Source organism: Adiantum capillus-veneris, chromosome 25, assembly GCF_014529385.1.
Source record: "Adiantum capillus-veneris isolate H3 chromosome 25, ASM1452938v2, whole genome shotgun sequence".
Classification (NCBI taxonomy): Eukaryota; Viridiplantae; Streptophyta; class Polypodiopsida; order Polypodiales; family Pteridaceae; genus Adiantum; species Adiantum capillus-veneris.
Window position 1 is genome coordinate 39,086,349 of NC_140955.1, and position 71,804 is coordinate 39,158,152.

Below are 71,804 nucleotides of genomic sequence, written 5' to 3' on the forward strand. Positions count from 1 at the left end.
TTGATTACTCACAAGAAGTCCACATTGTATTATCCTCAAGAAAATGGTCAAGCAAAGTCCACAAATAAAACCTTGATTAGAACTTTGAGAAGAATGGTTTCAAAAAATAGGAAGGATTGGGATACCAAATTGGATTGTGCTATGTGGGCATTCAAGACATCATTCAATGTCAATATGGGGATGACACTATTTAAGATGGTGTATGGACTGGAGGCCATTATGCCAATGGAGTTTGTATTTCCAAGTATAAGGATTGCAATAAAGTATAAATTGTCAGGGGATGACTCTTCAATTTTCAAGCATGAACAACTTTTGAAGTTGGAAGAAGATAGAATTCAGGCTACCTACATCACTAAAGCAATTCAAAGAAGGATGCAAGCATGGGCAAATAGAAATTTGAAGCACCTTTTCAAATTGTTGAGGAAATTGGACCTTCAACTTACTTGCTAGATGACCTTCAGGGGAGGATTTCCCTAAGGCTATTGACGGATTTTGCTAAAGCCTTTTGCTATTTGTGGTTCTCATTTTAAGGAAGGTGAGACAAGAACCTTAAATTCAAGAGAATCCCCGGGAGAAGTTTATGCTATTAGTGGGGTGGGGCCACATTCACATATTTCAAATTTGGAAATGAAATCATGGTTAAATGTACCCATGCTCATAAACCTCTCGTTTCTCTCTCGTGATTGCGTTTGTCCTATTTCAAGCTCTACCCACCCTATTTCTCTCAAGCCATGTCTAAGAAGCCACTAGTGATTGCGGTGGGAGACTTTGCAGTGATCCCCTCAAAGGTGGAAGAATCAGAAACTATGGTGACAAGGTGGTCTGCACGTAAGGCAAAAGTTGCTACTCAAGTTGCTCCAACATCACCAGATGTGGTCATAGAAGAGGAACTTTCAACACTCACTGAGGAGTCACCTTTAGCAATGGAGATGGTACCAGTAGGCTACATTTTTTTCAACATGCAATAGGAGATAAACTTCAACATACCGGTGCATAAGGAGTGGTTGTAGAAAATTGGTTTGTTGGACTATGCAATGCTACCATGGAAGCATTGGAAACATAACCTCATAGTGGTAAGCACACTTACCCACATTCAGGACACAAAGGAAAAACTCTTTGGTAGCTTTTGGCTGAGTCTTGAAATGATAGGCACAATTTTTAACTGCGTGTGGAGGAAGATAATCAGGTGGGTAAAGCCTCTGATGACTTGATGGAGTCACAATTTGGATAGGCTCAAAGTAATAGAAACTATTACCTAATTTCAAAAATGCAAAATCCTTTTAGGCATCAACAAATTAAATAGTATTTGGAAATAATTTGTGTACCAGTGAAGTTGGAGTATATCTCCAAAGAAAATTATGCAATACTCCATGCTGCAGAGTGTGGGAGGAAAATTGGATGGGCTAACTTGCTGTTTCAAAGATTGAACATAGAGCTCTACCAAAAGAAGAAAAGAAAGGATGGAATCACAAAGATTGCAAATTTCCTAAAAACCTTGCAGATTCATGGTATGAGCATGACCCCACTTGTGGGTGGTACTCAAAGCAAGATGTTTATGCAAACACTAGTAGGGAGAGGCTCCTCAATATCTGAGAGTCAAGCTAGGGGGAATAAGATGCAGAAGCAAAAAGGATAAGTAAGGAGCACATAACAAAGGCTTTGCAGGAAAGTAAACAGGATCAAAGAGCATCCTCAATGAGTTGGCAAGATCACGAGGACATTTGGAAAACTTTGGGGATGGATTTTGATGCTGACATGGATACTCTGTTGGCAACCCTAAGAGAAACCCCAAAGCAAACATCATGCAATGTTTTCTCCACTAAATCTTCTTTGAAGTTGAAGAGGCATCAGCTAGATGATCAGGAAACTGAACAAAGGTGAGACAATACACCTGCATTTGACAAAGGGGAGAAACTAATCAGTAAGTTTGACAACCAAATCAGTATTGCAAATGCTTATAAAGCTTTGGATTTGATGAAAAACTTTGTTGGTCAGGGGCAGCTCAATTACAATGTCCTGCAAAGAGAGAAGTTTCAGTTACATGTTCATATTTTAGAATTATAGAAGGTGCCAAGGAGATCAAAAGAGGATGCAAGCTGATCAATGACTTGGAGGAATCTGTTGAAGACTTGAATCAAGATCTACAAAAGGTCAAAGATTCTACATAGTTTTACAAGTCCCAATTGTATAGGAGAGAGAGTACTGCATGCAGATTACAAGAGTAGAAAGACAAATGGTTTGCAGCTTTGAGTGAGCAATTGGAATTGTTGAAATTTGAGTATTCCAAGATTCAATCAGAGAACAATATTCTACTGAGTAAAGTGCATGCTTGCAAGGAGTTGGAAGGCAAGTTGAGACGTATGCCTAAAGATGACTTAGATCTTGATGGTTACACTCTCCGACATCTGTTTGGGTACCTTCTTGGTCTTAGCCATGGCGTTGTCTTCTGTGTAGTCTTTCAAGGACAAAGAAGTTGCTGTGGTGGTTGAAAAGGAGAACCCTGAGAGATTTGGGTTGTCAAGTTTATGCTGAAAAGGTGTGGTAGCATATGGTGAAGAGTGTGAGGGTGTGGAGCTTGATGTGTGTGTTGTAGATGAGGAAGATGGATTGTTTGTAGGAGAAGCAAGGCACGTGAAAACTTGAGATAGAGATGTAGAGTCGCGTACCTTTCACATAATGATCTTTATTTGTGCCATGAATGCTCCACAATGTTGCTCTCTTGGATTTTGTACCACCATTGGTCACGTGTCACACATGCATTTGTTGAGTCGCCTACTTTGTACCTGCAAAATTTTGTGTTGAATTAATGATTGCTTATAATCGTTAGGGTTGTTAGACTTTATTGGTGCCGGTTGTGGTTGATTTAGAGTTATAGTGAAATTCTTATCAGGCCTAGTGAATGTCTCTTGCACGTCTGGTGAATTGGTCTATGTAAAATAGGTACAATGGTTCATCTTCTGAATTGGTCTATGTAAAATAGGTACAATGGTTCATCTTCTGAATCTGGCTGTGTATCTAGTACTGGTTCTTCTGGGATTCCGTCTGATCTAGCATAATACAACCCACCATAAACTCTTGGTAGTAGTAGTCTTGACAAGTCCTTTAGTCCGACTGTGCCATTGGAGAATACCCAATCCACTTCATACGGTCCAGACCAAGCTATCTTCAAGTTTGGTTTCTTTGGTCCCAATTTTGACTACAATAATAGTACCAAGTCCCCTTTCTTGAACTCCCTAACCTTGATCTTATTGTCTTGCCAATACTTTCTTCTTTGCTAGACAACTTCTTGTTCTAGCATTGCCCTCTGTCTGATCTCATCTAGCTTTAATAACCCATCTAACCTACTCTTCAGATTCTTGTTAAAGTTTAGTCCATTTTCCATAGCCAATCTCAGACTAAGGATGGAAAACTTTATGGGAACTACCACCTTTGTTCCATAGACCATTCAGAAAGGTGTCATGCCAAAGTTCACCTTGTAGGTAGTTTGATAAGCCCATAGCATCGTCTGAAGCTTAGTGTCCCACTAGTGTGGTTCCTTCTGAGCTATTTTTGTGAGAATGGTCTTGATGGTTTTACTGTTGCTTTCAACCCGGCCATTACACCTAGGATAATAGGGTGTAGACTGTTTGTGTTCAATTGAAAAAATCTCAATCAGTACATGAGTAGTTTCATTGGCTAAATGCGTTCCTTGATCTCAGAAAATTTTGATTGGACATCCATATCTACATATGATATTTTCATATAAGAATAAAGCTGTTGATCTGGCTGTATCGTATGGTAAGGCCCTCAACCCACTTGCTAACATAACATGTGGCCATGATGATAAAGTTATTCTTCCTTGGAGTAGTCTTCTTAAATGGCCCCATAAAATCAAGACCCCATTCATGAATATTCCCAGTGGATGTATTGGAGTGAATGGTGTTAGAAATTGTTGGTCTTCCCATTCTCTTGCAAATATCACCAGTTTTACAGAAGGCTTTGACATAGGCCTGCCACCATAATCCGGCGTGGAGGATCTTCTTATATGTGATATTAGTTGAGAAGTATCCCCCTACATCTCCATTGTGAGCTTCAGGAATAACTTGCATTCATCCTTTCATTTGGACACATCTGGAAAGCACTCCATTAATTCCTAGTCTATAAAGTGCTCCAACAATGATGGCAAATTTCAGACTTTTTATGATCAATGCCTTCTTCTTATTCTGGGACCAGTCATCTGTAAAACTTCCCAGCTTTAGGTCTAGTTCCTTTTCAAAAACAACTCAGCATATACTGGCTCATCTCTTAGCGATGTTTCTGAACAGTCCTCAGTGCTTCTGGAAAGGAAATCTATCCCACAATGTGTTTTCCCTGGCTTGTGGAATATCTTAAATTCAAACTCCATGAGAAACATCATCCACCTGATTAACCTTCCTTGTATGATAACTTTATCGATAAAAAACAACAGAGCTTGATGATCTACATAGAAGTGAAATAGGTTGCCCATTAGATAGCACCTAAACTTGGTAGCACTAAATACCATCCCCTGAGTTTCTGTCTCGGTGGTAGAATATCCTTGTTCAACTGTACTAAACCTGCCACTGGCAAAGTAGTAGACTAGGTAGTCCGTCTTCCCATCATGCTGGGCCAGTATAGCTCCCATCGCCATGCTAGAAGCATCTACATGTACATGGAAAATCACATCCCAGTTTGGTTGGCAAAGGATTGTCTTCATGTTGATTGCATCCTTTAAGCACTGGAAACTTTGCTCACACTCTTCGGTCCAGATAAATGTGTTTCCTTTCGTGGTCGGCTCATATAGAGGCAATGCCTTAGCTATAAACATGTGAACAAACCTCCTATAAAAGTTGATTTATCCAAGAAAGGAACTTAATTTAGATATTGTTGTGGGTGCTCTAGCCTATTGAAAACAATTGATTTGTCATTAGCCATTTCAATCCCATTTTTGGACACTATGTGTTCCATAAGCCGTTCCTTCCAAACCATAAACACTGACTTGAAGGGATTCAAACAGATCCTCTTCTCTTTGCACCTCTCAAAGACCATGTCCCAAAATAATAAATGCATTTCTTCAGTGGAAAAGACGGTAAAGTCATCCATAAATATGGCCAAAAACTTACGCAAAGACTCATTGAAAATTCCAATCATACATCTTTGAAAGGTTGTTGATGCATTACACAGTCCAAATAGCATCACCACATACCCCATTCAGTGATAAATGTAGTTTTGGACCCATCCTCTAGTGCAATCCTCAGTTGATTGTAGCCACTATATCCATCCATAAAGCTGTACATTTTGTGGCTTGCAATTTCGTCTAACATTATATCTAACAGGTAATGGAAAATGATCCTTAATTGTCAAGGCATTCAGCTTCCTGTAGTCCACACATTCTCTTAGTTTTCCATTCTTTTTGGGGACTACCACAATTGAGAATAACCAGTTGCTACTTGCTACTTCTGTGATGAACCCTGCCTTGAGAAGATTGTCAATCTCCTCCTTGACTTTCTTGGCATAGTTAGGGTTCATTCTATACCTCTACAATCTGACTGGTCTGACATGTTGCTTTAGTGGAATCCTATGTTGGTGCACTTCTGGATCTACTCCTTTCAGAGAAGTATGTTCCCATGCAAATATATCCTTGTATTTCTCGAACTATGCCTTTGCCTTTTCTTTGATCTCTAGCTTCAGATGCTTGTTCATTTTTTATCATTCTGGGATTGTCTTATGGATCAAGATTCCACTCCTCTACCACTTGGTCATGTGGAAGCAGCCAATTTGGCCCTCCTCCCTTTCATTTGGCCATTGATTCCTTCTCCATTTGAATGCCAACGACATAATCTTTGAATGGATTGCTTAACTCCAGAAGGCCATTTTGAATCACTGGCTCTTCAGTTCCTGGGTTTCCTTCCTCAGAATTTACTGGACTACTTTCCCCTTCTATTCTAAAATTGAACTTGTCTAGTGCTGGTTGTTTTGGTATTCACCCATCTAATTGAGCTGGCCTTTTTCCAAAATTCAGCTCAATGAACTGCTTTGAATATTGTTACTTTTATCTCTTAGCCTGTTCCTTATCCATGAACACAACACGCAGATCTATTTTTGTCAAGGGAGAATTGTTCATGGAGGCAAGCATCTTTTCAATTTTCTTTGTCCCATATTTCTTGCATAATTCCTCAGGCTTCAAAGCCTTCATCCTGAATGGTTAATGTTTGATTTGCATAATTATGGATGGCACCAGCAGTTCTCAGCCAAGGTCTACCTAGAAGCATCCCATATTCTCCTTGCACGTCCAATACTAAGGAGTTGGTTTTAAATTTCTCCTTACCCACTTTGATTTACATATTCTCAAATAACCCAGCAGCTTGGACTACTCTGTGGTTAGCGGTTCTGACTCTAAATAGGGCTGATTTCATTTTAGTTATCCCTAGCTTCTGCCTCAGATTCTCTCTGAGAATCCTCACTCCAGCTCCCCCATCTAGGATCACTCCAGACAATGGTTCCCGTTGTTTACTGAGCTTGTAATCAATCTGAATCACTAGAACCTCATCATCCCGAATGGCTACCAAGTCCACCGCTCCGGCTTTAGCGTCAATTTTTCTCTTCTACCTAACGAACTTTGCAGCTGATGGTAATGTCTATCAGATATCATCAAGTTCAATTGTCAACTTGTGTATCCTCTTGTAGACCTTGACATATTACTCTCATCTTGGTCATTACCAGAGCTATTGTCTGAACTGGAAAATTTTTCTCCTGACTATCTTGACAGTTTGATTCTGTTTGTTCTTATTGGCTGGCCACTGGCTGAATTGAAGACAAACCTCCTGGTTGTCCCTCCAAGAGTTCAGTTAATCCAGCTTCAGTCAAGATCCTCTGCAAAAGTATTCCTTAACTCCTCCCATGATGGTCTCTAGTTTTCTTGCAATCTGTTCCTTCTGCTTGATCCTCCTTATCTATTTCAATACATCTTCAGGGGGGTTTTGACCTTGAACCTTGCAAAGAATCTAGTCTTCAAATTGTCATAATCTTGAAAAGTATTAATATCATATTGCATGAACCATGTCATGGCGTTTCTTTGCGGTGTGGCTGCAAAATCCTCCTCTATAATTGCATAGTTATACAACACATCATACCCACTTGCAGACCACTTAGTCACAAAGTACCCCACATGGCTGTCAGCATCCTAGGATTCTTTCCCGCTGAATTTTTTTGCCCCTACTTTAGGGTTGGGTGGTGGTTGAGCCATTATTGGTGGTTGAGGGGGTGTTTGCCCCTTCAATGGGTTGAATGTAAATTTTGGTAATGGGAGTAATTGAAATGGGTGTGGTTGAAAATTCAATTGTCTCCTTGCCCTAAAAAATTGATGGACTGCTTGAATTGCAACCATTTGGTGAATAACCCTTTCAGGAGCCTCTAGGGTTCTTCCCTGCTCTTTTGGCTTGGGTGAAGAACTCTCTCCTTCATCCTGTTCTCAGTTTCCCCTTATCTGGTTAGATTCACGTGGATTTGTCCCTTCAACAATCGGTGGCAAACCTATAATCACTACTACTTTAGGGAGATCATCCCTTGCATACCCGCTTGAACTCTGAATTTGAGCTTCAAGCGAAGTATCCCATCTTCTCTTCTGAAATATGGTGCCATAAGTGGAAATGGGGGGCTAGTCCCCTAAACTAGTCGTGAATTTCATCATCATCTTTTTCTTCTTCTTTGGGATCTCAAATATTTAATAACCTGCTTTTGTAGTAGAAAGACAAGTACTCAGGAGCATTGCAAACCCAAAAGGTACCCGACTGACCTTATATTGATGAATCCTCAAGGCTATATTGAGTCTCAAATCATCTAGCAATGAGTCAAAAATATGTCTCAAAAAAGACTCTATTATACTCTTCTATTTCTTTCTCTTCTGTAACCCAATTAGAGAAATCTCTTAGGAACTCATCAGGTTCAACCGCCATCAGCCGCAATTAGTCCCATTGCCCAATTGGCCCTTCTAAATATGCTCCATAATCAGCAAGATCGACAAGTGTTTATGGGGCTTCTAGCACTTGCCAAATGGTAAGCAAACATCTTTCACAACCATCTCATATATAAAACATACTAATGGACCCTTTTCAGTACAGAAACAGGAATTGGGAAGAGAACAAGTCACTGCAGGCACTGAAAAAAATACATACAGAGAAAACAGAGAGTAGTCATGGAACATGGTCTCAATCCTCGTCTTCTCCTTCATTCCACGTCTAAAATGTTACATCGATTTGGGATTAAACCCATTCTTTAATTTGAAGAGGTTTTTTTATCCTTTTTTACATTACATTGTTGACTATGACTGAAAATAAGAAACTAGTTAATTTTGGCTTTAGCAATAATACGGGATTGATTTTGCAAGGTAATACAAGTACTTATTGTACAATCTTAGCTACATGCACCTAAAGCTGTGACACAATGTAAAGAATGTAGAACAAAATAGGATCTTGTAGCAAGGAGAGTTAGAGAGAGATATGATGCAGAGTAGATTAGTAGCAAATCAGATTTTAGATTAGAACTATTACAAAGTGATAGCTCTCTTACAAAGTGATTAGAACTATTTTAGAGTAGAATTATTACAAAGTGATGGCATCATCCACCCATGTGCTCTCAAGGTAGACCTTAGATATCAATTGAAACAACTAGAGCTAGTAGGTAGGAATACAAGGGTCTGATTATCCTTTAATATAGGATGCCATCGTTCATGGATATGGCCTCCTTATATAGTTTTATGATGGGTGGTACATAAGTGTGTGCAAAATGTGCAGTATTTGCTATGCCAACCCACTGTCAGCGGCCAACCGACCATAATACTAATAGCATGTATATATGGCCTAGTATCATAGGGAATATTATGGGAATCTTCCTTCAATTTTTTCCTTGAGGCGTTGTCCATGAACCCCTGCCTAGGGACTGATGGTCCTCCTAGACCCCCCAATCAAGATTGCTCACTATGCCTCGGATTCCAAGGTTGGGCTCCTAAATTAGATTCGTATCATAATCACAACTAAAGACCTTATCATCGTGAAAGCTGGAATCCACCAAATATATGTGCACTATTGGCTTCTCCTCATATGGAGGCCTTGCAAATTGTGCAACATACATGATGGTGGGAAAAGCTGACAGATGGGCATTGCAAGTATACTAACAACCTTAACTGAGATTAAACCAATAGCTCAATCTAGTGGTGCATTCCTACCATTAGTAGTGCTCTAGAGGGAGCGGATTCTAGTGAGAGTGGATTAGTGACCTCTGAATCCAAGCCAATGGGCCAATACTCATAAAAGATATTACGATATTGGGAACTCTCCTATTGCATTGGTCAGCATTACAATTGGGATAGCTGGCGTGTAATGGTTAATTATTGTGCTATCTTTACTTTTCATGAATTGATGTTGTGTAGATTGGAACTCTCAAAATTCAGGAGAAGGCGTCGATAATAAAACCAATATTGCTTCTTGGCCATTTATTTTTGCATAAGCGTGTTACCATATACATGTGGTAGTGATGTGTGTGAACACACTTAAGATCGTCGGGGCATTTTTTCCCCTCTTTAGGAGGTTTTTCCCCGGTGCATTGCATATATGCCCATCATTCTAGGGCTGTATATCTTTTCATTGTATACTAAGTAATACACTCTTGGTTGTGTGCCTTGAGCTTCCTTCATCCTCTCCAAGCTGTGTGTGTTTTCCTAACTTCAACAATTGGTATCAGAGCAGGTTCCATCCTCCCAAGCTTAGTTGTCAGCTGCTCCAGCACATGCCTGCTCAGTTTCTCCAATTTTTGTGAGCTTTAGCGAGCTTTTGCAGGTCGACAAATTTTTTGGGAAAGCTCAAGGAGCTCAATCTGCTCAGATTTATGATTTGAGCTCGTTTTTATCTCCGTTTCCACTACAAGTAGTACTGCACAGGCTATTTTGTCCGTTGATGTAAAAATTATGTCAGTGCCATTTCCTACATAATAGGTCCCTTACAGTCTTCTACGGTTTGTGCTATATATCACGTGTTGTTCCCACTTCGTTTATCCTCTTTTCCGGCAGTTTTCACATCAGGTGCACGCATTCGTTATGGTCGACAACAACACAGATGTGTTCAAGATGTTTGCTGTTGAGGACAGATTGGATGGGGATAATTACCATGTGTGGGCTTACATGATGCAACATGTTCTTGTGTCAAAGGGTGTTTGGAATATTGTGCAGGGCATTGATGTACGTCCTGGTTCTAAGGATGTAGGCAATGTTGAGGATGTTGCAGGTCTTGCTACAAGGATTGATGTTGTTAAAGTTGTTTTGCCTACGACAGAACAAGCTCATTGGGATGTTAAGGATGTGCAGGCTCATGTGTTGATTGTGTTGTATGTGAAGCGCACCATTACTCCTCACATTTGTCCAGTGAAATTTGCAAAATGGACTTGGGATATTCTAGCTGGTCTTTATGCAAGCTGCAATGAGGCAAAAATTGCATTGCTGCGCATAAAGAATTGGAGTCAAAGATTATGCATGAGGAAAGTGATATGGACACTTTCCTTGTTGGTGTCAAGATTGTAATGAGCAACTTATTTCTACACGTGAAATCATTTCAGACATCTCCCTTGTGCAGACTGTTCTTGATGCCTTGCCAGACTCTTACCAGACTTTTGCTAGTACTTGGAGACTCATGACCCAAGGAAATCCTGAAGTTGTCAAGTTTGATGCATTGTGCACATTGTTGTTGCAAGAGTCACTTTCTAAAAAAAACAGGACTAGATAGCGTGCAGTTGAGCATGCTTTTATTGCAGCTCAAAGAAAGGGTGGTAACAACAATGCAGCCACTTCTTATGGTTCTTCTGCGAGTGGAAAATCACTTGTTCCTAATGCTTTTGCTGGCAGCAATTTTTCTGGAAATTCTGGTGATAAGGGAAAAAAGAAGATGTGTTGCCATTATTGTAAAGCTAATGATCACTTGATTAAGCAGTGTCCTAAGTTGAAGGCCAAAGAGGCTAAGAAGAAAGAGGGTGGTTCCACTACAAATGCTGGTTCCACAACAAATGCAACTATTGTTGAGTCTTCTGTGAAAGGAGACTGTGATGCTGATGTTGATGTAGAATGGGCTTTTAGTGGATAGTGTACCTGTAATCCTGCTGTCGATAATGCATGCATGTTAGTTGCTGTAGATTCACATGTGTGGTATTTTTATAGTGGTGCTACAAAGCACATTACCTCACATCGTGACTTGTTCATGTCTCTTCAATCTGTCCCTCATGGGAATTCAGTTACTTGTGCCAACAATGCCTCTTATCCAGTTCAGGGAGTTGGAAAGATTGTGCTTACTGCTGCAAATGGCAGTTCTTTTATACTTGTTGATGCACTTTATGTACCTGGGATCAAGAAGAATCTTGTCTGTATCTACACTTGCTAGACTTGTTCTTGTAGTCAAATTTGTGGATGTCAAATGTATTGTACATGATCTCAGTTTTGGTGATGAAATTGTTGCATCTGGCATTTTATGACGTGGGTTGTATAAGCTCACTTTGTATGACAAGTGTGGGCAAAATTTTGCAAATATAGTTGTGGATTCAAAGGCTATTTCAGATGCAAAACTTTGGCATGCACGTTTTGGTCATCTAAATTTTGCCAGTTTGCTGTGTTTGCAGAATTCTGATATGGTCACTGTGAGACCCATCTTCTCAACGCATGAGTGTGTTATGACGCATATTTGGGCTCCACCATCCACATAACCTTGTCCCAAATTTTTTCTTTTGTGCCACACATCTACTATTGGACAAATGTCTAGTAGCTCATCCATCGCCAACACCTTTATTGAACCTCTCTCTGGCTCTTTCTCCATTGGGTTAACCATCCTCTTCCATTGTCGCTTTAGCTTAGGCACCATCTCTATAAGCTTCCCAAAAGTAACATCTGCCTTCTTGCTTGTCAGATCCTCCTTCAAGTCATATCTTAATTGCCCATCCCCTAGTGGAAAATCTCACACATGAAACTTGCGATAAGCCCTTCTTTTCCTCTTGGCCTTGACATCCTCGCCTTCATGGCTCTTTCCTTTCTTCTTACTAGGACCTGGGACACTTCTTCCTTCCTTGTCCTCTGTGGTCCTCTTCCCAATAGGAATCACTAATGTATCCTCTAGCTTTGATGCCTTCTCCAACGTGACTACACTTAACACTTTTGTCTTTCCCTTTTACTCTTGGGTTAATCCATTGGTTCCTTCTTCTCCCTTGATTTCGATGCCATAATCATTTGACCCAGTTAGCACCTGTCTTGGCAATGGATACATGTCTCCCCCCATCCTTGGTGGCTTATCACATTGCGGACTAATGTGGCCCAACTCTTCACAATTATAACATGTGGGCGTCTGCCTCCAGAACCTACCATTACTTTGTCCAACACCATTCTTAGGTCTTTCTTCACCTCCTGGCTGATTTGCAAACCTCCCTCGACCTCGATTATTTCCCACTTGACCTAGCATATTTAGGCTGAGATTCTTCATTAAATCTACCACTTGCCTCATGTCTTGCCTTAGCCCATCATCTTGCACTGCTGTAGTGACCACTGCTGGCATAACCTGAGGAGTAACAGAAACCACTAGTTCATGATGGACCCGACCTTGCGAAGAATCCATAGGCTGAAATTCAAACCTCATGGGCAAAGACCACCCCTAATTGGCTCATTTTCCTCAACTTCCACTCTTTGCTCCTTGCTACCTTTTTCTTCTTTGCCGCCTCTTGAAGCACCTATCAAACATGTCTGTGAAGGCTATGTTTTGGGGAAGATGCAACGTTCTAAGTTTCCAAAGGATGGTTCAGTTAGGGCCACATGCACGTTGCAGCTTGTGCATAGTGATGTTTGTGGGTCCATGCAAACTCCGTCCTTGGGCAATTACCTTTACTTCGTGACTTTTATTGATGATTACTCTAGGCATGCATGGGTGTGTCCGCTTAAGGCAAAGTCCAAAGTGTTTATGTGCTTCAAACAATTTTTGGCTATGGCTAAAAATGTCTCAAAATGTACTTTGGGCACCTCCGTTTCGATTGAGGGGGGGAGTATATGTTTCATGAATTTAATGCATTTCTGGCTAGTCGTGGGATAAAACACCAATGTACAATGCCTTATACGCCTCAACAAAATGGTGTTGCTGAGAGGAAAAACAGGTCACTTATGTAAATGGAATGATGTATGGTCAAGAGTTAAGCTTTGCCACATTCTTTTTGGCTTGAGGCCATCATGTGTGCACTTATGTACTTAACAGGTGTCCTATTAAAGCTGTGAAATCTATTACTCCATATGAAGCATGGCATGATAGAAAGCCTTCTATTAAGCACATGTGTGTTTTTGGTTGTTTGGAATATGCTTTGGTGCCACAAAAACAACATAGAGAATTGGATGATAAGGCTGTCAAATGTATTTTTGTTGGTTATAGTGCTGAAAGCAAAGTTTACAGGTTGTATCATCCACAAACAAAGCGTATTCTGGTTTCACGGGATGTTGTGTTTGTGGAAGATTTTGTTCAGCCCTTGCTGTCATGTACTAAAGACATTAATGTCATTTCATAGGACATTAAAGACACTTTGTTGTCTCTTTTCAGTGGTGGAAGTTCAAGTGTAAATTCCAATGAGGAAAATGTACAGCCTATGGGGGTTTCTTAAAATGTTATAGATCAGCCTATTACAAATGCAGATGTACATGATGTACTTGATGAGGAAAGGGATGAAAATGAGCAGGCTAGAGGTATGCCAAAATGGCTGGTGCATACATTGCATGACAATAAATTGGATGCACCTTTGTCTAGTCGCACTCGTTCAGGCTCTCACCATGCATCTTATGTATCAGATTGTTATGCTTTGGCTATGTCTAGCTTACATGATGTTGAGGAACCTCTGTCTTTTGATGAAGCACAAAATTCAAAAAATTGGATGGCTGCCATGCAATTAGAATATGATGCACTTATAGAAAATGACACATGGACTTTATGTGATTTGCCTCCTCGCAAAAAGGCCATTGGTACGAAGTGGGTTTACAAGTTGAAACGCAAGCCGGATGGCGAGATTAATCACTATAAGGCTCGACTTGTTGCAAAGGGTTATGCACAACAAAAAAGCATAGATTAAGAAGAGATTTTTGCTCCCACTTGTTGTATGACTACTGTGCATTTTCTATGTGCATTGGAAACTCATTTTGGTTGGGATGTACATCAATTAGACATTGTTACTGCTTTCTTGAATAGTGACATATTTGAGGAAGCTTATGTAACGCAGCCTCGCGGTTTTGTCAAGAAAGGACAAGAGGATAAGGTCTGCAAATGTAACAAAGCTTTGTATAGGTTGAAGCAATCTCCTCGTGCTCCGTATGAAAAGGCTGACACTCATTTGGTCAAACGAGGCTTTCGTAATAGTCCATCAGAAAGCACATTGTATGTAAAGCGTGAGGGTGGTGTACTTCTCATTGTGGTTCTTTATGTAGATGATTTGATGATCACTGGACCAAATAAGAGACATATTGCTGAATTTAAGGCTGATTTGAATGCTACTTTCAAGATGAAAGATTTGGGGCTATTGCATCATTACTTGGGTATACAATTTAACCAGTGTGATGGTGGTATTGCCTTGTGTCAGAAAAGTTACATAGAGACATTGCTATGTAAGTTTGGACTTGAGGATTGAAAACCTATTGCCACTCCCACGGAAACAAGTTTGAAATTGAGTCTTCATGATGATGGCGATCCTGCAGATCTCACTCTTTACCAAACTGCTGTTGGATGCCTCATTTATGTATGCAACACGAGGCCGGATATTCAGTTTGCAGTCTCACAAGTCAGCAAATTTATGCATAGCCCAGGATCTAAAAATTGGCGGGTTGTCAAGAGGATTTTTTGCTACTTGAGTGCCACTTTACGTCTTGGATCGTTTTATCCCAAGGAGGGATCATTATCACCAGACTTACATGCTTTTTTGAACTCAAATTGGGCTAGTTGTTTTGACACTCGAGTGTCCACAAGTGGTTTTTGTTTCATGCTTGGTAGTTCATGTATATCATGGTTGAGCAAGAAGCAACTTAATGTGGCCACTTTTAGTTCTGAGGCTGAGTACAGGGTAGTCTTCACAGCTACGGTTGAGTGTGTATGGGTCAGACGCCTTATGGATGATTTGGGTGTTGGATAGGACACTACCAACACTATCTACACTGACAGTCAGATCGCATTGGCAATTGCGAGGAACCCAAATTTTCATGCTCGCACAAACCACATTGAGGTGAATTACCACTATGTCAGGGAAAGGCTCTTAGCAGGAGAGATCAACTTGTCTTATGTGCCAACATAGGACAGCCTTGCAGATCTTTTCACAGAGGCATTGTCTCGTGAGAAGTTCGAAGCTTTCCGCAAAGCTTTGGGCTTACTCCCCTTTGTGGATTGATCATGTCCTTAGGACACTTGGTTAAGGGAGAGATGATGAGATGTTTGATGGGGATGTGTGTGCGAGAGAAAAGTTTAAAGATTCCTAGCACCCGTTCACCTAATCTCCCAACAATGATATCAAAGCTCATGGTTTGTGGTAATCGGTAACGTGATCTTACTTCTTGAAGACGAATATCAAATTAGCAACATCATACTTTGAAAAATTTGAGTGCATGGACAATTAAACAGCATATAATTGACACATCTTCCATCAAATTGGACTTATCCACAATCATAAATGGTATGGCAAGCACTCAATTTCAAAAGCAAATTGCTAAATTTCATTTTGTGAAGATGGACGTGAGAGAAAATGAGAAGAAGGAGCTTTTGGAGAAATTGGACTAGGCAGAGATCTCAATTCAAAAATCAGGGTGCCTTGAAAGAGTGTTGGAAGTGTTAGAGAATCTAATGCTTACTTTTAGATTTAGCAGAAGTTAATATGGAAGGAGAGAGTTTTCCTAAAGAAAAAAATAGCAAGGAGATTATAGCTTGTTCCGGGAAGATTTCTTTACCAACTACACTTTAAAAGCACTAGAATCATGCGCATAACTCAAAGAGAATACACAATTTAGATTGACAACTCAATGAGGACCGGATTTACTTGGAGCCGATTCCCCCTTCAAAAAGGACTTGTTTTAATAATCTCATCGAATGAGAGCTTTGTTACAATACATACTCTTGTGGAGCCTTTCTCGAATTGGTTCTTCAAGATTCCATGTTATAACCCTCCTTCCCAAACCCTAAACACCCCATCGTGGAGAAAGGAACTGCGGGAAAAGATGAAGATGAGGGTGAAAAAAGTATTTTTCAAGCAAGAGAATTGATATTCCATGTATGATTGCTCATGGGCAAGCTCTTAGCATAGCTTAGTAATAGAATAGTAGAGATGGAGAAGAAGAAACTTTCATTGGCTTGGATTTACATCCATAGCCAAGAGCTTGAGCATAGAGTCCATCTCTAGAGCTCCCATGAGAAAGAGAGAGAGAGAGAGAGAGAGAGAGAGAGAGAGAGTTTTCTTTGCAAACTTGGGCACTTGAGAGAGTGTATGAAAGGAGAAAGAGAGCCAAAAATCCAACGAGAGTCACCTTACTCAATGAGGAGGGGGTGATCCAACCTTAGTCTCTAGCTTTTCCCTTTCATTTAATAAAAACCATAAACTTACCCTTTTGTCAATTAGCTCGGGTGCAAGACCTTTGCACAAACCTTGGAGGCTTATGAAACTAACCTGGGGCTATATCCTACCTGCTAATTTAGGACTTTCTAAATTAGGGATGAACTTTGGTAAAAATAAAACTCAGTTTGGGCTTTAAAAATTTCACCTCTTGTGCAAAACCTTAGCACGATGCTTTTACCCCTTCTCTTCTCTCTCTTGGGTGGCAAGTTGTTGTCCTCCGTGTCAATAGATGGTGATGATGACGAAGAGGAAGAGAAGGAAGAAGGTGAAGATGGTGACCACTTTTTTCGCTTCCTCTTGCTAGGATTTCTTTCTCTCTTCTTTGGATTGGCATGAGAGGGAGTACTTGATGACTTCCTCGTCTTTATGGAAAGACTAAGTGTTCGTCATTCCTGCCATCTTCTTGGGACAACATCACTTTCAAAGGTTGAAGGGGTGTCACTTTCATACCTCTCCCTTGAAAGTTCAGCGCGCACTTCTTTTTCTTGAATAGTTTTCCAAGGAGGTCCTTACGGCATCTCTTCATTACCCAAAGAAAATCCTCTTATGGAGGTCTAACTAGGAGGCCGCACATGAATTTTCTCTTCTTGGGCACTTAAGGGAACTTGGGTTTGAAGAGCTTGAATTTGGCTTTGAACCTTTGCTTTCAAAATAGGATTTCCCATTTCTTCTTACAACTTGTCAACAAGATAGTTGACAACTCTGCAACCATCATCAAATGTTATACTGTGAGCCAAATCTAAGTTGTCAATATCAATTACATTCTCTTGATTATGTTGGCCCATGATTGAATTTTCTTGTATGTGTCTGCTAACTCTTTCCTTGGCACTCGCAAAATGTTGGTTAGTACTCCTCTTATCCTTTGAAAATTAGGACTTGAGTAACTACACCCATGGTTTAGAATATTGTTAATTGCAAAGAGTAGTGGAGTGGGTTTAGCAGTGCGAGGTTGGCACCGGGGTTCCTATCGAACAACTAATAGCTCAATGATGGTTAACAAGTCCCGAAAGATTCCATTATTAAGACCATAGATCGCGATGGTGTCACCCGTACCCCATAAACAGGAATACCAACAAAGTTAATAAATCCCATTCCCACTTACCCTATTGCAATGAACAAATCCAACCTTCATAGATTACTCAAGGACCTCTCTTCTTAGGCAAGAAAAGAGAAACATCACCTCTGATACTAATGTCAGAGAATCTAATGCTTACTTTTAGATTGAGTGGAATTTAACTATGAAAGGAGAGAGTTTTTCTTAAGAGAAAGATAGCAAGGAGATTGAAAGTGGTGCCGGGCTGATTTCTTTACACAATCACGCATCAAAAATACTAGAATCATGCACATAATCCAAAGAGATTACATAATTAAGATTGACAACTCGATGAGAACCGGATTTTCTTGGAGTCGTCCCCCCCCCCCCCCCCCCCCCAAAAGGACTTGTTTTAATAATCCTCTCAAACAAAAGCTTTGTAACAATACATGTTTATGCTCTTGCAGAGCCTTTCTTGAATTAAGAAGATGTTGTTCTTCAAGATTCCATCGTATAGCCCTCCTTCCCAAACCCTAAACACCCCAGCGGGGAGAAAGGAACTGCGGGAAAAGAGGAAGATGAGGGTGAAAATAAGTATTTTTCAAGCAAGATAATCGATAATCCGTGTACGCTTGCTCATGGGAAAGCTCTTAGTGTAGCCTAGTAATAGAATAGTAGAGAATAATAGAATAGTAGAGATGGAGGAGAACAAAATTTCATTGGCTTGGATTTGCATACATAGCCAAGAGCTTGAGCATAGAGTCCGTCTCTAGAGCTCCCATGAGAGTGAGAGAGAGAGAGAGAGAGAGAGAGAGAGAGAGAGAGAGAGAGAGAGAGTGCTTGCTTTGCCAACTTGGGCACTTGAGAGAGCGTGTGAGAGGAGAAAGAGAGCCAAAAATCCAACAAGCCCCTCCTTATATGCTTGTGCAAGTGTGCAACTAGTCTTCAATTAGAATGCATACAACTTGACCAATGAGGTGGGAACACCTCATAATGCAACTCAAGCTTTTCCTACACTTACCTTGTATGAAGAACTTGCCCCCCTCCTTTCTTTGGACTCTTCTTGGCAAGTAGAGCCACCAGAGACACTCACTCACACTTGTTAAGTTCACACAAAGCAAGTGTGTGCTACTTTGGACATGTAACCTAGACAAGGCTAGTAAACAAAGACTAGAATCAACTTACTAAATGAGGAAGGGCTGATTCAACCTTAGTCTTAGCTTTTTCCTTTCATTTAATAGAAAACATAAACTTACCCTTTTATTAATTAGCTCGAGTGCAAGACCTTTGCACAAACCATGGAGGCTTACAAAGCTGACCCAAGGCTATAGCCTACCTGCTAATCTAGGACCTTCTAAATTAGGATAAACTTTGGTAAAAATAAAACTCATGCTTTGGGCTTTAAAACTGTTACCTCTTGTACAAAACCTTAGCACAATGCTTAGGAGGTTCCGCCAACAAGCTACTTCAAAACTTGCTAAATTTATACAACTTGTGGCAAGTTAGAATGTCGTCCTAAGGCTTCCTAGAATTCCTAATTGAACTCTAAAGAGTTATTTTAATGACTTGCTCTTAGCTTAATCACTTTCTATTTTTAGACTCCTATAATTGCTCTCGATCATCTCCTTTGTCATGCACCTTTGATCGAGGTTGCCTGGGATACATTTATCCTTCCTTGACTTGTATCATGATTGAGCTAACTAGTTAGCAATTTCCCTTGCTCTTTTGTGGACTTTTTCCCTTTTGGTCCCAAGCCTTGACCCGTTGGTCCATTAGCACTTAATCAATTTCACTTGTTCTTCCCCCCCCCCCCCCCCCCCCCCCCAAGACAACAGGCTCCATGTCTCACTATGTCATGGATAGAGCACACAAAATTGAACGTGATATCTACCATGTGCTCTATGTCCCAAGCCCACACATTCTACTTCTACTAAGGTTACAAGCATACTGAACTACTAACTATGTGAACATGAGATGGCTACCATTGATGCTATTTCTAGCTTTAAACAACCATGATTCGTTTCACTTGCTTGATCGATGATTTTGACTAGCATTCTCGCTAGTCTTCCTTTGTGATTGTACACATCGACACAACTATTCATCTCTAAAGTGGAAAAGATGACTTAGTTGATTAATTGCTACAACATTGGTAAGATTCACCTTAAAAATTCCCTTTTCATTATTGTACTCTCCTTATCCCCCCACGCTAAAGTACACGAGGTCTTAATGAAGCCGAGCAGTGAGATCAACAGTGGTGGGTGGAGCACGGGGATCTCAAGGTGGCTGAGCAAATGAAAGGAGGTGAATTGAACCCGTGGCATGCCCGTTGGAAGGCAAACACCCTAACCACATGGGCGCGTAGCTTTTGATGTTATCCAAGGCAAAACATACCATTATATGATAAACACAAATAGGCAAAAGTAAAGTCGGCCAACAAAAGTAAACTCGGACAACATTTGACGGTGCACATTGATTTTGAATCCTGCACACTAGTTGCCGGTCGTCAATTCAAGCCGCATGTAATGCAGTGCTGCGGCTCCTTACCCCCATTGCTGTTGCAAAAATAATTTCTCATGTGCGCTCCAAGGTTTGGTCCTATACCTACACACAGCCTAGCCCTGCATAAGACGTAACTTACCTATGGACGAAATGTCCACTCGTTGTCAACAGATCAGTTACACACATTCGAATCTCATTGGATACACAGACTAGTGATCGTGCCAGGTGAAAGCTGCCCGTGTATCCCATCCACACACACACACACACACACACACACACACAGAGAGAGAGAGAGAGAGAGAGAGAGAGAGAGAGAGAGAGAGAGGCGCCGGTTGCTCTGTTTTGGAACAAGAATTCTACTGGCTTTTCACGGACGAGGAGGGTCTAGCAACAACGAGGTCAAATGCAGGCATTTATGTGTGCTGATTTGTGAGCTGTTGGGGTCTTGCCTACCTTGCTTCGGGGTTAGGGGATCAAAGGCAATGACGCGTGGACCCCAAGCATATGGAGAAGCCTCTTACTGGGACGAGCGCTACAAGCAGGATGGTGGCTCTTTTGATTGGTACCAACAGTTTTCAGGCTTGGCACCTTTGCTTCAAAAGTACATTCCCAAAACCTCGCGTGTCCTCATGGTTGGTTGTGGAAATGCCAGTGAGTTTCTTGTCTCCTGAGCCCTTCTGTCCCTTTTGACTTTGTTGGTGAGAGTTTTGGTCTTTAGTTGGCATATTCTGAAACACAGGATCACATGCGAAACAAGTCGAGATCTGTTAGTGGATGAAATTGGGATGGGAGACTGGATAATTTAGACACTAGTGGTGATATGATGTTGTAGTTGGCACATAGAATTAAGGATTTCGTGGTAGGCACTTTTGCTGCAGCTTTGGATGTTTAAGAGCGTTCGCAGTAAAGAGAAATGACTTAAGCCTTCAAAGGAGCTCTACATTATGCTGGCAGGCATAGATGGGTTCATTGTAGTATGTAACTTGAGAAAATTCTTTGTTAATCCATAATGTTGCCATTTCTCTGCATATGGGGTAGAATCTGTAACATTTCAATTGCAATAGTGCCCTCTTTGACACTATGATTTGTTGTATCCTGTGTGTAGTGTAGGATCTACTCCTAATGCCTCGAGAGCTGACGCATTGACCCTACCTTTCCCTCCCACAAACTGAACTTTTTCTTGTAGCCTAGAGGATGATTTATGTAGATTCTTCTACATTAAAGTAGGAAACACATGCTTCTTGATTTGAAGTCTATTTCATGATTTGATATCAGTAGATTAAGGCTGTTGTTAATAGTTGCTCTGCAAAGTGAGGGTCCAAGGGTCCTTTTAAACCTACAAGGGATGCCCAAAAGCATCGGATTCAAAAGCCCTCCTAAAAAGCGCCTGCTATCAAAAGCTCACGCAAAACTGCAAGCCAATAAGCCATTGCAAAACGCGGAAATTTGTACAGCAGTGCCACGTGGCAGCTTGCACGATTTACGAAAGTCCATCTCAGACTTCAAACTTTGGATATTATGGGTTTAGAAATTAGGCCCCACGGTTGGTGCTCCATAAGTTCTTAAAGCCCCGAGGTAAAACCTAACCCCTTTTAAGTTTTAGGCCTCTTGGCCACTCTTTTTGGGTTCTTTCTTATTTTGTTCTTCTGGGTTCAGTTTCTCTAGTCCTCTTGGCCATTTCTCTTCTAGCTGGGCACACCATGTCATCATTTTGTGACACAAGTGCTTCTAGAACCCTAATAAGAACTTGGACGTGAGACTCTCCTCGTGTTAGTGAGTTGTTGCAGCAGGATGAGCCTCTCTTCGTGCTGTCAGTATGTGGCGGCTTAGTCGAGCTGTGTACTGGAAAAAGGGGGTTCGAGTGATCGGTTGGAGCAAAGGGACCTCGCCAAAACCACTCCTTTGATCCCACTACAGCCGTGTCAAAGGGCGGCTCTCCCAAGCCCAGAGCCGCCAGTGTCTTGACCCCAGGTCGATCGAGTCAGGGTCTATGACACAAGTCCTCCCATTGGTGCCCACCACTCGAATCCTCTGAAAACAACATTTAGCCACCTCTGGTGCCTCAACAGTCACGCTGTGGAGACGTTCCTCTCTCTGAATCTCAAAGAACATGCAAGACCCTGTGTCTAAGTAGGCCCTAATTGCAATGAGAACCTCTAGTCGTGTGAAAGCCCCCCTCCAACGGGGAGCTGTGGGCACTAGATAGCCAAGGAGTACTTTGAGTGTCTGCAAAGAAGTAAACCACAATGTGTCTACAGCTAGCTGTATCAGGTGGCGTCACATTGAACTTGGCTAGCGGCCAAAGTGTCTGAATCAAGTCTGTCACACCCAGGTCCCTCTGTGTGGTGCGAGAACTCTAAAGCCTGGACCTGAAGCCAATCTAGGACTGCGTGCAGAGTCCACTTTGTGTGATCTCCGCCACACAGCGGGAAGGAGAAGCGAACTGCTGTATCCAAAAGCCTTGGTACCTTTGGCGGCTAGATGTTTGCAGGACCTCCATGTCGGGAAGTGTCCATTAGATTAGGTTTTCCAGGTTGGGAACTCGTGCATAAATGGATTGTACAAGCGTTTTGATAGGTGTTGTTGCACTACGGTGAGCATCTGCCATGACGTGCATTTACTATTTGGTTAGAGGACTCCAGCGTCCGATGAGCCATTCCCCGCGTCGATCGGATTCTTGGATTGGCAGATCTGGGACAGTTTTCACCCAGAAACTTAGCCTTGGTCAAAGTTACCCCCCCCCACTTTGGTTCTCCTCATCGAGTTTCGCCAACGGCTTCTCAGACTCGCTAGGCGCGATTCACTCCAGCAGGAGAACGATCTCTTTTCGCCTTCCTTTGCAGTAGCAGACATAGATGGAAGCTCATGCTCTGCCGCAGAGGGACTTGGATAAAGTCTCCTCAACTGACCCCGCCGAGCCTACCATCCGACTTGCTCTGTTGTCAGCGGAGCAAGCGAGCCTTGGAGCGGAGTTGGAGTGCCTTCAAGCCACCTTTATTATCTATAAGATCATTGGCAGTAGTCCTAGCAGAGACGAGGTGCGCGGCCTCCTAAAAGCCCGTCTCCTAGCAGAGGTGGGAAAGTTTATTGACATACAGCTTCTCGGGCGAGGGTACCACCAGATCAAGTTTGAAACTCCCGAGATGGCTGCCAAGGTTATTTTGATGAACTTGCTAGCCATCCGAGCAATCAGGGTTCATTTCTGACAGACGCCATGGCTTTGACCCAGGTTCACATGTTCTTGTCGAGAAAGCAGATCTACCCATTTTGGTTTGCTTCCCCGGCCTCAAGAGAGAGTACCACCGTCTTCTTTCTAGGATTGGTTCTGAGATTGGGAGCGTCTTGGAGACTCCACGCACGACAGCTTCAGTTGCTGCCAAGGCTGCAGGTACACCCACAGTACGCGTCCTGGTTCAGGATGCCCACACTCTCTGTCACAAACTGTTGACGTGTTAAGCCACTGAACAACGGAGCTAACCTACAGATCTCGGCCAAGGAGCCTAAATCCTAGAAGAAGCAGTAGAAGAAGTTTTATCAACTTATAAAGTCTTACCGAGAGGCCTATTTTTAAAGAGAAGTTCCAACCAACTTATGGGCCCTCGTCCGATGGGGCCTTGGCAACCTAAAGACTGTAAATAAAGTTGCACACACATAGCATAGCAGCTAATGACGTGGCAGACAATACGGAATCCTGCAATTTACGTTGTCGTGCTGACGCGGCAGACAATACAAAATCTCACAATTTTCGTTGCTGTGCTTACGTGGCATCTGTAGGATTTCCGTAATTCACGCCGGCTGATTTTCAGTGCTAGCTGTTGGACCAGTTACTTTTGAGTTTGACTTCTTTTCATGTAAACTGCTTTTAGAGGCCAAGGGCCTTTAAACATCACCCATGGGCTCTCACTCTGGCAGTCTATCCGCGGGGGATGCAGAGTAGAGCCATGGGAGTTGTACAGAGTTCAAGCATTATAAAGAAATACCGAAAGGGGCGCCAAGGTTTGGGACCAGTGCTTTCTTGGGGTGGAACTCTGTCCCTCCCCGTCTCGTGTCGTGCATCTCCTTCAATTCAGTTATTATTTGAAGTGCATAAAGTTGTTTAGTTTGTCCTTTTCTGATGGCACGTGGTGCCCATCTTTGTGACAGAAGTATCAGAGCTTCAGGCGTGTGCTTTTCTGAAAGATACCAGTCCTATCCAAGAGCAGATAGAGCAAGGTGGCGCTTCCAAAGTTTACTAGAAAGTTTATTCACTCCCACCCTTACTTCATCACGCATCGGGCGCACTCCCGTGCTCATCGCTCTATCTTACAGTGCATAAGTCATAAAGATTTTGCATGAACATTGATGAGACCTTTAGAATGTCAGAAAAAGAGTTTTGCCAACCTAGAAGGAAATTGGCTAGACCGTCACTTGTCGAGAAGGATCAAAACTTTTTTTTCGAGCTGCCGTTTTTCTCAGAGGGAGTGCCATGCAGTTGTGGATGTCTATAGCCACCAAGCTGCACACTCCAAGGACTTGGCAAGCTTTCAAGAATTTTTTGCCTAAAGTTATATGGTTTCTGACAGCTTCTAGCAGAGTGGGGTATCCTGAAATGCTTGCCACGGAAACCCTAGCAAATTACAACTTGGAGGTCCGGTGTGACTGTTATGTCTTGGGACTACCATCACCGCCACAAGAACACTTTCTGTCGAGGCTTGTTTTGACTATTCGAGAACTTATGGACCATGCTGCAGTCGGTTACAACCTTATGGAATAAATCTAACCCTAATCTTGCTGTAGGCTTTAGGATGGAAAGCCAGTCGTCTTTTCGAGCTCAACAGATGTGGAGATTGCTTTTTAAGTTTGAGTTCTGTTTGAGAACTTGTTTGGTGATCCTGTTTGGAATTTGTTTGAAATGGATGGTATTTGTTTTAAACCTGTCTTGGTGCCGATTTTAATTGTTTGACTCTGGTTTTAATACTGATTTCAAAGCTTGGTGATTTACTCCCGGGTGGAGTAGTGAGAAATGCTATTTTGGTATTGTGTGAACCTCAGAACGACGCAGACGAGATGTCTGGGGAGCGTTTTGTAGTATGCTTGAAAACCTCGGAACGACGTAGACGGGATGTCTAGGGAGTGTTTTGTTGTATGCTCGAAAACCTCCGAACTGTGAGAGTTGCGCGTGTGCGGAAGGGAGAGAGAGAGAGAGAGAGAGAGAGAGAGAGAGAGAGAGAGAGAGAGAGAGAGAGAGAGAGAGGGGAATAGACCACAAACGCAAGATATAGTGAAGATGGGGCGATCAGCCCCCCATGACTACCATGAGCAGAAGACCCTCAGTACAATGAGTATGTGAGTATGATCGTGGAAGTGGGTAATCCTCTTGGACCCATAAAAGGTGCCCAAGGGAGGTAGGGCAAAGCCTGGAAAAAGCCCCCACAACCCAACAAGAAAATAAATGAAATATATATGGGGCGCTCGGACAAGGTGGGCGGCCGGCCCCAAACTCAAGCGGCCGAACCAGGAGCAACCTAGACTATGGGTGGCCAGCATGAAGACATACTAGTCGTACACATATGCCCTAGACTTGTGTGTGAATCCTCGGAGACTTACTAGCCATACACATATGCCCTAGACCTGTGTGTGAAGCAGCAAAGTGGTGTAAATGTAACACGAACGACGTTGACGGGATGTCTGGGGAGCGTTTTGTTGTATGCTGGAAGACCTCCGAACGACGCAGATGGATGTCTGGGGAGCGTTTGGTTGTATGCTTGAACCTCCAAGCAACGCAGGATGCGGTCTGGGGAGCGTTTGGTTGTACCAGTCCTCTGAGCTCACGGCCCGGACCTTTTTAGGTAATTTGTGGGGGGAGTGACGAGATAGTCGTTGAGTAGCTTCATATCGCAGACCATCTGTCTCGAGGGAGTGCTCACTGGTGTTGTTCGTTGTGTCTTGTAACATGCATATGTGAGCATTTGTGTTGCATTGTGATGTGCCAACCATTGAATATTCCTTTTTGGATGAGATGGTTCTGGGAAGTCAACGACCTAGGAAATCAAGAGTTCCAATTTGGAATGAGACTCCTTATTGGATGAGATTCTTCTAGGAAGCCAACGACCTAGGAAAATAAGAGCTCTGATTTGGAATGAGAAAACTGATTGTCCCTCAGAATGATCCTCGGAAGTTTTTGAGCTAACTTGAGTTGTTTTGCAGATATGCTGTAATCGCGGACGATTACTCTCTTTCAAGAAGGGGGGATGCCACAAAGTGCCGACGTGTCAAGCCACTGAAGAACGGAGTTAACCTACAAATCGCGGCCAAGGAGCCTAAACCCTAGAAGAAGCAACAGAAGAAGTTTTACCAACTTATAAAGTCTTGCCGAGAGGCCTATTTTTAAAGAGAAGTTCCAACCAACCTATGGGACCTCGTCCGACGTGGCAAACAATATGAAATCTTGCAATTTACGCTGCTATGCTGACGTGGCAGACAATACAAAATCCCGCAATTTATGATGTGTTGACGTGGCATTTGTATGGATTTCCGTAACGTTGGCTGATTTTCAACGCTAGCTTTTGGACCATTTGCTTTTGATTTTGATTGCTTTTTATGTAAACTGCTTTTAGAGGCCAAGGGCCTTCAAATATCACCCATGGGCTCTCACTCTGGTAGTCTACTCGTGGGGGATGCAGAGCAGAGCCATGGTAGTTATATTGAGCTCAACCAGGGGGGGGGGGTGTGTGGGTGGGTGTGCTGGTGGCGGTGAAGCTGAGGTGGAAGGAGGCTCCTCAGCGAAATCCTGATGTAGAGGATCAAAACAGTTTTCCAGAGGAACCCAATGCTGCTAGACTATCAGAGGTGGGGGTGGCGGTGGCGGTGTGACGAGCCCATCCTTGTCGACGGCGGCCGTGCTTCTACTGCCAGCCATCAGCTGGCTGGTCATTGGGCTCTGAAGAGGTGCTAGTGTGTGTGCCCTGGGTACTTGATTGCTGTGCCTAATTAGTCCTAGGAGGTTGAGCATGCGATGCAGGTCGAGATCTCCTATGAGGATAGGCCTTCGCTAGATGGCCCATCGGTTTTAAAATGAAACATCGGCTCGGGAGTCCCGAATACTCCCTCTGGCGGAGCCAGCCGCCACTCACCCTCCTAGGTAGGAGGACTACCTTCCGGAGAGCTATGCTTTACAGACATTGCTACGACTTCCCATAAAAGAATCCAAAGTTCATGTCACAAACGGGAGCGCATAACAATATAAAATAAACTCGGATAAATAGAATTTATCACTTAATACTGAAGCCAAAGGATCTATATATATATATATATATATATATATATATATATATATATATATATATATATATATATATATATATATATATATATATATATATATATAGATAGATAGATAGATAGATAGATAGATAGATAGATAGATAGAGAGAGAGAGAGAGAGAGAGAGAGAGAGAGAGAGAGAGAGAGAGAGAGAGAGAGAGAGGGAAGATCGACACAGTACTGGGGACTAGAAGATGGGTTGGTCCCCCCCCTTATAGAGAATCCTTTATTAGGGAGAATCTTTTTACAAGCACAAGAACCGGAGAAAACCCCTCCGTTCTAATTCTCTGACTCGATGGTCGTTCCTTCCCGTAAGGGAAATCCGAGAGACAAGCTCTCAATCCTTTTTCCGTCTGTACTCGGAGTCGAGACTCTGCAAACAATTTCTGATTCCGTTCCCGGAATTCCCAAGCGTAGGCCGAAGCCTTCTCGCTTCTCCTTCGCAATGAAGTACTTGCAAACACACACGCAAACACGCGACAACAATTCGTATGGCGAATCCACAATAGATACCTGTCGCTCTTGCGCGGGAAAAGCGACTTCCGTGCTTAGTCTCGCGATCTCTCGCGTCTTCTGGCGGCAGAGTCTTCTCTTGATGGCATTGGTAACCTCTTTTCAGTGAGGGCATGTGGTGCTTTTATAGCTCCTTGACCACGGCATGAATAGCTGCTCGCGTAGAGATCGCGGTCGTTTTTTTTTTTTCTGTTCTACCCGAAATAGAGAGAGAGAATTTGCTGGTTGGTTTTGTTGCTTTATTTTCTAAGTGGCTGTCCACTTATTAAGTGGACGGCCGGCATATTTTTAAAATTGGTATGAACCTGCCCAAAAACCAAAAACTCTAATAAGTGGACAGCCGACATATTTTTAAAATTGGTATGAACCTGCCCAAAAACTCAATAAAACCTTATAAGTTAAAAACAATGCTTTCACAGCACTTCCAGGCGTCCCTGGATGCAACCACATGCACGAATGCAATGCAAACATAGATTCCTCGCGGAAAAGCATCTGCACTTCCCGAAAAACTCGTTAAATATTCCGCTTTTTAAGAAAAGCTTCTCAGAACCCATCTTTATTCTTGTGCTTGCGTCTTTACGCGTATTCCTCTTTCCAGTTCGGATTTCCTCTCGACTATGGATATCCCCTTTCTGATGCACCCGTCACCCACCTTGTGACGCATTAGGAATACCCATCACCTAGTCCTTTCCTACCGAACTTACTGTACAATCCCCTTCACGATGCTCTATGTCACCCATCCTATGACGCATCAGAGATGTCCGTTCCCGGATGGTCGGATACTTCTTCCCGATGCTCCCTGTCACCCATCCGATGTGATGCATCAGAAGTACCCGTTCTTGGCGGCCTTACAGATATTCCCGTTCACAGTGCTCCCGTCATTACTTTCAATGACGCACTAGGAATACTCTGTACTCGGATGTCTCTAGTGAGAAAAACCCTCTCACTTAAAATTCCAATAATTCATTTAGAATTAGTTTCTTGGTGTTCCAAGCGAGAAAACCCTCACTTATAAATCCAATAATTCATTTAGAATTATTTTTCTGTCAGATAAAGCCAATTTAGCAACATCCCTCTCACTTATAAACAGTTGTCCTCAACTGTAGAGGTCCAACTGAACTGCCGGGGAGAAACCGAAAAATTTCAAATCTTGCTCAATGGTGAGTTGAGCCAGTCCTTTCTCAAAAGAGAACTTAGAAATTAAATTAAACAAAAATTCAATAATTCAATACTTACCTTACCAGTTCATGTCCTTCCTCTAGTACCTCGAGGATATCCTTCACCATTCATTAAACTTACGAGCCATGTAAGAACTCGTCATTGCGTCTTTCCGAGAATCTGTTAACTCAATTCCACCTTCTCAATCCCGAGAAGAATCATCCTCCTAAAAATAAATTTAGGTCTATGTCCTTGCGCATAACCTTGCGCTATTAGTCCTGAGGATATTAAATCTCTTGTGTACTCCCACATAGGGAATGCCCAAATTATAAGAGTATTAATCTTGATGTCTTCTTTCACAAACAAAGTGTGTGATCACCTTAAAGAAGGTTCTTGTTTCGGGCCGTCGCTCAACGTAGGCGGACGGTTCCAATCCGAAGATTCCTTGTGCACGGTGGCACTTCCTTCCAATTTTTTCCTCCTGCGAGTTATTACCACCAGCAGTGTTTTCCCGACGCCTATTAGCGTCTCTTCCTTACAAAATCATCAAAAAATGATTCACCTTGCGAGCATCAATGACGACTTACAAAATCTCAGGCAGATAGGATTCTAGCCATAGCATTTTCTGAACGTACGTTCAAACCTAGTTCACAATAGAGTGAACCCTCTTTGATTCTCAGGGATGTTCTCCCATATGTAATTCTTACCATTTTGAAACGGTTGGCGAATTATATTCTTACGAACAGAATAGTTCTAATTTATTCCAGCAACGTGTAAATGCTACTTGACCTGCTCATGGAGAAACATATACCGCAACCAAAAGTTGCTACTGTAATGGTAAAAGCACATAGCGTACTCAATGATCAACGACCATCAGAAAACCTCTTCTCCGTAGAGAAACTCAAATTCTGAACACATCTCAAATAGAGATTCTCGTGTCGGAGTATCCTTGCGCACAAAAAGGCGCTCAAGAGAGTATAACAAACTCTCGTCGAGTTCCTTGGCATAGGTCTACATCTTCGTGTGTTATCCATGTACCCAAAGGTGTACATAAGTTTCAGTGAGCCTGGGAATTTACCTTCCCTTCGTAAGATCCTTAGAGCGAAGACGCTTAACCTGACGATCCCTTGGCTCAATCTTAGAGCAAAACCCGCTCATCAAATAAACTAGGATTTCAATCCTTCGATTCCTCGAGCACAGGCCGTAGTCTTCACTTGTTTCTTCCCTCGTAAAGAGAGTATTCCTTCACTTGTGCGAAAAGCACTACCATGTCTTCCCTTACCGGGTAGGGGGTGTGGGCTTAAAGAGTATTCAAGCTTAATGAAAGCTTTTCTTTGCTTGGAAAGCTCAGAATGGTTCCTTCATAATTTCCCTACCCGTAGGAGGAGGTAATCTATTCGAGAATTATCGGATACCAGAATCTAGATCAATAGTTGACCTTTCGGCTAGTTGAGCAAACCAATTCATCTTAGAAAACAATGTTTCAAATTGATCCTGCTCTCATAAACACTCCAGAGTGAGTAGTCCCGGTTAGACATAACCATACCTCGTGCAAAAGAGCAAACAAGCACAATGCACTTTATGATTTCCGCAAAGATGTAACTTTGCTTGAAAACCTGCCCTCTCACTTAAAGTTCGAGGGTCTTTTATTCAAGAACTCAGGAGTTAGATTGAATTCCCTTGCTCCAAACTTTCTATGTTCAATAGTTCCCGTCCCACTACAGGGATTGGAATAACTCTACCATCTGCTTGGAATAACTCGTGTTCCTATTGGGCAAACCGACCCCAATCTTCTTGGATGCCTTCCTCAAAAGCGTAGAGGAAAAAAATTTGTCTAAAAATTCAGCCTTGAATTGAATCCAAGTTTTGTTGTAAGTTCCTTGCAGAGCTTTGGTATACCACCAAGTACTTGCAATCCCCTTGACGTGTTTGGTCACATGTCTCACCTTCAACGCTTTTCAGAAATTGCCGCCTGCAAAGACAACTTCAAATTGTCGAATAAAAGCGGTGGCTTTTGGGACATCTTCCCATCCGTCAAAAGTATCAAGCTTGACCAGAGTGTTCTGAGGTCTAAAGACCTTCTTGATTTCCTTCCCGAAATGACGGGATTTCTTGGCTATGGTTTTGGATTGATGTTCATGGATATTTGCTAGATTTTGAAGGATTTTGAGCATTCCGCTCCTTGGATTCTCTAGGATCTTGAGCATCATGCTCTCGTCGCCTTTTCAGAGAATCCCAAGTCTTGTGTCGACTTCTTGCAAAGAGAAAAAAAATTTCCAACTCTGCAAGCTTTTTTCTTTTAGGACTTAGGTTTCCGCCTGCTTACTTCTCTCTTGGCTTGTCATGGCTTCTTCCCGTATCTTCCTAGAGGAGTCCTCCTTTACAGAGAAAGAGAGGAGACCATGCTTTGATACCACTGTCACAACCGGGAGCGTATAACAATATAAAATATACTCGGATAAATAGAATTTATCACTTAATACTGAAGCCAAAGGATATATATAGAGAGAGAGAGAGAGAGAGAGAGAGAGAGAGAGAGAGAGAGAGAGAGAGAGAGAGAGAGAAGATCGACACAGTACTGGGGACCAGAAGATGGGCTGGTCCCCCCCCTTATAGAGAATCCTTTATTAGGGAGAATCTTTTTACAAGCACAAGAACCGGAGAAAACCCCTCCGTTCTAATTCTCTGACTCGATGGTCGTTCCTTCCCATAAGGGAAATCCGAGAGACAAGCTCTCAATCCTTTTTCCGTCTGTACTCGGAGTCGAGACTCCGCAAACAATTTCCGAATTTCGTTCCCGGAATTCCCAAGCGTAGGCCGAAGCCTTCTCGCTTCTCCTTCGCAATGAAGTACCTGCAAACACACACGCAAACACGCGACAACAATTCGTATGGCGAATCCACAATAGATACTTGTCGCTCTTGCGTGGGAAAAGCAACTTCCGTGCTTCTTAGTCTCGTGATCTCTCGCGTCTTCTGGCGGCAGAGTCTTCTCTTGCTGGCATTGGGAACCTCTTTTCAGTGAGGGCATGTGGTGCTTTTATAGCTCCTTGACCACGGCATGAATAGCTGCTCGCGTAGAGATCGCGGTCGTTTTTTTTTTTTTCTGTTCTACCCGAAATAGAGAGAGAGAATTTGCTGGTTGGTTTTGTTGCTTTATTTTCTAAGTGGCTGTCCACTTATTAAGTGGACGGCCGGCATATTTTTAAAATTGGTATGAACCTGCCCAAAAACTCTAATAAGTGGACAGCCGACATATTTTTAAAATTGGTATGAACCTGCCCAAAAACTCAATAAAACCTTATAAGTTAAAAACAATGCTTTCACAGCACTTCCAGGCGTCCCTGGATGCAACCACATGCACGAATGCAATGCAAACATAGATTCCTCGCGGAAAAGCATCTGCACTTCCCGAAAAACTCGTTAAATATTCCGCTTTTTAAGAAAAGCTTCTCAGAACCCATCTTTATTCTTGTGCTTGCGTCTTTACGCGTATTCCTCTTTCCAGTTCGGATTTCCTCTCGACTATGGATATCCCCTTTCTGATGCACCCGTCACCCACCTTGTGACGCATTAGGAATACCCATCACCTAGTCCTTTCCTACCGAACTTACTGTACAATCCCCTTCACGATGCTCTATGTCACCCATCCTATGACGCATCAGAGATGTCCGTTCCCGGATGGTCGGATACTTCTTCCCGATGCTCCCTGTCACCCATCCGATGTGATGCATCAGAAGTACCCGTTCTTGGCGGCCTTACAGATATTCCCGTTCACAGTGCTCCCGTCATTACTTTCAATGACGCACTAGGAATACTCTGTACTCGGATGTCTCTAGTGAGAAAAACCCTCTCACTTAAAATTCCAATAATTCATTTAGAATTAGTTTCTTAGTGTTCCAAGCGAGAAAACCCTCTCACTTATAAATCCAATAATTCATTTAGAATTATTTTTCTGTCAGATAAAGCCAATTTAGCAACAGTTCACAATCTTCTAGTGCATACTTGCAAAAGGGTTAGTGGTGGTGTACCTGCCTTGTAGAGGAGCTTGGAGGTTGCTTGCAGTTGGAGGTTGCTTGTAGCCTTGAAGCCCGGTTTGCACTTGTCTACGGCGGATATTCTCTCGTGACTTCACATTGCCTTGATACGGTGGAGATAGACACCGATGGAGAGATGGTGGCTACTTGCATTGAGTTTGCATGGTCTTTTCAGGTGAATGTGTTGCTAGAGATGGTTGGTTGTGGTCTAAATCCTTATACTTGTTCTCCTTGGAAGGTGATGAGTTTTGCCCTATCAAAAAATAGGTGGCCTGTTGGTGTCAAGTGGTGTCTCTCTTGACCAGAGGTGGTGATATGCCATGGATCTTGCAGAAGCTTGTCATCTAGTCCTTGTTTTCTACGTATCCCATGGATGGTGGTCCTAGATTCTTGTTCCGAAGGGAGGATCATCTTGTTCTATATGCTGAAGTGGAAACAACTTGATTGGTGATACTGGCTGGGAGGTATTGTAACTATCTCTTGACCCCTGCTTTATAACCAACCAACCTCTTGCACAAATAGCGTGTCTTGATGCGGAAGCATATTTTCTACTCACAGTGGATCTTTGATTCTTTTGGATATGGTGAAATGGAAAGACTAGGTTCTTTTTTCTACATGTGGGTGGAAGGTTATGTTTGCAAACATTATCCAAATGGGTTGGATGGGATGGTCTTGACTCCATTAGTGCTAATATCCGGTAGTTCTATCCACATGTACCTTTCCCATATGGTTTGGAGTTTCAGAGGATGATTCCAAGCTTACGCTAAGCGACTTAGATGTGAATAGGCCTCGTGTATTCTCTTTGCAGGGGGCTCAGGGAGTCTCTCCAGCTTCCTTGGCAGAGCCGAGAAGTCCAATTCAGTTTTTTGTGGATGTTGTGGTCGACGAGGCGAAGGATGTTCATCTTCGTGATCCTTTATCACTAGATTATGTCATGTTGGCTTCTGGCATTGTGAGTGATGAGCGCGCGGCAGTGTGTGCAAGTGATAGAGCACGCGAAGATGTGCAAGCCTTGAGGCTTGAAGCGGAGGCACTGTGCTGCAGAAGGGAAGCGCTAGTAGAACGAAGAGGGAGAGAGAGAGAGCTCACGTTTTTGGGGAAAACTCAATAATTGAGTTTTGGGTTTTCCCACTTTTATTATAAGTGACCTTTAAAAAATGTGTCCAGGTTCATATTGAACCTGGACAAAGTATAAAAATGTACAAAAAGGGGTTATTTAGGCCTTTAACCCAACAACCTCCCACTTAAAGGCATAAATGACGCCTTTAAGTTAACCAACTCCCACCAGCTGTATGCAATGCTCATGTTGAGCCTTAGCAAGACTCTTGGTAAGAACATCTGCAGGGTTATCCTGTGTGTGAATCTTAGTCTAGGTGACTAAACCATCCTCCAATACTTGTCGTATGAAGTGGTATCGCACATCAATGTGCTTTGTCCGTGCATGAAACATGGCATTCTTGGCCAAATAGACAGCACTCTGGCTCTCACATCCCAAGACAGGAGTACTAGCAGGCATACCAAGCTCTTTGACAAGTCTGCCCAACCATATGGCCTCTTTAGAAGCCTCGGTGGCTGAAATATATTCAGCCTTAGTACTACTCAATGCCACAATTTTCTTCAATCGTGAACACCAAGAGGCAGCACCACCAGCAATAGCAAACACATAGCCACTAGTGGACTTCCTGGTATCCAAGTCACCTGCCATATCTGCATCACAATAGCCCTGCAACTTCAGGTCACTTTTGCCATAGTATATACACCTAGATTGTGTACCTGACAAGTATCTCAGAATGCATTTCACAGCTTCCCAATGTGCTTTGCCGGGATTGGACATGTATCTACTAACAACTCCCACCGCATGGACAATGTCAGGACGAGTGGCAACCATAGCATACATAAGAGAACCACAAGCTGATGCATAAGGGATTCCCTTCATAGCATTCAGTGCCACGTCATCCTTTGGGCAATCGGCTTTGCTAAGTTTTATGTGTGGAGGTAAAGGTACTCCAAGTGACTTAGCTTCAGCCATGTTAAACCTGTCAAGTACTTTAGCAATGTACTTTTCTTGAGATAAGAAGAGCAATTTCAGCTTTCTCTCTCTCTTGATTCTCATGCCCAAGATGTGCTCAGCATCACCTAAATCCTTCATTGCAAAAGCTGAATTCAGCTGACGTTTAAGAGCATCAATGGTAGACCTATGCTTTCCAGCAATCAACATATCATCTGCATATAGCACAAGGATTATAAGACTTCCATCATTATCCTTCTTTGTATACAAACAATGGTCTGAATGGCTGCGTTTAAAGCCTTGAGACAGCAGAAAAGTATCAAACTTTTTGTACCAGTGACGTGATGACTGCCTCAAACCATATAGTGCCCTTCTTAGTTTGCATACAATTTCCTTTCTATCAGGAACTACAAAACCCTCAGGTTGCTTCATGTAGATATCTTCATCAATGTCACCATGAAGAAAAGCTGTTTTTACATCCATTTGATTCAATTCTAAGTCAAGCACTGCAGCGAGAGCAAAAAGGACACGCAATGTCGTAAGCTTTACAACAGGAGAAATTATCTCTTGAAAGTCAATCCCCTCTTTCTATGCATACCCTTTGGCAACTAACCTTGCTTTATACTTGGGCTTTCCATCAACACATTTGACCTTGTAAACCCATTTGTTAGGAAGAGCCTTTTTTCCTTTAGGCAATGGCACAAGATCCCAAGTATTGTTTGCATGCAAAGATTTGATTTCTTCTTGCATGGCAAGCTCCCACTTATTGCTTAACTCACATGATTTTGCCTCTTTATATGTAAGAGGCTCACCCTCATCTGTCAACATAACATGATGCAAAGAAGGGTCAAAGCGTTGTATCAACCTTCTGACACGAGTAGACCTGCGTACCCAATGATCTACATTCTCAGGCACAGGTTCTACATCAGGAGGCAACTCATTTTCAGCATGCTCATGCTGCTGAAAATCATTTTCAGCCATGACAGGTGGCTGTCCATCCTCATTTGGAGCATCTAAATCATGTTCTACCTCTTCTGGCTCAAGGTTAACCGGATGATTATCAATTTCAGCTTGCGGTAATGCATCCTGAGGCTCTTTTTCAACATCAATAGGTGGCAAGAGAGGCTGAAATTTGACCGATTTCTTGTCAATTTCATAAGATGTAGCATTTTTCAGCAATTTAGCTTCATTGAACACTACATCTCGGCTGCGTACAACCCTCTTAAACTGAGGCAACCATATCCTGTAGCCCATTTCACCCTCTTCCCCATAACCTAGGAAGAGTCCTTGGATGGACTTGGCATCTAGCTTTGTCCTTAAGTCATTACGAACATGGACAAAAGCCTCGCAGCCAAACACTCTCAAATGATCATAATAGGCAGGTTTGCCAGACCAAACCTCCTCTGGAATGTCATTTTTCAGCGTACTCTTAGGAGAGCGATTGCATACATGAACTGCAGTTTTCAAAGCCTCTCCCCAAAACCCATGAGGGAGATTAGCCGTGGACAATATGCAACGCACTCTCTCACATAAAGTATGGTTATACCTCTCAGCCACACCATTAGAAGATGGATTATAAGGGACTGTCAACTCCCTTTTAATCCCATATCGCAATAACGCTGAAATTCAGCAGATGTGTACTCCCCTCCATTGTCAGATCTCAGACATTTAAGCTTACTACCCTTTTGCGTGCTCACAAAAGCATGAAACCTCTTAAATGCATTAAATGTCTCACTCTTATTCTTTAACAAATTTGCCCAGCCTTTCCTAGTGCAATCATCAATGAATGTAACAAAGTATAATGCACCACCAAAAGACTTAACAGGCATTGAACATACATCGGAGTGAATTAAATCAAGAGCATTAGCTTTGCGCGAGACACCAGAATAATAAGAAGACTTCTTTTGTTTACCATACAAACAGTCATTACACAAATCTAACTTGGTGCCGCCCTTTACATCAACCCTCTTCAAAGAGGAGAGCACATCAAGTCCCTTCTGGGTCATATGGCCAAGTCTTTTGTGTCACAACTCCAAATGAGAAGCAACTTCGGCCACTGCAAGAAACTTGTCAGGCAAAGCTTTGCCATGTAAATAGTACAATGTATCACTCTTGCACCCCTTGACAATGAGCATTGATCCCTTAAGCAACTTCCATGAACCCCCAGCAAAAATGGTTGTATAACCATGTGCATCCATCTGGCCAACAGACAATAGACTCTTCTTGATGCCTGGTACATACCTTACATCTTTAAGCATAAACTCTTGACCATTGTTTAATGCCAAGCGCACAGTGCCCATTCCTTCAATGTCACAAGCATGGTTATCCCCAAGGTAAACCTTGCCATACTTGCCTGCATGATAAGAAGCAAAACACTTCACAAATGGAGTCACATGAAATGAGGCACCCGAGTCTACTATCCAAGACTGTGTAAGGCCATCATTTGCTCTTAGCAATGCATCGATGACATCTCTATGTGAGATAAGCATGTCTTCTGCATTTGCTACAACAAAATCTGAGGGGCATGAAGCTGCAACCAAGATCTCCTCACTGTCGAATAACTATGTGATAACCACACTGGAGGATACATTGACAGTCTCCGAATCCTTGGAGGAGGTACCTGTTGATTTTTCCCCTTTTTTATCCTCTGTCTTCTTCTTCTCCTGTGATTCCTTCTTTCTTTCCTGCTCTTTCTTGAAATACCTGCAATCTGGCTTCTTATGGCCTTTTCTGCCACACTGTTAACAAGTCACATCCTTATCCCTAGACTTGCTTTTGCTCCTGTTTTGAGTCTTGGTACCTGTATTTTGCTTCTGACTTCTGCCTCTCGCATTGTAAGCACAACTGCCACCTTCCCCACCACTAGACTTGCGTCTAATTTCCTCATTTAAGATGGAGCCTCGCACTCCATCATATGTGAGGTTGGGGCTATTACTCAAAGAAACCACAAGCGTTTCCCAAGAGTCTGGCAAAGTCATCAACAAAAATATGGCTTTCAACTTGTCATCAAAAGGTTGAAGCCCAGTATCCTGTAGCTGACTCATAACACTGGTGAAAGCACTTAAAAGTGCTCAGAAGCCGACTTGGCTTCGTCAAGCATCATGTTCACCAGTTTGCGCATCAAATGCACCTGATTCACAGGGGTGGCATTCTCATAAGTGGCCTTCAACTTATGCCAAATTGCATGTGCACTGTCCAAGCCCTTTATGTCCACCAGAATGTCATCGGTCACAGCCATTTTGATATAGGCCTTTGCCCTCTTGTTGAGCTTGGCCCAATCCTCATCCGGCATATCCACAGGCTTTACAGCCAAAAGGGCGTCCTCACAATCCTTGAGGAACAAAATCCCCTGCATCCTGTCCTGCCATAGGTCGAGACCTGTATCGTCAAATCGCTTGAAGTTGATTTCCATCAAGCTCTTGGCATCAGACGATGAGGAAGTAGAGGCCATTTGCACGGATAAAAATGCAGCAGAAAGTGTCTACACAAAATCTGAAAATTTTCAGTGATCACAATGTACCGCACGTTGCATACAATGTGCTGAAAATTTCAGCAATTAACAAGTATCCCCAATGCGTACTTGCATAAACCCGCAAAAGGCGTACATAAAAACAGTCCAATTCTGAATTTTCTGCAAATTTACTGTTTTGGCGCATCAATTTGCATCAAATGGATCTGTTTTGAGTGAGAAAAGCAAGGGGCATTCACGGGAATCGATTTAGAACACTTGTGTTTGGCTGTTTTGACATGTAATTTTCTGGTTTTTACCTGTTTTGACCTAATTTCAGCATGTTTTAGGCTGTTTTGGGAACCCTAATCACCCTAGGTGACACATGAAGCAAGGGGCTTCGCGATGAAAGCGGAAATTTGACGCGAGAGAAGCCTTTTGCCTACTGTCCATCCTCCTGCGCAAAGCTTCTGAAACCCTAATTTGGCTCTGATACCGGTTGATGAGCGCGCGGCGGTGTGTGCAAGTGATAGAGCACGCGAAGATGTGCAGGCCTTGAGGCTTGAACCGGAGGCACTGTGCTGCAGAAGGGAAGCGCTAGCAGAACGAAGCGGGAGAGAGAGAGAGAGCTCACGTTTTTGGGGAAAACTCAATAATTGAGTTTTGGGTTTTTCCACTTTTATTATAAGTGACCTTTAAAAAATGTGTCCAGGTTTAATATGAACGTGGACAAAGTATAAAAATGTACAAAAAGGGGTTATTTAGGCCTTTAACCCAACAGTGAGCATGTTTACTCAACCCGGTCCTAGTGGACGCTCGGTTGGCATCCTTTACACTTATAACCTATAACTATTGATGGCATGCCAACACGGCATGGTGTACAAGCTGAGTTCTAGTGTGTATAGCTGATACAGGCTTCCGGAGCTCGAAAACACTGATGGTGGTTGAGCACACTATTGGTGGACAGGATTGTCTAGCATGGGCTTGGAGTTTTTTATGTAGAGAGTTGCTGTGCGTGTAGTGGTGGATTGGATTTGTCAGATTTCTTGTACTCTTGGAGGCCGCAGATCTTGGCCTTGTTTTGTACCCAGGATTTGAGAGGGGGTGTTAAGAGTTTTGGAGGTCATCTCTTGGGTTTACTATCTAGATCTAGTGAGAAAGGGCTTCTTTGTGGCCGTGCCCGGCCTTGTAAGGCTCTACTAGGTTCTAGGCATCAGGGGGATTCCCCAATTTTTTGTCTGGTATGGCCACTTGAGGCCACTTATATGTGGGCACCCTATTTTATGCTTGTGACTTTTCATGTCACGTGACACATCCAACCCTATGTGTCCGTGGACAAGCTACTTCATGACATGGGTTCAGTTCAGCTAGATTAGGAAGTGATCTGGCACTTTTGTGAGTATGTTCGTAGACCGTGCATGTCCAGACACTTAGAGTAGATGCATATCCTCTGGTTGCACACAGCATGACCATCAGATTCCAATCAGAACCCATCAGTAGCATTTTTACAGTGCATAGATCTATTTTCCCTATTTTTGACATTTTTCACTTATTATTTTTAAGTGACTTTTGTTGGAAACTAGGTAGGGCAAATTTTTATATAGAAACCTAGCGCTAGCACTTTCTGGCAAAAGAGGCAGTTGGAACCAGTGCGTTCACATGCAACTTCTCAGCAGGACCTCAAGATTCCTAGCGTTTTTGCTCCACAGCAGATGGGCTAGCGTTTTTTGGACAAGAACTCAGATCAGCCAGCGTTTTTGCATCTGCATCAGCCTGGCGACAGAACCACAACAGATCAGTCCCAGCGTTAGCAGATTCCCACCGCAAGATGACATTCAGCCCTAGCGTTTTTGCATCTACCTGAGACCATCAGTGTTTTTGCAGATCTTCGCGACAAGACCATCAAGAACACTAGCGTTTTCAGTTTTCAGCAGTTAGAACCTGCAGTACAAGTCCCGAACCTCGCAGATGTCACCTTCTCGTAGCACATCCTCGCCGCATGGTCAAATCCCGCGAAGTTTGCAGATTCAGCCCGGAAAACGCAGATTTCAGCATGTGCGTTTTCAGCGCGTCGTCGTTGCATCGTCGTCATCGACATAGAGTCAGATTCAGTAGATAAAGATTTGTTGATTTCAGCCATTAGCACTTTCAGATTTCAAGCCGTCTCGTCGTCGTCCTCATCATCGTCGACATCGTCGGCAAGTCCAAAGCATTGTAGAGATTTGTGCAATCATAAGTAGACCGCTCTCGCCATAGAGAGTGGGGCCTTCGGAGGAGGGTTTGACAACATTTTGGTGTCGTATTCTCTCTCTCTATCTCTCAGTCTCAGCACCTTCATTCACAGTGTTTATCCACTTTGTTTGTGTCCATTGCACTCTCTCACTAAAGGAACAGAAGGCTCTTCCTTCCGTAAATAAAAGGAACCCTTGAGCACAGCACCTTACATTGGTATTAGAGCTTTGGCAGTGTGCTGTATCACTCAAGGGAAGGACCACAAGAACCACAAGGTTTTTTTTTTTGCTTGTTGCGGCCGCACGTAACCCAAGTTCTCTTGGGTGTGTCGATTCCTAGTCGTGTTTTTGACGAGTGACAAGAATCCCAAGAAAGAAGGGCTTGTTCAGCCTCCCCTTGTGCCTCTTTTCACTCATTGAGAGCGGACCGTGCACTTAGCGGCCGGCCAATCGACGTGAGATGGGAAAAAGAAACCTTGGTGTGAGCGCAAGGCCGCCAAGGGGTGCGCCCGCGGAAAAGAGCAGAACTTAGGTGAAGAGAAGATCCTTCTCTAACATAGATTGCAAGCTAAAGAAGAACCTCAAGAACCTCAAGACTCCAAAACTTCAAGAACCCAAGACCCACAAGAACCCAAGTTCCTCGTGAACTTAAGAACCCAAGACTTCTGTGGATGGTCATCACGCGAAGCGGAATGGATACTTTGTATGAAGGTGGTGAGCATGGGAGTGGCGAAGAAGAGTTTTCTCCACCAGGAGGTTTTTCCCACCCTCCCCCTTCCCCATCTACGCCAAGGTTGCACTAACTCCTATGGAGGCTTTCATGATGGACAGGAAGTTAGAAAGCGACGAAATAATGGTAGCCATAGAGTGTAAGTACCAAGACAGAATGGCAGCCATAGCACATGAGCGCGACGAAAGAGAAGCAAAATTTGATCGCGAGAACAAAGAAAGACAAGCAGCATTTGATCGTGAGAACAAAGCAAGACAAGAGAAGGGCGACCAACATATGAAGAGTTGTGGCAACATTTTTCTATTGTGCAGGCGCAGTTTGAACAGAATCAGGAGAAGGAGACTCTTTCAGTCTCGACTTCTCTAAAGCAAGACACACATGAATTGAATGATAATGATAAGCATGATGATTTGAATGACAATGACAAGCATGATGATTTGCATGATCAAGATGTGATTTCTCATGAGCATGATGATTTGTATGACCACGATGTGATTGTTCACACGGATGATGTATTTTAGTTAGCGTCTTTATGTGATCCCTTTTCCCAGGGTTGTTTCCGTACGTACGTATGGCTGCAGTCCGTACTGTACGGTACCTCCGTACCGAATCCGTACGTACGGTATCATTCCGTACGTGCAGGGCATTAAAAAGAAATTTCGCCAGTCGGTTCCTTATCCGCCTAGTCGGACAGTTTGGGCGAGGCTTTTTATATGCCAACCTATGCTATACCTCTTATTACCACAACACAGTTGCAGAAAGAAGTCTCTGGAGTCTGCACAGAGACCAAGGAAGGGTGGAACGCCACCGATAAGGTCCTGCCCTCCCTCCCTCCCTCCCTTTGTGTTTGGAGTTTGCAAGCCTCAAGGAGGCACTCTAGATGTCCTGACCTCGCGAAAAATGTGTAAGTTTTGTATTCAACTTTGATTCGTGCTTTAATTGTGTTGCTGCTTGCACAGTTATCATGCCTCGTAGACCTAATCCTCTTTGGGCCGAGCACACCAATGTCCTGAGAGTTGTCAACACAAGAGGCCAAGCAGGTTCAGGGACTCGCACTTGGGTGTGCAAGTATTGCGGAGAGCAGATGACCAGTACAATTACCAGGGTTTTGAAGCACCTCACTGGTATTGGCACCACTAGACATTGTGGGGGTTGCGAGGCTATCCCGCAAGCATTGAGGGATGCCTTGATTTTGGAGCATTTTCCTCCAGGATCTACTGCATCGTCACAGTCAGGGGGAGCACGTGTAGCAGCAGCAGCAGCAGAGGATGCCTTGCAGGATGCATTATTTGGAGATATTGGCGGCTTTGCGTCTGCAGCGCCATCATTAGCAGGCACTAGTAGAAAGAGAGATCGTGTTTCACAGGCTGAGGATGAGGGTGCTAGTGCTTCAACAGCAAGTGCAAGTGGGGTTGAGGGTGTACGTGGCCCAAGGCAAACCACATTGCCATCACGTGTACACAGTGATTCATGGGTAAAAGAGCGACAGAAAGTTGCAGAGATGGAGATTGCGCGGACTCTCATAGAGTGCAACATTGCATTCAATGTGTTGAAGACTGATCAATGGAAGAGGATGGTGAGAGCTATTTCACAGGTTGGTGCTACAGATTCCTGGAATGGTCTTGACTACCAAAAGATGCGCACTACCATGCTTGACGACCAAAAAGAGATCATAGACCGAGCATTGACTCCAGTGAAGGTTGGGTGGCAACAATTTGGATGCACTATTCTTTCTGATGGGTGGAGTGACACGCGGAGGCGTCACATTATCAATATCCTTGTTTCCTCCTGCTTGGGCACATACTTCTTGCGAGCCGTGGATGCAGGGAAAGCTGGAGAACGCATTTCTGCGGCGTTCATCTTCAAACATATTCGCTAGGCCATCAAGGAGGTTGGGGAGAAGAACGTCGTGCAGGTAGATACTGATTCCTGACCATGTGGCATGCACATGAATTTTGCATACATTGTCCAACGTAATAATGTCCACACTTCATTTAATATCTTGTCATGACTCATTGTAGGTGGTCACTGATAATGCCTCCAATTGCAAGGCCATGGGGGATATGGTGGAGGCTGAGTTCAAGCACATTGTGTGGACACCATGCGCTGCACATTGCCTAGACCTTCTCATGGAGGACATAGGCAAACTTCCCTGGGTGCACCCTACAGTGTCTGATGCGTCCAAGCTTACCACTTTTTTCCGCAAAAAACACCAAGCCTTGGCAATCTTCAGGAGCCACAGCACAGTAGACATGGTGCGTCCCTCAAAGACCAGATTTGCATACATGTATCTGGTGCTTCAGAGGCTGTTCAGATTGAGAGATCCAATGTTGCAGACAGTTGTGGATCCAAAATGGAGATTGATGCACCATGCTCAGTTAGAGGCGACCAAGTACATTCAAAGAAAGGTTCTTGATGAGACCTTTTGGACACAGGTGCAATCCTTGGCAGTGGCTCTACAGCCATTGTATGTACTACTACGGGTCACGGACATGGAGGGCTCTACACTTGGGTTGGTGTATCATCTGTTTATGCAGATGAAGACACACATTTCTGTATGTACCTCATTGACACAGGATCGGTAAGTACAAACTACAAAGTGCTCTAATGTCCTCATGTGACATGTCTATTTATAATTTTTCAAAACACATACTTACTGTGACTATTTTGAAATTTGTTTGCAGTCGTGATGATATTTTGGCTATTGTAGAGACTCGATGGCAGTTCATGCGTCGTCCCATCCATGGGATGGCTGCAGTTCTCCATCCTCTCTACAAGAGCCAAGAATTGTTTGAGGAGGCTTCATTGCTCACACTACGCTCTGAATATCTGAACATTATATATGATGAGGATGAGCAATTGATTCTGGATTCAGAGATGAGTAGCTACATGAATAGTTTAGGACCCACCTTTGTGCGGTCCGTAGCATTGAGAAAGGAAGCTACCAAGCTTCCTTTAACATGGTGGCAGAACTATGGACGCCAGGGCCTTCCCAAGTTGTGCCACCTTGCATTGCGCATCCTTTCTCAGGTGAATACTGAAGTTTCAAGTCTGAATTATAATTTATAATTATTGAATGATGAATCTATATTGTCACACGTGACACTTGTGACCCATGAGTGTTCGCTATTTGAATTGCTGTAGGATTGCTCAGCTGGGGCATGCGAGCGCAACTGGAGTGCATACTCTCTTATTCACACGAAGATCCGCAATCGTCTTAGCACCAAGCAGTTAGAGAGACTGGCTTATTGCCGTGCTAACATGCGGCTTGTGCGCAGCTTTCATGCCTTGGGGACACCCAAGCAGGTGAGATTTACATGCATATTTATGAAAACAAGTCAATGATCAAAAGACAGTGTTGAATCATGGACTCTGTTTTAACTTTTGTCTTGTCATTGCAGGTGGATCCCACAGAGTTGAAGATGGTGACAGATCCTACTGCGGAGGAGGTCGATGCACGGATTAGAGATGAGCAGGAGGAGATCCTCCGAGAGTTGCACAGGGAGCTAGAGAGCGTGGATCGCCGGGTCACTAGATCTCCCTCTCGAGCTTACAGTATTCCTCTTCACATTGCTGCTGTAGATCCAGAGGTTGCACACAGAGAGAGCATTCGCAGAGGAAAGTTACCCATTCGGCCTGCTCGTAGACGAGCCAATGAGGCTGTTCAACTCATCCACACCCAGAGTTCAGAGGCTGATGATCCAGATGAGGGTGATGCACCCCTAGCATCTGTGCCGGAGGAGAGAGAGCCCGATTATGATGATGAGGGCAATGTATTGACAGATGGAGACATGCTCTCTGAGTCTTCATCAACCTCTGATGATGATTTTGAGTAGTAGTGATTGCCCAGTGCTTTGGGTCTTGGGACTTGGACATTTGTCATGACTCATTTATGTTTTTTATTTTGTTGCTTGAGCCACCCAGACTCTTTATTGAGTGACTATGTTATTTTTGTATCAGGATTCAGCATTCAGTTATGTACTTTTGACTCTTGAGTCTTGACTTACACTATGCCATGTGGTCTGGACTCGATTGTAGCGGTTACTTAACTTGTGGGGTGATTTTAAGTGTTTTTTGAAAGTTGTGGCTATGTTTAAGTTTGTGCAGTGTTTTTAAACTAGATAGGTTGTATATAAATTTGAAATTCTTTGTATTTTTAGCTTTTAAAAAATATACTACGAATTTTACGTACCTTATGGCCCAATCCATACGGTACAACGTACAGTACATACCGAACACGTACCGAATACTACGTACCTTACAACCTTGCCTTTTCCTAGGCATGACATATTGTACGTTGAGCACGTTTCACTCATGAATGAGCACGGATGTATGCGGAATATTCATGAAAAGCTGAAAAGTATGCATTCAAGGAAGTCACATTCCATGTCTCTTCCTTGGCATGACACAGTCGAAGAAAGAGCACAAGAAGGATTGAGCACCAAGCATTGGCATTTCCATTGTGATTTGCCACAGTTGATTGATTTAGATCGTAAAGTCAAGTTTCGACCCCATTGTTTGCGTGTATTTGATGAACGGTTTGGCACTCCGTCACTTTGTTCATATGCATTGCATGCACAATTTTTTCGAAAGACTAGAATTTTTCTAGTCACTTTACATGGAATAGGTATGTTCATGTTTTTGTGTTGGAAGTGGTTTCAAGAATTTTCAGCCTCGGAGATTCTTGAAGAAAGTAGATGCATGACTATGGACGAAGTTGAAGCATTGAAGGAGCCACATGAGACTTTGTGTCGCTTTCGGCGCAGCCCAAAGAAGAAGGCATTGCAGACCTTTATGAAGTTCAAGTATCGCACGACCCACTTCTCAGAGTGGGCCGGCGAAGAGTCCTTTCAAGGATTTCGGATGTTGTTGGCGATCTCCCTCGATGCCATACAGTTTGGTTGTCACGTGACACATCCAACCCTATGTGTCCGTGGACAAGCTACAACATGATCAGGGTTCAATCGGTCTAGTCAAGTCTAGATTAGAAGTGATCTGGCACTTTTGTGAGTCTATTCGTAGACCGTGCATGCCCAGTCACTTAGTGTAGATGCATATCCTCTGGTTGCACACAGCATGATCATCAGAATTCCCATCAGAATCCATTAGAATCAGCTAGGGGAATTTTCCAGTGCATTTAACCTATTTTCCCTATTTTTGACATTTTGCACTTATTAATTTAAGTGACTTTCCAACAAAAGTAGGTAGGGCAATTTTGCTAAGTTTGTATATAAGCAAACCCAAGTTAGCACTCAATGGCAGAAGAGGCAACAGGAGCACATGCTCAACAGGCACCTTCTCAGCAGGACCCGAGAGGCTTCTAGCGTTTTTGCTCTTCAGCAGCTTGGTTAGCGTTTTTGGACAAGACACAGCAGATCAGCCAGCATTTTGCCCTTGCAGATCCCTGGCGACAAGACCCCAGTAGATCAGCCTAGCGTTTTTGCATTTGCAGAACCGCGGCGACAGAAACACCATTTTCAGCCCTAGCGTTTTTGCATCTGCCAGCAACCTCAGCGTTTTGCAGATCTATTGCTACAGAATCAGCCCTAGGATCAGCGTTTCCAGTTTTCAGCAGTTAGACATCGCAGATCAAGTCCCGAACCTCGCAGATCTCACCTTCCCGCAGCAGTTCCTCGCCGCACGGTCAGTTTCCGCAAGGTTTATAGTTTCAGCCCGGAAAACGCAGGTTTCAGCATCTGCGTTTTCAGCGCATCGTCGTCGCACCGTCGTCATCGACATAGAGTCAGAATTCAGCAGATACAAGATTTGCAGATTTCAGCCCATAGCGTTTTTGGACAGCAGTAGAAAGATAGCAGATTTCAGCCCTTAGGTCGACTTCGTCATCACCGTCGTCGTCGCCGGCATAGTCCCAGGTTGCATCAGTCCATTGCATCGTCATTGTACCACTTTGTGCAATCAATAAGTAGACCACTCTCGCCGATGAGAGTGGGGCCTTCGGAGAAGGGTTTTACGTCTCTGGTGTCGTATCTCTCTTCTCTCTCTATCTCTCAGTCTCATACACTTGCATGCACAGTGTCCATTCACTTTGTTGTGATCATAGCACTTTCCATTAAGAACGGAAGGCTCTCCCTTCCATAAGAACAAAAGGAACCTTGAACACAGTTCGGAGCACTCATCTTGAGCAAAGCGCAAACAATCATTCCGTTGCACCTAACATCGGTACTAGTACCTCACTTTTGAAAAGGAGGGGATGTCACGTGACACATCCAACCCCATGTGTCCGTGGACAAGCTCCTTCATGACATGGGTTCAGTTCAGTTAGATTAGGAAGTGATTTGGCACTTTTGTGAGTCTGTTCGTAGACCGTGCATGTCCAGACACTTAGAGTAGATGCATATCCTCTGGTTGCACACATCATGACCATCAGATTCCAGTCAGCACCCATCAGTAGCATTTTTACAGTGCATAGACCTATTTTCCCTATTTTTGACATTTTCCACTAATTATTTTTAAGTGACTTTTGTTGGAAACTAGGTAGGGCAAATTTACTAAGTTTGTATGTATAGAAACCTAGCGCTAGCACTTTCTGGCAGAAGAGGCAGCAAGAACGAGTGCGTTCACATGCAACTTCTCAGTAGGACCCCAAGATCCCTAGCGTTTTTGCTTTACAGCAAATGGGCTAGCGTTTTTTGGACAAGAACTCAAATCAGCCAGCGTTTTTGCATTTGCATCAGCCTGGGGACAGAACCACAGCAGATCAGTCCCAGCGTTAGCAGATTCCCACCGCAGCTGACATTCAGCCCTAGCGTTTTTGCATCTACTTGAGACCATCAACGTTTTTGCAGATCTTTGCGACAAGACCATCAAGAACACTAGCGTTTTCAGTTTTCAGCAGTTAGAACCTGTAGTACAAGTCCCGAACCTCGTAGATCTCACCTTCTTGCAGCAGATCCTCGCCGCACGGTCAGATCCCGCGAAATTTGCAGATTCAGCCCGGAAAACGCAGATTTCAGCACGTGCGTTTTCAGCGCGTCGTCGTTGCATCGTCGTCATCGGCATCGTCACTGACATAGAGTCAGAATTCAGCAAATAAAGATTTGCAGATTTCAGCCATTAGCACTTTCAGATTTCAAGCCGTCTCGTCGTTGTCCTCATCGTCGTCGAGATCGTCGGCAAGTCCAAAGCATTGTAGAGATTTGTGCAATCATAAGTAGACCGCTCTCGCCATAGAGAGTGGGGCCTTCGGAGGAGGGTTTGACAACATTCTGATGTCGTATTCTCTCTCTCTATCTCTCAGTCTCAGCACCTTCATTCACAGTGTTTATCCACTTTGTTTGTGTCCATTGCACTCTCTCACTAAAGGAACGGAAGGCTCTTCCTTCCGTAAGTAAAATGAACCCTTGAGCACAGTTCGGAGCCCTCATCTTGAGCAAAGTTCAACATTCACTTCTGCTGCACCTTACATTTCACATTCCCATTTACAGGTTGTGGGATATTGTAGGGGATATTCCATTCATTTTGAGAAAGAATACACCATCAATGCAAAGGAACCATTAATAACCACATCAATGCAAGGTTACAATTGTGTGAATGCTCAATCTTGGCATCCGATAGGAGGGGTCATCATTTTTCAAGAAGGTTATTGTAACTAGCTACAGCGGCTGTAGTCTGATCCCAAAGGGCGACTCAATTGCCCACAGTTCTGGCGCCCCTGGAGATATCTTGTGTTTTTCCGAGGGCTGAAATCAGCCTGGTTGAGAACCAGTCGCTGATGACTTTATTTCCGAAATAGCCGCATAGATCTAACATCCCAAGACCTTCCCACATGAGCCCCTAAGGTGCCTAGCCATAGGAGTTGTTTGGAGCGATCGGGTAGAGTCTCAGAGAGAGGGAACATCCACGACTCTTGATTGACACTTCGTTCGCTCCCTACAAGGCAAAGGACAAGCATATTCAGGACGTAGTGATTTTCATACTATGAAACGCCGGCACTTAGATGTTCTTTTGGGATGTCATAATTTCACAAGAATTCAGTTTTTGATTCCCAGATGGAATTGGTTGCTCTTCAGCAGAAAGGAAAGGCTATTACGTTGTATGTGAAGATGAAAATCTGATCGTTTCATGAGGTCTAGATGTTCTGGGGATTTTAACATGTCTCAAAATGGCACTAACTTATAAATTGCAAACTTGTTCCTCTTGCCAATGTTACGTGATAATGTGATGCGGTTGTTATTCTAATGATTTTTAAACATCAGCTGGTTCGGTCCACCCAAACTGCCTTCCTGCCCCATTCTGCAGCTGCCTATGTGCACCAGCTACCGTTATGAATATTAAGCATGTGCTCAAGCGTCACGTGGCCACTTGGGTGGCTAAGATGGTTAGTCAAGGTTCTCAAGGCTCACAATTTGAGTTCTTAGACTGTGCTCTTGAGCAATTTCTTGTCATCTCCATTTTAGTGGATGGTTATTGATTCTGACCTATCATTTGTGTTATCTCAGTATTATCATGTTTTTGGCTCTAACCGGTCACTGTTTTCTTTCAGTATTATCTGAAGACATGGTACAAGATGGCTATCAAGAGATCGTAAATGTAGACATTTCCTCTGTTGTCATTGAGGCTATGCAAAAGAAGTATAAAGATTTTCCTCAGCTCAAATGTATCCATGGGCTTGTCATTTTCTATTATTCTGATTGCCTTAACCATATATTTTTCTTGTTCACAAATGTACAAGAATGTGGTGTCTAGAAGTACATGGTTCCTATATTCTGGAGTTCTGTGCATAAAAACATTCCAAAGGAATCCTTAATGTCTATCAAAGATATGACAATGGATGTTCGCGACATGTCATCTTTTGCAGACCATGAGTTTGATTTTGTCATAGATAAAGGTTTGGTATATGTTCTCTTATTTGGTCTCTGGCACAAGAAAACAGTAAAAACTAAATAAAGCAAAACTCACATACACCCATACACGCACATTCAGATTTGTTGCCATTCCGTCAATTACCTGTCGTCATTCGCACCCACACTCACTTCCACACACCCACACCCACACACCCATAGTCACATTTCTCCACGGCTGTCACTTGCACTCTCATTCTTGCCCGTAGATCTACACTATAGCACCCACTTATGCATGAACACTTGTGCACTCGCTATCGTGCCACCACCATCTGGACTCTGATCGAGCTTTTCTGTTTTGTCTGTGCAGGCATGCTAGATTCCCTTATGGTAAGCAGCCTGTTTACTATCTTGCAGTTCTCTGCTGGTCCTTGGCATGCATTCTTTACACAGGTATTTATGTCTGTAAACATGTGATTTAATGGCTTCTTCATGTTTTCCAGTGTGGATCGAGCGCGCAATTGAGTGCTGCGAAAATGTTGGAGGAGGTCCGCAGGTCAAAGTTTTACAGTAAAAGTCAACCCTTCATATAAGTGTTTCAAATTTTTACTCTGAATGATGTATAGTGCAGCGTGCTCATAACTGCTTTTGTTCAGAGAAACTTAAAAACTGCATCTGGTGATCAGGGTCTTAAAACCAGGTGGTGGCTACATGCTGGTAAGCGATTAGTACGGCTTTATCTCAAAAGCTCAAAAGCAGGAAGCAGCGATTTAAGCGGTTTTGATTTGGCCAGATTACATACGGGGATCCTCGTGTACGGTTGCCGCATCTTAAAACTCAAGAGAGCAACATTTGGACTGTGCTCCTTCATGTGTTGCGTATGTGAATACTTGCCTTTCTCTTCTCGTGTAGGTTGTGTGGCCAGCTCTCAGGCTTATCTTATCTTGAGACACCTTCAACAGTATTAATGGTTGCATCTCGCTGCAGCTAAACCAGGCTCCAAAAGAGCATCAGAAAAATGCACGTGGGATGTGACCGCCCCAATTCCAGTGCAGGAAGATGATGGTTTCAGTAAAGCTTATTCAGTTGATGATCCAGACTTGCATTATGTGTACATATGTGTAAAGGTAAGGGGGTCTCCGCACAAGAGATATATTCAAAATTGGGTTATATCTTTAAGGTGAGCAACTGTGTTTTGTTAAGCAGGCCCAAGAGCCAGCCAAAGCTTCTTCAAAGGGAGTCAAGCATGGCAAAGGGAAGTAGGTGCTATGGAAGAATGAGGTCGAAAAGTTGGAAGTAAGATGGCGACAACCATGCGGTTCTTCCCCTTTGTATACGATGAATAACCTAGCTGCTTGTCTATCTACAAAGAAGAAAGAGTAAATTTTAACCAGCTAGTTGCATTGATTGCCAGTGGCAGCAATAAATGTACATAGTTGAAGTATTCACATTGTGGCCAGGTGAGATTGTTTCTCCAAATGTGATTACTAGTATCAAGTGTACTTTACTTGGCAAGTGTATTGAGGTTTTTTCCTTTGTTGAACCTGGGGGTCGTTGCTTGGCACAATCTCTGCCATCATGACCCAGATTGCACGGCCAGGGTGTTCACTTTAAATTAATTACTTTACACAGTCTTTCTTCATTATTCCTAATGGAGACTAGGAGGAGGTTGACAGAACAGCACTCATATAGCTGAGGAAGGCTGCTGCATGTTATTACTCTCCCTGTTTTGTGGTGGCAAAGAGGAGTTCAAGTCTTTCAATTTTCCTCTTTGCTGAAATATATGAAATTAAATCAGGGTCGTACGGTCGTTGAGCTCAAGCTTACTTTGTCTATTATGTGGGGAGGGACTCGGCTGACCTCAAGACATGAAACTTGTCTGCATGTCTTTCAATTCATATTTGTGCACTCATGTGTGTCATAAGTGCACACACATGCCTGTATAATAAACTAGGAAATTAAATAAATAAAAAGTCATCTCTACGTGTGTAGAATGAGAGAGGGAAAGAAGAGAATTTGAAAGTAGAGGAACCATCGCGCTTGCGAGAGAGAGAGATAGATAGATTGATTTATCGTCCACGTAGGTCATATATGACCCATGGGACCATCACAAAAGACATTACATCGACTTGTTGCTTCTTAGTGAAGCCATCGGATACATATCAGTTAAGGATTGAGGGTCCAATCATTGGGATAAGGGGAAAAAAAAAGGAAACAAGATGTAGGGAGGGTTGGACAGAGCCTTTTTGGGGGCTCGAAATTCTTGAATGATGGCTTTACCACCTCGATGGATTGCCCATTTACCTTGCTTGTGGGCTTCGTGCATTTTCTTGAGCTCGCTCTTTTTTATCTTCAATTGAGTTGTGGTCAGCTCCTCGTTGATCCAAATCTTTGTCTCTTTGAGGAGTCGGGCTTGTCGTAGTAACTGCATCTTATCCTCTATCTTTGAAAGTAAGAAGACAGTGTTCGGGTGGCACTTGCCTGTGTTTATCGTTGATCCAAGAAACCTTTTCAGGCTTGATGTTAATTGGTTGAAGGATGTCGTTGAGCTTGGTGATCGCTTCCTCGAGAGTGTTCTCGATGGTACACCATGGTGAGGGGAGCCCACCAATGCGAACCTTGAGGGCATTTTCTTCTTGAAGTCTTTGTTCGCGGAGCTCTGTTGTCACGCAAGTTTGGACTTTGGCAAAGGCGATCGATTGGGCTTGAGTGACCTTTGATTCGACTTCTTTTGCTTTGTCAGCGGCAAGCTTTACCATGGAGTCAAAGCGTGCCTCAAGCTTGCCAGTGCGAGCTTTGAGGTCGCGATTCTCCTCCATTACCTGATTGAGGGCTGCTTGGAGTTGAGCAATTTGTGTGAGCTTGCTTGGGGCTGCAACGATTGTTGCGAAGCTTGGTCGGCTCTTTGTGGAAGGCTTAGGAGTGTTCATTCTGGGAGAGGGTCGACTACCGTGGGAACAAACCCTAGGTAGAGAGTTTGTTTGAATAGGCTTAGGCGGTTCCAAGCAGAGCGTGAATCGGGAGTATCCTTTGATTCGATTCAACCAGAAGCAGCTCGTGTAGCCGAGAGTGAACCAGAAGTTCGTGCAGGGCAAGAACTTCGCCGGGGCTGTGAAACCTTCGACCTGCAGAGGCGAGGCCAGGGCGGGCCTGAGCTTGTAAGTGGGCAGGGTTGCAGAGTTCAAATGGGGCAGGGTTGGGTTGTTAACGCCCCCCCACAGGGCAGCCCCTCGCCCAGGGGGAGACTAGGGGATGCCTGCAGAGAGAACGAGAGGCGAGAGAGCTAGGGTTACTACACACACAGAGAGAGAGAGAGAGAGAGAGAGAGAGAGAGAGAGAGAGAGAGAGAGAGAGAGATGAAATGTTATATTAAACGGCTTCAAAAGGCCAAAATGACCTTGAGACGCAACTGATACAATCCTCGTGTCTGGGTACAAAATAAAATGAAGTAAAATAAAAGCTAAAATGAACATCAGTGTCCGAGGATGTTTGGCATCCGGCGATCGGTCATTGAAGAGCATCGTCAATGTCCGCCTCTGTAAATAGTCGTACTATACACCTCCCATGTCGTGCTAGAATAGACTCGATGCTTTGATGGAGCCTCCATTGATGTCATGGTGGCTCTCATAGACGTGGGTGTCTAGCTCTCCCAAGCTCACTACCTCTATCAGTCAATATACCTTTGGTATAGGTGGAATTTGAAGTCTAGTGTGAAGCTTGTTCATATGATTGTTGAGTCTCTGCTCTAATGAAGTTATTGATCTCCCTCTGTGAATGTCTCCCACTATCTAATCTTCTCAAGAGACTCTCCGTGTCTTTGTGCAACTCTAGCAAAAACAACCCAAGGCATCTTTGATCCTGTTATCTTATGACTCTAGCTAATGGTCCAAGGCTCTCTGAATAGACAATGAAATCGGCCTCATATCTCTTAGTATACCGGACAATGACATGTGGTATAATTGTGTCTCTCGCTCTATCTTAGCAAATCTTGGCCCATGATGGTACTCTCCTAAATATGCTAGTCTCAATCTCTAGCAGATGCGATGATTTGTGCATGAGAGAGAGAGAGAGGTGTTTTAACTCCTGAGTAACAATCCCAATAGACCTAAAGATGTATCCGACGAGTCTTGAACTCAAGTTCTTTATGGAAGAGAGATAGATTATAATTAAGAAATGCGGTCCCCGCCCCAAAAAAAAAAGAAAAAAGAAAAATGAGACGTGTATAGAGAGGGCTGAAAGTTACTGTGTTGTACATTCTTTTTTGTGAGGATAAGGTATTCTTATTCTCGTCGGCTTAGGCAATCCTAGTTACAAGTTATTTTGTTGATAACTATGCCTCAGCTAGAGTCACGTGACGAAGCCTAGTACAAGTATGTACCTACGACTTAAAAAAAATAGAAATTAAATGGAATCCGTGAAGACACGATGCTTTGTGGTGAATTTGGCGTCCCCCTTCAAACACACTCCCTATAAAAAGGCCATCTACACGCATGCTTCTCTCTCTCTCTCTCTCTCTCTCTCTCTCTCTCTCTCTCTCTCTCTCTCTCGCGCGCGCACCCCTACGATAGCAAAGGCCTCTCAGCGTGAGTGCATGCCTCTGTGTGTGTGTGTGTGTGTGTGTGTGTGTGTGTGTGTGAGAGAGAGAGAGGGCAAATGCCTTGTCGCTCAAGAACCTGTAAAAGCTAGGGCTCTTGTGTAAGAAGCCATGGAGTTTAGACAGAGGCTGCTTGGGTGTTAGTAGGAGAGAAGGCAAGTAAGGAGACAAGGCATGCATGGAGTGGGGGGGAGGTATGGCGACGGCGATGGTTAGAGGGAGAGGAAGCAGCATCTTCGACGAGGGGGGAGTAATCTCTCTCTCTCTCTCGCCTCAGAGGCGATGTGGAGAGGTCTGTGTGTGTGTGTGTGCGCGCGCGCGCGAGGCCTCAGAAGGCTCTCTCTCTCTCTCTCTCTCTCTCTCTCTCTCTCTCTCTCTCTCTCTCTCTGCGAGGGCAAGGTTGCGGGAAGGAGAGCTCGCGGGCAGGGTTGTGGAGAGCCGAGGAGGGCGGGGAGAGGGGAAAGGGGGGGAATCTTCCCACTAATGAATTTGTTTTTAACGATTTCAAGAAAATCTGAATTAAAGCGAATCTTTGTAGCGAGCGAAGCCAGAGGCGTCAGGCAAGGCGGAGAGCAGGTGAGGACAGAGCATAGCATGTCGGGTTGGGCTTAAGCGTTGTGTTTAGAAGCTACTACAAGTGTTGGTGAATTGCGAAATAATTATTTTTATATATACGCAACTGCTTCATGAGCACGGAAATCCCTTGGGTGAGATGGCTACTGGGTGAGAATTTTTTGACTAGCACCCACACAAGGGTTGGCCAAGGACGCGAGGGGTATCTACAGAGATTCCCCAATAAAACCAAGAACGAACGAAGGTCATGAAGTATGTTGTATACATTTTGCTGTCTCGTCGAATAGATCTTTAAGGTCTCTTGGGATAGTTTCCTACGCCGTAAAGATATGTGTGTGCTAATAAAAAGAGGAAAATGGACTAACTTTTTTAATCGCCCAAGTGTGGTAGATTGGTTATGCCATTTCCCTCTTGAATAACAGGTCTTGAGTTCAACTCTCCTCGTGGGATAGATTTTGGATTGTTTCCTACGAAGTTAAAATAATCTCTCTCTCTCTCTCTCTCTCTCTCTCTCTCTCTCTGTCGAGTACAGAATGCAGTCAAGGCGCAATGCCTTCAATGCAGGTGGGGGGTTGCATGGTACGAACTCGACAGAATGCAGTCAAGGCGCAATGCCTTCAATGTAGGTGGGGGGTTGCATGGTACGAAGGAATGGGTCCTGCCGGGCTTTGTATCTTTGTTCTCTGCTTAATACAATTCTCGCACCCTTTATGGTTTTTTTTAAAAAAAGGAATGGGTCCTGTTTTAGGCCAAGGAACATAGGGGCTGTAATAGAAGGAGATGCGGATTGGAAGCTGTTTTCCCTCCACCAAGCTCAGCCCTTCATCGCTTCATCTCTCTGTGAAGCTTAACAACCACTCCCTGTTGTCCGCCTTGTACATACGTGCTCCTGCTTGCACAATCCTTGCAGGCTGATGGGAGGCGCTATCGTCTTTTTTTTTTGCCTATTAAGCTTTGCCCAGTGCAATCAAAAGGAATCTTCGTAGTAAACTAATGTCTTTTTTTTAGAGTTGCTCAAAGAAACGAGTTTAGGTTCTCCAATTCACCTCTATGAGAAGCTATCAGTTGGGTCTGTTTATAAGCTTGAGGAGGTTGAGGGTTTCCTTCTATACCACTTAAGTGCTTTCACACCAATGCTTCTCCCTTATCAAGCCTTTCTTCAGCTTTAAGCATAAATCAATGGCTTTTATATTTACAATAATCAATATTAAGCAAATCACATGCTTGGTAGAGAAAGAGCTATGCCTCAAAATTGTTTGCTTCTAGTCGGATATTCAAGCCGATAGCTATCACATTCAGAGCCTCCACTAGATTGCACAAGTGACAGTAAGAAATATATGGCTATCTTACTTTCTTTACAGTCTATTATCGATTATCACTATAATAGAAGCTAAAAATTACTTTTACGTTTAGCACCATATGTGCACTACTTTATGGTCTATTATCAATTATCACTAAAATAGATGCTAAAAAATACTTCTAAGTTTAGCGCCGTAATCGCGCCAAAAAGTCCACATACGTGATCAAGCATTTGTGCCCCATAGCACCACAATTTTAATCAACTCCACAACAATATAACAATGCATAAGATCATATTACTACCAACCTAACCATCCACTAATGATGACACACCTATACAAGCTCCCCCCCCCCCCCCCCCCCCCCCCCACACACACCACCACCACCACCACCACAAGCAAAACCACAAACTTTATGGGAAGAAGATATTTTCTAAGGCCATTCAAGAGTCACTTGTTGGATCTCTATGGGCCTAGCAAACATTGGTAGCCACTTCTACATGCATCCACAACTGGATTCACATTTTACATTTGTCTATACTTGGCTATACAATGTTTATGGCATCCATAATGATGGTGCCAAATGACACGTTACACCATTCTGCATTTTGATTGAATTTCTACAAAACATGAAAGGTTGCTACCACTTTAGACATTGTTAATAAATTGCTTGTGTCAGTAAGTGCTTGCACCACATCTTTGGCAAAACAATGGTCCGCCGACAGTCCTATAGGTGCGAGCCTACAACCTTGTACTGCTAAGAGTCTAGAGGCTAACTGCCTAGTAGCTAGGAAACTAAGGGAAAAGAGGATCCCTATTCTAGGAGGTGCACACAAGGCAAGGGGATATATAGGGCCATGACTCGGCTATCTTAGGAGTTGAGTGGAGCCTTAATGTGCTTTTCCAACGGTTTGAAAAGGGTTGGAGGCATGAATGGTGGATGTTAGTCATGGTGGTTAGAGGCTTTCTTCCCTTTCAGTGACATCACAACACTCATAAGGAAAAATATGAACCCCAAAAGGGCCTTGTAAGGATCCCTAATTTTAAGGAATTAAGGCTGAAAATGTGTGGTTTAGGAGATGAGGCCATTGAATGAGGGTATTCTCATAGGATTTTTTTAAGGCTGCCATAGGCTTTTTGTAGGTTGGAGGAAGGATAGGTACATTCTCTCTCTACCCAAAAGAGTGGTGGTCCCTATGACAATAACTACCCTCCCAAAGAAGGAGAGAAAGGTGCTCTGCTCTATGCAAAAACCACGCATAGAGAATACCCTAAACCTGTATGCTTTGTGCCCATGCAGAGAAGTAGACACAGGGGGTGCTCGTACGTCCAACACGTTTAAGAACTACAAGGGGCGATAAAAAATGCATACCCCTCTTTTTTTAAAAATTCCCCCCACCTTCATTACTCATCATTGAGTTTCCTCCCCCAAAAATCAAATGTAGACTCAAAAGTTCCCGAAAACTACTTTAAAAAGGAGTGTCCAAGACAGCCCTTTTTGGACCACCTATACATGCTTTCACCCATTTATAGCTCCCAAGAGTTACTGCATTAACTGCCTAGCAATAATTATTGCTAGTGTGACTGATCCGCCGTTCGGCCTTCTAAGGGACAGTTCTCGCATATGCTTGGACTATCCTCGCCTTCTACATCCTTCCCTCCTTTCTTGAATTTTGGTATAACTCCAAAACTTTTGAAAAAGATCCACGCCTGATTCTGATTTGGTGTTGAGGAAACCATCTGGTGTTCTGGTTGGCCTAGACCCTAAACCCTTATGGTTGCTAATTTGGCCGATGTTCCTCATGGTATGGCCAATTTTCCTCATGATAATACTCTTCTAGTATTGCTAGCTTTGTACCATACTTCATGCTTGCCGAGTGCTTGAGACCCCTATAGTTGTAATTCCCAGGGTGCCCAACCAAAGAAATTCCAGTGCTTGACTAGGAAAATCCATCGTCTGATTCTGAGATAAAACTATCCAGTATCCTTTCACTGAACCTGCTTCCTCTTGCCCTTCTTTTGTGTTGGTGCCTCAGAAGTCCCAGTGCCAACATTGTCCTTCTAGATAAGTCTGTAAATGGCCTCCTGCTCAAGTTGATCCCGCCTTTCAGTGGTCATCTCAAATTCATAAGGTATGAGAGGATTGTAGGTTTTGGTGTCCGGATCATACAGAGTGCGTTTTCCCTTTGTTAGACGGGTTCTTGCCAATTTATGACAATGCGAGGCTGTGTGGATCCGGTTGATTCGTTTTGATTCTAGCTTCAAAGAGAATCTTAGCCATTTCTCTGTATTGTGGTCCCAGTCCTGGTTTAGCAGTGATATCCTTTTTAGTCCCATACAGAGTTTGACCCTCTGCATTTCTCCCTACAGTTCCATGACATCTTTGAGTTTGAGAGCTTCATTGATCAGTGATTGCCAGGTTTTCCATTCCACAGTGGCTCTCTCATACAAGTCCTGGAGGTCATTACTGATACTGAAGTAGGTGAGCCGATCCACTGGTTCTGGATGCTGAGGATACAAAGCTGGGAAAAATCTGGGCAGTTCAGCCTCTTTAGCAGATAATGCATACAGGAGAAGTGAAGAATCAGACACAAACTCCAGAAATTAAGGACAGCTCGGTTCTCCTACTTCATCATTTTCCTAGTAACTTGGACGAGCGGGAAGAGTCTTCAGAGAGCAGTTTCTTGTTCTCCTACTGTCATTTGAGTCCAAGGTCCTTTGTTGCTAGAAGACTGTTCTTCAATGATAGCCTACACCCTCTATCCAAAACTCCTCTGGCTATTTGCATGTGAAGTAAAACTTCTTTCAGCTGAGTTCTAACTTCCTTCATACACTTGTATGTGGGCCTGTTTCCAAGCAGTAGTTTTAGTTCAAGAGCTAGAGAGTGTCTGCAGTGGACTATTGCTGCCAGTGTGGATTGACTATCTTATCATCAGAAGTCAGTGCCCACTCAGGTACTCTCTCTAGTAGCTGGATTTTGCTGGGATGCACAAGCGGTTGGCACAATTCTTGATCATGGAAGGCAGCTGATTTCCAATGCTGAATCATTTCTCTGGCTCCAACATACAACATCTGAAAGTGTTCCAGATCAGAGAGCAAAGTATCATCCTCCAAATACATTCTAGTAATAGGAGCTTGTTAATGTCTTAATCTCTTGTTTAGTGTGATGAGATGTAATGAGTGTTGCTCATCACCCTTTAATGACTCAGTCACATCTTTGGCTTTTCCTTTGTTGTCAGCAATGTGCCGTGATTGGTGTATTGGAGTATCTCCAATATTTCCCTTCTATCCACCGCCTGCTGGCTACTGATCATCAGACCGCTGGTCCCCCGACTGTTGGCTGGTCTTTGTGCTGGCCTGACTGCCCCCTATGGCAGCTGATCCACCAACTCCAAAGCCTGAAGGTGGGAAAGGAGGAAAGTCATTATTATCATCAAGTTTGTCGACCGGATTGTCCTCCCCTTCCTCATCCTTCTCTTCTTCCCTCTCAGAATCCTCATCAAGATTATTTTGCTTTTCAATATAATCCATGATGGCTTGATTTGCTAATGATGTGTTGTATTTAGAGAGCTTGTCTTGCAGATCACTCTGCATGGTCTCCATAAGTGCCTTCAAATTGTCCATTTCAGAGTGACGTTGCCTTCTGGACTTAGAATATTAGCAAGATTATTATAAACATATCTCTGTGTGAGAGAAGCCTTTATTGCAGTGTGGGATGTCATCAGTTCTTTGAAGTTTGTACGCTTCATTCTTAGCATGTTCTGAAATCTATCAGCATCTCTTAAGGCTGCTTCCTTGTCTTTCTTTAATTGTGCTGATTTTCTATTTCAAACCTCAACAACTTTGTCTGCAACTCATTAATTGTCCTTACTGATTGATTTTCAGCAATAGTATGCCTGAGTTTTTGTGCAGCCACATCCTGCTGAAGTTTTTGAACATGCTGTTGGCTACTTTCTAGTTCTTCTTTTAGCTTAACCATCTACATTGGGAGCTGATGCATCCATCATCTGTCCTAAAGCATTGACAAGGGTGTTTCGTGATGATTGGATAAGCATGGAGCAGCCATCAGCTACTGTTGCTTGGTCATATTGTATTGGCTCATAAACCATAACAGGAGCCATATATGGTAAGTGTGCCAAATTAAATGTTTGAAAAATTAGTTGGCCTTTAAGAGGGTTTTGTTGTATCTAATGCAGTTTATCCTTCTTGGCTATGGATAAAGCCAATTCACTGAAAGGAATTCTGTTGGCTAGACTGTTAGGTATTGAGCCCTTTCCCTTGTCTTTGACCACCACCTGCTTAGCATTTGACATTTCTTCCTGGCCCTTTCCAGTGCTGCTGTTTTTTGAAGTCTGCTCTTCTTGCTGGCCTTCCCAGTACTGGTTTGTGCTGGAGTCTGTTCTTCAGGTATGGCTGAAGTTTGACCTGCTAGTTATTGTTATACGTGTTCGTGCCATAAAAGCTCCTCTACTTACCGTTCCTAGAGCTTTATGCACGGTCAACAATGTGGTACACATGCATTGGATAATACTCTCCATGTTTCCTTTAATGATTACCACATGCATTCCCACTATCCCTTGTCCCCATAAAAGCTGGTACTAGCTCTGACACTTTATTGACTTTGCTACTGGCACTGCTTTAACATGTTGAGACTTTTTGGACACCGTGACTGGCTCTGGTACTGGTTGTACATAGAAGAGATTGAGAATAGCTGAATATGAAATTTCCTAACCATCAATACCTAGAATGCCAGTATCTTCTTCTCTGGAAGTCTCTTTCTCATTAGAATAATATAGCTTAATCTTGGCCCCATTATAAACACCTGGCAGCAGTAATCCAGATAAATCTTTCATCCTTACTGTGCCATTGGAAAATACCTAGTCGACTTCATACGGGCCAGCCCAAGCTATCTTTAAATTTGGTTTCTTAGAGCCCAATTTGGATTGATAAAGCAAAACCAAGTCGCCCGTCCGGAACTCCATAACTTTGATTTGTTTATCATACCGGTGCTTCCTTCTTTGTTGAACAATCTCTTGTTCTAGCATAGCACATTGTCTTAACTCATCCAACTCTGCTAATTCCTCCGGTCTATGTTTAAGCTTGTGATTAAAATCCAATCCATACTCAACCACCATCTTGAGAGTGGGAATTATGAATTCCATACGCACTACAACTTCAGTACCATACACCATTCTGAACGGTGTCAGTCCAGTGGTGACTTTATAAGCTATCCTCCTGTAGGCCCATAGAGCAGTCTGGAGCTTAAGATCCCACTGGTGTGGCTCCTTCTGTACAATCTTGGTGAGAATGGTCTTGGTAGTTTTGTTACTGCTCTCTGCTTGCCCATTGCACGTGAGATAGAGAATTTCCATCAAAATATCCATAGTATCATTAATAAAACGTGTTCCTTGATTAGACACAATCTCCACAGGGCATCCATAATGGCAGATAATATTTTCAAATAAGAATATTGCAGTGGACATCGCGGTGCTATCTGGAAGAGCCTTGGCCTCTACCCATTTGGTGACATAACAAGTGGCCATCAATATATACCGGTTCTTCCTTGGAGTGATTTTCTTGCATGGACCCATGAAGTCCAGACCCCATTTCATAAATACTCCCAATGGTTGAACTGGAGTAAGTGGAGTCATATCGGATGTTGTTGGTCTGCCCATCCTCTGGTATATATCACATGTTTTACAAAAACTTCTAACATCAGATATCAAAGTTTGCCACCACAATCTAGCTTGCAAAATCTTCTTGCAAGTAATATCAATGAAGAAGTGCCCTCCATAATCCCCATCGTGTGCCTCAGAAATAACTTGCATTCTTCCTTCCATTGGTACACACCTTCAAAGAACCCCATCTACTCCCAGTCTATAGAGAAATCATCCTATGATGGTGAACTTCAGACTCTTAATAATCAAAGCCTTTTTCTGATTTTGAGTCCAGTTTTTTGGGAATCCTCCTTTGGAAAGGAATTGATATACATCATACCATTCCGGATCTGTGTTTTCCTCAGTTGTTACCTGAAATAGCTTTGCGTCCACTGGCTCATCTCTCAAAGGATACTGAGTAGCCATCAGTACTTCAGGACAGGAAATCAGCACCACAATGGGATTTACTGGGCTTGTGAAATATAAGGAATTCAAACTCCATCAGGAACATCATCCATCTGATCAATCTTCCTTGAATAGTAACTTTGCTAATAAAACATAATAATGCCTGATGATCCACATAAAAATGAAATAGCTTGCCCAACAAATAATGTCGAAACTTAGTGGCACTAAAAACCATTCCTAAGGCTTCTCTATGTAGTAGTATGTCCTTGTTTAGCCTGACTGAAATCTCCGACTGGAAAAATACAATGGATAATGAGTCCTCCCTTCTGGTTGAGCCAGTATTGCTCCCATTGCCACTCTAGAAGCATCGACATACACATGAAAAATAAGATCCCAATCCGGTTGCCGAAGAATTGGCTTATTGATAATGACATTCTTCAAACATTGAAAACTCTCCTCACATTCAGCAGTCCAGATGAACTTGTTGGTTTTCTTTGTGAGCTCATACAATGGTAATGCCTTGGAAGCAAATATATGAATAAATCTTCTATAAAAATTGATATATCCCAAGAATGAACTTAGCTATGATGCTGTGTGGGGTGGCTTGGCCTGCTAGACACACTGGATCTTATCATTGGCCATCTCTATGCCATTCCTTGACACTATATGACCCAATAGTTGTCCCTTCTAGACCAGGAAAACAGATTTAAATGGGTTCAAACAGATCCTCTTTTCCTTACAATGCTGAAAAACCATTTCCAAAAATAGTAAATGCTTCTCCTCAGTTGAGAATACAGTGAAGTCATCCATAAATATGGTGAGAAATCGGTGGAGGAGTTCATTGAATATTCCATCATACATCTTTGAAAGGTCGTTGGAGCATTGCAAAGACCAAATGGCATAACTAGATACATGAATGCACCCCATTCAGTAATAAAAGTATTTTTACTCCGATCTTCAAGAGCAATTTGTAGGAGCTGATTATAATTGCTATAGCCATCCATAAAGCTATACATCTCATGGCCTGCAATCTCATCGAGAAGGATATCTGTAAAAGGCAATGGAAAAGGATCCTTGATGGTTTGAGCATTCAACTTTCGATAATCCACACAAACTCTGAGCTTTTAATTCTTCTTGGGCACTACCACAATAGGATACAGCCAGTCACTACTGGTGACTTCTGTAATGAATCCAGCCTTAAGAAGGTTGTTGATTTCTTCCTTGACCTTCTTAGCATAATTTGGATTCATTCTGTACCATTGCAGTCGCACTGGTCTGGCATCGGGCTTTAGATGTATCCTATGTTGATAGACCTCTGGATCTACACCTTTTAGATTGGTATGTTCCCATGAGAATACATCTTTGTACTATTGGAACATGAGTCAGGCTTTTTCTTTCATTCCTGGTTTCAGGTGCTTGTTTACTTTGATCAATCTAGGACTTTCCTCGGAACCCAGGTTTCACTCTTCGATTTCTTGATCATCTGGAAGCAATCAGTTAGGTCCACCTCCCTTCCTTTTGGTTGACTCCTCAGCATAATCCCAGGACGGACCTCTTAGTTCTGAACTGTCAGTCTGAACTTCAGTAACTTCTTCAGAGTGTACTTGTTCAGAGGCCGTTGTTGTACTGGAATCTGAGAGTTCTTCTTTAGAGTCAACTGGTTTCTCTGGCTGTCCAATTAGCTAAACTGGTCGTTCTCAAGAATTCAATTTAGTGAATTGACCTGGAAATTGCTTCCTTTGCTTTTTAGCCTGCTCTTTGTCAAATAATATTGCATTTAGGTCTATCTTGGCCAATGAAAAAATATTCATGCCGCCAGCATCCTCTCAATTTTATTTACCCCATACTTCTGGCAAAGCTCCTCTAGTCGCAGTGCCTTTCTCCTGCTTCTAGTGTTGTTTGTCTGGATTTAAATTCTTCTATTGACGCCCTGTATTGTCAGAGTCTGATTCGCATAGTCGTGAACAACTTATGCCTTTCGCAACCATGGGCGCCCCAGTAGCATCCCATATGCACCTTGCACATCCAATACTAAGAAGCTGGTCTTGAACTTTTCTTTTCCCACCCTTATTTGCATACTTTCTATCATCCCAATTGCTTGTACAACTCTGTGATTGGCCATTCGAACTTTGAAGGGTGCTAATTTCAAGTTTGTGATACCCATTCTTTGCTGAAGGTGTGCTCCTTGGATGTTTACTCTTGCCCGTCCATCCGGTATGACACCGGATAGTGGCTCCCAATGTTTCCTAACTTTGTAGTCTACCCGAATCCATCTCTAACAGCTACCAAATCAACTGCTTTGGCATCCGCTTCAGCTTCTCTTTGTTGTCTGATGAATTTTGCTGCTTGAGGCAAAGTTTTTTTGATGTCTTCCAGTTCAACTATCAGTTTCTGGATTCTTTCAAAGATCTTAACATGAATTTCTTCTTTCTCTTGATTAGGGTTATTATTAAAACTTGAAGAATTGGGACTATTTGCACATGCCACTTCTCTGTTCTGGTTCCTGCTGTGTCCCCTTCATTGTTTCCCACTGCAGTTAGGTCTGATTCAACGTTCCCTAGATCTTCCACCAGTCCCTGAACTGCAGCCAACATAGTCTCAGGAATCCAAACCCTATATGATTTGGTTGTGTTTTCTCAGAAGACTGGGTTGGTATCTTCTGAATGACCCGAGCATCAGAACTTTCTAGTTGCTCTAGTAGCTTCTTGGCTAGATCTTCCGTGATCTGAGCCGCCAGTTCTCTCTGCTCCTGCCATTCATCGACTACCTTCTCTTTGCCCTTTGCCTTCCATACCTCTCTTTGCTGAGCCCATTTGCTAGTTTCAAAACTGACTGGTTTTACTGGATCATCTGGGATTTCCTCAATGACTACACCTTTACTGCGTGTGACTGCTCGTACTGGAACTAGCTCTAGGGCTTTCGCCTCAGTAGCCGCAATGCTAGGTGCTTTTGGACACTGAGCCGCAAAATACCTATACTTGCCACAAGTATAACAGTTTCGATTTTGAAAGTTACCATGACCCCGGCCTCGACCAATACCTCTGTGGTATCTGCCGTGCCCAGTACCAATACCACTGGTACGTGATTTCTCCTCTTGGGGTACACTGGTTGTCTCTACTTTGGCTGGTTCAGCATTGGTAAATGCCACTACAGACAAATCCTTTCCCTTCTTGAAGTGATGAATGCAAATGCCACAATTGTTCCATAAATGACCATATGCTTTGCAATAGGTACACTGTAGACACCCATTGGAAACATGATCTTTAGATTTGCACCTTGAGCACCAGGTTTCCATTCTCCTAACTGGTTGTCTAGTCTGGCTGATTTCAATAATCTACCGGGCCATTTCATCAATCTTTCTGAACCAAGAGCCCTTCTTGGCCTTGTCCTTGCTCTTTTCAGCTGAGTTGCTTTCAGAGCTAATGGAGGTCTCACTGGAATCAGTATTCTTAGTGGAAGAACTGATACTGTTGGACCTCCTCTTCTTGTGACTTCTCTCCTTCTTAGCCTATTGCTCAAGCTTCAAAGCTCGTTGCACCAAATCATTAAATTTATTTGTTGGTGCAGGCACCTCTTGTTCTCTGAGCTTCTTACTGCGGAACCCATTTAAAAACCATGCATGTAACCGCTTTTCTGATGGCGGCTCCTGCAACTACCTGGTTAACTCCTTGATAAGATTTCAACATAACTTCTGACTGACAATTTCCCTTGTTTAATATTATCTAGCTCACAGAGGATGTCCTCATCACCCCTATTGTCTGAATATTCCAGTCTGAAAGCCTTAAGCAATTTGCTGTATGATTTGAGTTGGCAAGCTGGGTAATGGTAATACCATTTCCTTGCTGCATCTTTCAGTGTCTTGAGAAAAATATTCTCCCCAATCACCTTCATCAATATTCTTCAACTCAGCATACTGTTCAAAAGCTTGAATATGGACATCTGGATCATCTTTCTTTCCTCCTTTGAACACTGGGAAATAGATTTTTAATGAAGAAGTATAATCATGCCGGTCGGCATCGTCTCTGCTTCTTCTTCCCTTGGGAGCCTGACTTCATCGAGAAGACTTTCTGTAGTGATCTGTGTAAGCATCCTAGTCAACTTCTTATTCAGTCTCAATTTATGTCTCTTCTCTTGCTTTTCTGTTGGAACTGTGATGATTGCCCTTGCTGCCCTTGACCCCATCTGCCTTGTGTGTGGATCGAGAACTCTTGGTTTTACGTTCTTCCCACTCAACCCTTCTCCTCCTGGAATGACTGGAGTGCTGAGAGTCCTTGGCCTCTTCAGCATGACTGTGCTCCTCCTGAGCCTTACTCTCGCTCTCTGGGTCCTTCTGATGATCAAACTCTCTTTCTGATACCTCAGGAATAGGGTCAACGCAATCGGAATCAGTGCCTAACCGGGTTGACTTTTTGTGACCACGATTGACTTTGGATGCCATCAGTACAAATGAAAATTCTAACTGGGAGATAAGAGTCTTCCGTCAAAGAGCGAACAACTCTAACCACCATGATTGCCAAAATGGAATTGGAGCTGGTCTCTTTAGAGAGCTGATTCCAGTGTTAGAATTTAAAGCTACTAGTTATGTTGTCAATTCAGTTAGTGAGAATGGAACAGAGAACTGACTGGACTAAAATAGATAACTGAATTGGAATGCTACACTGAAATGAGAGATAATACTAAAAGATTGGAAAGAGTCTTTGAAGATTTAAAATAATAACTCAAGGACAACCAGTACAGTGTATAATTGGTTTAAGCTCAAATGATTACAGAGTGAAGCTATAGGCGAAGAGCTCGTAAACCTGAAAGTGCTTAGAAAGCTCAAGCCAAAAGACAAGTAGCTAAGCCAAGAAACTAAGAAGTCAAGAAGACCAATTACAATGTAGCGAGTCCTATTATAGCTCCCAAGAGTTACTGCAGTAATTACTGCTAGTGTGACTGATCCGTTGTACGGCCTTCTAAGGGACAGTTCCCTCGTGTTGAGACTGTCCTCACCTTCTACAGACTCTTTCGACACTGCTGCTGCGTGGGAGGAGGATGCGCTAGCATGTGCTGCCATCGCTCTCTCCCTCCCTGTGTGTGTGTGTGTCTTCTTTTTTGTCTCTCTCAAGTGTTGACAGAAAAATAAGAAGCCCCCTCCCCTTGATATACACCCCCCCCTCCCCCCTTTCCCCCCACCGCCGCGGCCCGCTGCAGAAAAAGACACCATCCCAAAGCTCTTTGATATACATACAAACACACATGGGTGCGCACACAAACACCCAAACAAAATCTAAAAAACTTAATCAACGAAGGTGATACTATAATGACAAAAAAGTTTTGAATTTCCATTAAATAGAAGGCTTTACAATGTGGCATTAGAGCCAATCATATCAACTTAAAGACAGTGCGCCGCCAACCTTCCACTCCTCTTGCACTTTCATGGCTGCCTCCATCCGCCTACCAATCTGAAACAACAAAAATGCTTTTAATAAGATTAACAATTGGCACATGTAGACAACATATAAATTATATTGACCCTTTGCCAATTGAGACGAAAGTAAGCATCTTTGATTTCTTCGTAGCCCAAGATAATCAAGTGTTCCCGTATGTTGGTGAGTGTCCAGTGTTCACTGACTTGCACAATCTTAGAAACACCATTTGACAAAGTAACGGGCATGTCAAATGTCACAAAATTAGCAACACTAGATTGTAAGGGTATCCACTTTACATTGTTACACATCCAATGCTCATAGTGAAAACGTACAAAATAGTGCGCATTTTCAAATAACGTATCCCTATATCTGAAGCGCCCACCTTACACTTGTATTTATCTCCTTGGTGCACTCCCTCAACCATTCCCCAATTATCTCCAAATACCATTTTTAGTGCTTCATACATGACATTCTTGCTACAAAACATAGTAGGTGTGACACAGAATGGCAATGTCTTGAACAGGTGTACAAAAACATCCACGGGTTAGCACCAACTGAGCCCTACTGATCTGGAAGCCTTCCCAAATTTTAATGAGGAGCAAATATAAAAAAGAATCTTCTCCTTCACTGAGAAGAGTGACCACGCATCGGGTTGTGGCCATTCCAGACTCAGTAATGAAGGTTTGTCAACAACAATGATCTTACCATATCCATCCTTCGAGGCCGGCACTACATATGTGTGTGAGCAGAAGAAGATTTTGCATTGCAGCAGAATCGGAAGTGGTGAGTTGGGAAGCATCATAACACCGATGCTATGAAGAGTGTTGAAGGTTCCTGTGAGACTCTTGATTAGTTGTTTCTCAACAACGTCGGATGGGAATATATCTATGACATCACCAAAAACTATCAAGTCAAAAACAAATAACAAGCATTTACAATTAGCAACCAACAATGTTTTACGACTTACAATGTATTGGGAAATCTCTTGAGCTTCCATTCCTCAAGCGCATGGAGTGCCAAGAATACACGTGTTGAACAATGGCCACTGTGCCATTGACTCTATGATTCTTGAAACCAAGAAGTCTCCCCTTCCAATGTTCGTCAAGGTTGCCACGGTTTCGAACTCGATGAGGCCCGATAGCTACAGGTTGCATGAAGATCCAAGATCCTTTAGAAAACACCTACGGCACGCATTCCCCATCAGAATCCCTAGTGTTACGTAAGCAAACCGCTTCTATCTCATCCTTTGGCTTCCTTGAAGTGGAGGGGGTTGACATGGTAGCACCCGAAGAAGAAGAGTTGTGGCGTTAGAGAGAGAGAGAGGCATGTTACTTTAGGAATGAAATGAGAAGGAATGGTTGAATGGAAAACAAAGGGGAGAAGAAGTAGTTCAAATGGATGGTGTGGATGAAAGGGGGAGACAGGTCATGCAACTATGGAAAGCTTCCATTTGTGATGCAGCTATGGAAAGCTTGGCGGGAAGGGGGGAAGTGGATAATGGGGAGCAAGGGGAGAAGAAGCAGTTCAAAGGGATGGTGTGTATGAAAGGGGGAGACAAAGTGGTGCAACTATGGAAAGCTTCCTCATGTGCTGCAGCTATGGGAAGCTTGGAGGTAGAAGGAGAAAGAGAAGAGGTAGAATAGAGGGTACTGCTGAGAAATGCAAATTTTGGTCAAAGAAAATAGTTTTTTGACCATGTATTTGGTTAGGAGAGCTTTTGGAGAGTGAAAGTGAGATTTAGAGATTTTCAAAAAAAAAAAGAAATTTTAGGGTTACTTTATGGGCGCCCATGAAAATGGAGGAAACCCCCCCCCCCCCTCTTCCCCCCTTCTCTCTCTTTCTAGGGGACAAAGCTATAATGAGGGGAACAAATAGGCCCCCATGCCCCCTACTACCCTACCTTTTGAGAGGGTATATCTGTGGCCACCACCCTCTTCCTATTGGTCCATGCTTAATCACCCCTTAAGCTAAAAGGCCCTCTTGGGGTTCATATTTTTCCTACTGTATTTGATCCTTTGCCTCAATTTTTCTTGCACATGTTGCAATTAGTGCCATATATTAGCAATGTAGCCTCTGCATCATTGAGCTATTGGGCTGATTCCGAGGTCAAACTTCCTCAAACTCTACGAGAGTGGCTTTGAAACCCGTCACCTCCTCCTCCTTATCAGCTCTTGATACTATAGTATAGGCCCAAGCGAGTAGTCCACCAGAACTAGTGTCTGAAGGCCATGTTATTTTTAGAGTGCCCTATATGTAGGGCCCCTTACCCCCTACTTGGGGTCTTTTCCCAAATCTTTTTGGGTTGAGTTGCTTTAATGAATTTGGTAAGTATAATAATTCATTCGAGTGCCATGCAGGGATTACATGTCTCATGCTAGTATGGGCAAGGAGGCGAGTGTGCGCATGTGTGCGTGCACACACACACACACACACACACACACTTTTTTTTTGCAAATCTTGATTGAATTTACAAGTGGGAAACCTCAAAGCAAGGAAAACCCATAGTAAATAAGAGGTACAAAAGACGAAGAAACGGAAGGCTTTGAGAACTAGAAACAATCAAGGTAAATCCTATAAGCTCCAAGAGAGATGTCTCCCACATCATGAGCAAAGTGTAAACCTTGTCCAAGAAAAAAATTGAAGTAAGGGAAAGGGTCAATTTCTAGGGCATGAAACATGTGAGAGTTACATTGGTGCCATATGGTCCACAACCCAAAATTTGACCAAGTTGAAGAAGACCTCAGATGGAGAGTGTGACGGTTGGAGGACTCCAAAAATCCAAAACCGTTTGTGAAAGATTCTAAAGGGAGAACAAAGGTGCAGAGCAGAGGAACTTGTCTAATGAAAGTTTGAGAGAAACAACAATCCCAAAGCAAACGCATCACAATCTTGCCTGCCCCATGACTTTGGACACAACGAGAGGAGGTGATGCACCGCACACGCAACAAACTTTAAGTATCAACCGGTAGAGCACCCACCATGCATCGCCATAAAGAAATGATCTCTTTGAGAGGTGGAAAATTCTTCCAAATACGAGACATCGTTCTTTGCCACCACAACTAAGAGCTGAAGAGTGACCACGATTGATTTTTATGAGACACAATCCATGCATCAGACTGTAGCAAAGCATAGACTGACCCACTCGACCAAACTAATATGGGCAACATTCCAATCTGGAAGCGTGTCACACACACACACACACACACACACACAAATTGCCTGAGTCTTTTGTCAAGCCTCACTACATAACTGTACAGAAAGAGCATGGCTTAGAATTAATAAAAACTCTTTGTCATCACCTTTACATCTCAATTAGCCCATCCATTACATGATCACACAAGCAGCTGTCACAATAATAACACGTGTTTAGATGCTCTGCCAATGGTAAGATACGGTTGGCTAAAATTACACTAAACTCCCTGGTTCGGGGTGAGTGGTTAAAATATCCTCTTAGGGGTAGGCAAAAATG

At 43.2% G+C, this 71,804-nt stretch overlaps 3 protein-coding genes across 6 annotated transcripts; all 3 read left to right on the top strand.

Annotated features, from left to right (window-relative positions):
* Window positions 1-20,516: 20,516 nt before the first annotated feature.
* On the top strand, window positions 20,517-51,917 carry LOC147424749 (uncharacterized). Of its 4 annotated transcripts, none has more exons than XM_086499608.1 (9): window positions 20,517-20,821; window positions 50,100-50,213; window positions 50,376-50,444; window positions 50,768-50,787; window positions 50,901-50,953; window positions 51,084-51,114; window positions 51,191-51,275; window positions 51,385-51,524; window positions 51,604-51,917. In XM_086499608.1, the coding sequence occupies exons 1-9, from the start codon at window positions 20,653-20,655 to the stop codon at window positions 51,658-51,660; spliced, it is 738 nt and encodes a 245-aa protein (XP_086355734.1). In that variant the 5' UTR covers window positions 20,517-20,652; the 3' UTR covers window positions 51,661-51,917. The 4 variants fall into 4 exon arrangements, with proteins under 4 accessions (XP_086355734.1, XP_086355735.1, XP_086355733.1 ...); XM_086499609.1 differs by having other exon boundaries at window positions 20,538-20,771; XM_086499607.1 differs by lacking the exons at window positions 50,100-50,213; window positions 50,376-50,444; window positions 50,768-50,787; ... (3 more) ...; window positions 51,385-51,524; window positions 51,604-51,917 and adding exons at window positions 44,741-44,902; window positions 44,998-45,658 and having other exon boundaries at window positions 20,538-20,821.
* On the top strand, window positions 41,344-43,619 carry LOC147424750 (uncharacterized). The gene has a single exon (XM_086499610.1). The coding sequence runs from the start codon at window positions 42,561-42,563 to the stop codon at window positions 43,473-43,475; it is 915 nt and encodes a 304-aa protein (XP_086355736.1). The 5' UTR covers window positions 41,344-42,560; the 3' UTR covers window positions 43,476-43,619.
* On the top strand, window positions 43,539-44,329 carry LOC147424751 (uncharacterized). The gene is made up of 2 exons (XM_086499393.1): window positions 43,539-43,562; window positions 43,618-44,329. The coding sequence occupies exons 1-2, from the start codon at window positions 43,539-43,541 to the stop codon at window positions 44,179-44,181; spliced, it is 588 nt and encodes a 195-aa protein (XP_086355519.1). The 3' UTR covers window positions 44,182-44,329.
* Window positions 51,918-71,804: the final 19,887 nt, after the last annotated feature.

What these genes read in the sequence shown, in the direction of transcription:
- LOC147424751 (XM_086499393.1), top strand. Translation starts at nt 43,539, where the DNA reads ATGCACATGAATTTTGCATACATT. An exon ending in ACATGAATTTTGCATACATT is followed by an intron (nt 43,563 to 43,617) that starts GTCCAACGTAAT and finishes GACTCATTGTAG; the next exon opens with GTGGTCACTGATAATGCCTC.
- LOC147424750 (XM_086499610.1), top strand. Translation starts at nt 42,561, where the DNA reads ATGCCTCGTAGACCTAATCCTCTTTGGGCCGAGCACACCAATGTCCTG.
- LOC147424749 (XM_086499606.1), top strand. Translation starts at nt 44,219, where the DNA reads ATGTCTATTTATAATTTTTCAAAACACATACTTACTGTGACTATTTTG. An exon ending in CATTGCGCATCCTTTCTCAG is followed by an intron (nt 44,627 to 44,740) that starts GTGAATACTGAA and finishes GAATTGCTGTAG; the next exon opens with GATTGCTCAGCTGGGGCATG. An exon ending in CCTTGGGGACACCCAAGCAG is followed by an intron (nt 44,903 to 44,997) that starts GTGAGATTTACA and finishes TTGTCATTGCAG; the next exon opens with GTGGATCCCACAGAGTTGAA.